Source organism: Lycium ferocissimum, chromosome 7 (genome assembly GCF_029784015.1).
Source record: "Lycium ferocissimum isolate CSIRO_LF1 chromosome 7, AGI_CSIRO_Lferr_CH_V1, whole genome shotgun sequence".
NCBI classification, from domain to species: Eukaryota; Viridiplantae; Streptophyta; class Magnoliopsida; order Solanales; family Solanaceae; genus Lycium; species Lycium ferocissimum.
The window spans coordinates 60,102,105-60,160,947 of NC_081348.1; the positions used below are offsets into that span (position 1 = coordinate 60,102,105).

The following is a 58,843-nucleotide window of genomic DNA, read 5'->3' on the forward strand; positions in this document are numbered from 1 at the left end:
GGGTTTTAAAAAAAAAAAAAAAGGGGGGGGAAAAAGAAGAAAGGATGGATAGAACGGGAGGAGAGAAAAAAGAAAGAAAGGTATCGTAAAATGAAAAATTAGAAATGGGCTTTATATAGGCAATGTTAGGAACTAATATCGACACGCTAACCGGATCGCCACGTGTCCAATCATTAACGCGAAGCGACCCGAAATGACGTGCAAAAGGCGGTGGCGGAGCGGACCATCCGGGAGAAGGACACGTGGCCGGGCAGAGGAAAGACGCGACGCAACCATTCCCGCCAAAATAAGGAGATAAGGATAGGCCCGTCCAAAGTGCCTATTGATGATTCATCCACTTCCTGATTACTCCGATGGATCAATGCCCGGGAAGTGCGGGGGGCTATCCGTATACGGGTAAAAATCGAACATGAGTCAATTCGGAGGAGGTATGGATCTATGAAGAAAAAGGGTTGCGGGGCCGGGACTCACACGGGTGGCGTCACACCTTTTCCCGTGATAAGTCGCTTTAATCGAAGCCGATCGGAGGCGCCATCGGCCGGTCTCGTGCCACCGATGGTTCGAGAACTCTTTTCCAGGGTTCGTTTGTCCGTGTATCCGTTGGTCCGTTATGACCGCGTTCGTGTCGCCGGTGTCACATCGTGGTCGGCTACCAACTATGCGTGTGTCGCGGCGGCGCCGGTCCCTAATCCCGTCAAATCCGTGTTCGTCCCTTTTTATTGCTATTTTATTAATTCATGTTGTGTGAGGCCTATGGGCCCGCTACTATAAATAGGGTATATCCCTCCCCCTTTAAGGGGTTGGTTTTTTCTTCTTTTGAGCTCATCTTCACTTTTCAAGAACATTTGTAACACAAAAGACACATATATACAAATCTTGTCATTTACGTTATACTTCCTCCACCTATTCGATACATGTGCATTTGTCCTGTATTTGCACCTGTCATTAGTATATAAACAAGCATCCATATCACCTTTCCGCGATTCATATTGAGACTCAAGTACGTATCCTATACCCACACATAAATTCAATTGGTTACCAAATCCGGGGTAAACAATAATATATTGCAACAACTTCTTGAAATTATAGAGTTCCTTTGAATTTTGTCATATGACTCATGGAAAACATCTTCTTCTTTTTTCTTTTTCCTTGGAGTCCAAAACAAAATATTGATCTCGCATTGCGTCGGTTTTCCTTTAAATACCGTGCATGTGGGCTATTGACCAAAAAAGATAATCATAAAATTTCAAAATTTGGAAGAGTGATACTTTCTGCTGCGGTTCAATTCACTAGTGAAATTTCTATTTGCATCTAGATTTATGTATAACGTGTCACTAGAATTTAAAGCATACTATCTTATATATACATACAACATATCCTCACGTTTTGTCTAGTGAGATTTGCCTAAAGTATTTCCTTTTAGGAACTTTAGTGTCATCATCGAGGTTTATCATTTTTTTTTTTTAATCACACACTGAATGATTCAGTTACCCTATAATATATACGATGTTTGTTTGGAGATGATTTGCATGGAAGTTGGTGGGCTTATAAAGCCCGTGATGAAAGATGGCTAGTGTAAAGGTCAAGGATTGACAAACTTCTACGCTAACATGCTATCTTAGATAAGAGATGGAAAAATTTACCGTCTCACGATATAAAGGAAGGGTAATGAGATGTTACATAAGTGTTAAAACTCAAGCTTTTACGTTCTAGTATGATATAACACAAAGGACAAATCTAGTAAAATAATTAGACAAAAGCAAACAATATGCTTTTTGTTTAAAACTGATTAGTAGTATCTTTTAACATGTGATTTCTTTTTGTTTTTTTCAAAACTTGGCTCCGAACTAGCTGTGTTCTTTACCAAAAATCACATATTAACCGATTGTACTCTAACCATTTTAATTTAACTATAAATTAACAAAATACAAAGTAATGCTCGCTTACCCACTCCCCTTCTCCTCATTGCTAAGAGCCTCGCCCTCTTGACTTGATATGTCAAGAAGACTACAACCGTTAACTCAAATTTAAAAAGGAGATTCACTTGTTAATAAAATAAAAAGGAAATATAACATAAAATACCAAAACTTACACGATGGTGTTAGACTCAAAATGTGTTTCAAATAATATTTGACTGAAGTTAAAAAAACAAAAAAACCAAGGATACTTGTTTGAAGTTGAAAAGAAAGTATTTGAATATGAATTTCACTTAGGCAGAAGTTGAAATTTTGTGAGAAGATAAATAATTAAATAATACTCCTACCATATATTGCTAAGAGGCCTCCCTATCTTCAATTCTTAATTTTTCTCGTCATTTTCGAATTTTCATTTTATTCATCTTTTAACAAAATAGGGTCTTTTCATTTTAACGAATTTATGAAAATTCTTTATCTTTGTATTTGTCAGATCTATCTCCCTTGTAGAAAGATAAGAAGATTTCGAGTGAAATGACTTGACAAGAAGAATCCACCGACCAAAATGTGTAGGGGCTACTTTTGAATTTTTTAGTGTCCCCCACTTTTTTTTTTAATGCGATTTTCAGTTTTCTTAATTTATATTTCGTCCAATTAAGCTAAATCAAAACTGATTTTTGTAAACTCAAAGGACCAAAACTGCTAAAAGTATATTTAAAGAAAAGAAAAACTCTTCTTTTCATCGAACTAACCTTACTTTTTTCTTTTCCTTTTTTAACAGGAGAGAAGCTATAACAAGTAATTTAGTATTTCGGAATAATTACTCGGAAAATAATAAAAATGGTAGTTTCCTTTAAATATACTCCTTAATAGTTTTAGTTCTTGAAATTTAAAAATTATAATATTTTTACTCTCCCTCAAATATTTAACAAATCTTATACGTTAGACAAGGTTGATGATGGTTTGTCTTAACGGAATGTAGAATTAGCGAATTTTTTTTTAACGAAAACAACAACTCTTTGTATGCAAAAATAATATAGTAGGCAAATGAACTTTTTTGTTGCCATATTTAGATGTGTAGTAGTTTGCTATTATTGCGCAAATTTTGATCTATTTTTAACAATAAAAAAAATTAAAAATGCTTTTTGCATCAATAATCAATATATAGCAACACAATTTTTTTACTATCTTTTTTCTTGTAATGCCTATTTTTGTGTTTAATGAATTTTTTTGCAATGCAAAAAAATCGGAGACGAGCAATACTAATAAGTATTCACTAAGATTCTAAGAATGATGAGCATATTACATGTATAAAAAAAGAAACAAGAAGCATACTATATATCCACCATTATAAAATAAGTCAAAAAAATCATTTTTTCTCATTGGTGGAGAAATCAATGGATGGCTAAATCTATTTAAACAACAACTACATAAAAACTCAAATTTGTAACACAAATCAAGAGGAAGATTATTAAAAGACAAAAAAGAATTAATGAAGGCAATTTTTAAAAACTATTAACCACATTTCTAATGTAAATCGAAAGAGAGGAGAAGAGTAAAGGACCAAAAGAAAAAGCTAAAAGTATATTTTTTTATTTATAATTTGATAAATTTTTTATTTTATTATTTTTATTTTTTAGAAAAATTTTATTTTTTAGATCACTCTTCTTTAGTATTTTTTAAAACTGGGGACTTAGATAAAATCATAATCATAAAAGGGGTCCTTACCTAATATGGTTTATGGATTAGTATTTAGGTATTTAGGCTTTTTATCTTATATGGATTCTAGTATATTAATAATCATGATGTATGCGGATCGTATGACCACCCGATTTTGGGTATTTAGGAAAAAGTTATATGAATTGCGGGCATAGATTATACACTACTTATCAATTATTGGGGTCCACATACATAAAGCATGAAACTTGTTCGAGTATCGTTCACTATCCGTATGCTCAACTAAAATCATGGAAGTAGAATATAAAGAGAAAGAACAAAGAAAACATCTCCGCAAGGGGGAAAATTTATTCAAAGCGTAGGCGAGAAGTTTCCGCGGATAAGGGGAAATTTTTTTTTGAAGGGGTCTGATGCCATGTGGCAACCGTTACACATAAGGGTATAATTGATCCCATGATAACGGTAAAGGTATAATTGGCCCATAAGTATAACGTAATGCTTTTTCAAAGTTCATTTTTGACCTTTTCAAGACCTAAAAATTGAAATTCTAGAACCCATCACATCACCACACTCTTCCGACATTGTGCATCGACGAATAACACACACACGTACCTCCCAAAGGTCTCTTGCCACAAGATTGTTAGAAGCCAATGTCTTCAAGATCCGAGTCGATATAGCGTTAGGTGTTTTTTGTGTTTTCGAATAATGTTAGAGCTTCGATGGCCGCATTTAGTCTTTTTTTATGTACTTACACCGTTAATAATAGTTTTCAAAAAAAGGAAGGAGTGTCCTAAAATTAAACCATCATCAACCTTGTCAAACGCATAGTGCAAGTAAAAATCGTCTATGCATTATTATTTTTTTAATATATCAAGGGTTTGTCTATATTAACGATATATGCTTTATATATATGGAGAAAAGAAAGTATCATCACTCTTTTGTACCCAAGTTCTCACTTCTTGTGTTATTATTTGGCTAAGAAATATACTTGCCCTCGGAGATCTGATCATTATTGTGATTTTCTTACTTTCCATTTACACTGTTAACTTAGATAAATATTATTACTTGTATCCCTTATAAGAAAAACAACCAAAACCCTAGCTCATTCGAGAGAGTCTCCGGATTGAGTATGACCTACTTGTCTTTAAACCCGTAAAAACAAATCTCTAACTTCGTTTTTTGGTAGCTAACGATTTTACCGGAACACACATGATGTGCTAAATAAGAATTTATGAATTATTATGCAGTGAATAATAATAAATTATTACGTAAGAATTCAGTTACAAAAATCAAGAATTAGCTCTACCAAAGTAGCATACATGTTAAAATTTTGGTTTTAAAAATATACATATTAAATTACAAAAGTTACTTACTATCTTTTTTTTTAGTAACAACCAACAAAGCATTTTAAAGTCATTTTTTTCCATTCAAGGTGTTTATTTTACTTGGGCTAATAAAAGTATTTCTACTTTACGTTCTATTAATTTCACATGATATTAATACACATATTATCACGTAGGTTATACAAATATTAGTTATCCGAAAAATAAAAACAGTAATCAAACATCCTGCCACTAATAATGAGTTTTATGACAAAAAAAAAGTTATTATGTTATTAATACAGTATCTGATAAAAACATTACTCTTTCCTATTGAAAAAGACGAGTCCTTTTAAAAAAATAAAAAATAAAACAGTCTTCGTAACAATTTATATCATATTGTTTGTTGTAATATTATAAAGGAGGGGTTTGAATATCTTGTAAACTCTCTAGACTTTTAAATAACACGTGGTCCAAAACCACCCTTTATAAAATATTCGGAAAAAAAATAATCTATTAAACGACAATGGACGTGACATAAACCGTAGAATCTGCTTGGCTGCTAATTTTTCTTAGTGTCGGCACCGCGTTGAGAATAAAATAAGAAAATCAGACTATAAAATACATGAGTCAACTTATTTTAATTTACAATGATCCTGTGTACATACTATATTTTAGTTGAAGCGAGCTCGTAAATAGTAACAGGGAGAAAAGTACGCGAAAGAACAGACGAGAAAAGGATTTTACATGATCAATTATAATTTAAATAAAAATAATTATTTTAAACTAATCTTATTTCTTTTATTTATTGATTTGAAGTTTTATATTTTACCAATTTCATGTGGAAATGATCATAACAAAAACATTTGCAATTGCTTATTGAATTGATTTCACTTTTGTAATGAGCCATCAAAATGATCTCGTCATATTTAGTGGATCAAAATGTTTGTACTTAATTTTTTTCTTCGATCGATATTTGAAATTTGTTGACTCGATCGAAATAAATACATGTTGTGTGAAAAAAAAATTAAAAAAATTGTACGAATATATAGATATGGAAAGCGCAGTAATTCCTAATTAATAATTCTATCGAAGATACTAGTAAAATTTTAATTTTTTTTTAAATACTCACTACTTTAAATTAAATATTTTAATGTTAATAATTTCACCTGAGCTTGACACCTGTCTTGTTCCCTGCTTTGACAGCTCATAGCCAATTAACTTTCCTCTCTTTCCCATATTGCCCTTTCAGGACCAATGGGCCCCACATTAGCATTTCTCTCACGTGGCATAATTATCAAGCATAACCAGCAAGTTGCCTCTGAATGGTCACGTGATACGCCACGTCATCATTACGTAAATGGCAAGTGGGACCCATGGCTGCTATTCATCATCATGGGATTACTTTGCCGAAAGTGTAAGATTTTTTGCTTTTTTGGACGAATAGGAGAAAAGCATAAAGATTTGGGTTTTACATGTCATCTTTCTTGTGATATATAGAATCTAATAGGTCACTATAAAAAAGGTAAATTCCTCGACAAAAATGTTTCTACTTGAGAAATTTAGTTTTCGTGAAAAGTAGTGATTTACCTTGAGAATTATATGTGGTTCACTTTGTAGGTTTTGTTAATACATAAAGATTCGGTAATCGTACACTGAGTAACATGATATGAGCATATGCGATGCCACTATTGTAATCACGAGTTTGATAAAACTTAATTTAATCATCCATTTGTGTTAAAAAACCATTTAATATATAAATATTTGTTCGGAACCGGTTAATCAAAGCTCTGGCTTCGCCTCTAAATATAAGCATGAAGCGAAGGTTATGAACTCAGAAAGGGACAGCACTTTTGAGGAGATGACGGGGAGTATGTAGCCGAACAACCGTTGGGATCTCTCACTGCTAGAAATAGAGGTTTTCCCACCAACATTTAGTAGAAATTTGTGTTATAAATTATGATTTTTCCACCTCATTCCCACCGAAACGCTGGCAAATTTCCTAATTTTTCCGTGTGAAAACGCTACTATTTTTTATTTTCTCACTGATTCAGTTAAATAATCTATGGGGAATAGCCACAACATTTTTCAGTGAAAAAATTCATTTCAGCGGAAAGTAATAATAGTTTAATAGCGTGTAACAAATGATAGATGAACTAATCAGATAGCCACCCAAAACCTGGAGCTGCTATTACTTAGATATTGGCATTTCTCAGATCCTTTAGTGCAAGCTATTACGTACTTAACAACATTACTTATATAGTAAATCACTACATTCTTCAATTCCTCATATTAAATGACTCAAAACTAGCATTGAAACTACATCCCTCTTGGTAGTACTTTCTTTCACAGTACCAGTGTGTATGTAAGAGTAAGACAACAGTAATTCTCTATAGTCAACGTCTTTAAAAGCAAGAGACTTTTCTTTGAAAAAAGCCAACTACCTCCTAGTATTAAAAGTTGACAACATCTAAGTATTGATCGAAAAAGCGATGTTACTGAAGAGTTGGATGTTTAAAATGAAAATGATTGTATGCACACAACAAATACAACAACATACCCAGTATAATCCCACTAAATGGGGTTTGGGGAGAATAAAGTGTACACAGACCACCCAACAAATAAGTGATGGAAATCTTATTTTCTTTTCTGGCGCAAAATATTTTTGTAACTAGATGTTGGAACTTGGAAGATGGGTTCTTAGAAGCCAATATTCTAGAGAAATATTTCAGATTTAGGGTATGTTTAGTATGAAAGAAAACATTTTTTAATTTTTTCATGTTTTGATTTTATTTATTTTTTTGTTGAGAAAACAAGCTCCTTAAAAATAAGAAAAATAACTAGAACCAACTGACATTTCACACTGATTGTATCCTCCTCACCCTCCAACACACTATATTCTCACCTCACCCCCCACCATAGCTCCATCTCCACCACCCTCACTCAAACCCTCCACCTCCCACCTTCATAATGTTTGCTTAGATTATATACAAATATTTTTGGAATAGTATTGAGTGCTTATATACCAAACACAAAAAAAGAAGTAAAAAGTTCACTTATTTACCTAGATTTTTTTTTTTTTTGAAAAAACATTTTCCTTGGTACGACGCACACCCTAACAAACCCATCGTGAAAGTCAAAAGAATCATAATATTTTTCTTAAATCTTTTGTTTTGACGAACCGCAGGGGAACGTTGCCCTATAAATCATCCCCTTCTGATTCATTTTACGGAAAATAGCTAAATATACCCCCGTACTATCAAAAATAGTTTAAATATATCCTTCGTCCTCCCATTATACCTTCAATCCAAATATACTCTCTCCATGGGTTATTTCCTTCGACCAGCAACTAATTGGTTTATGATGATATTTGTTTTTCTGCAGGTATTATCACGGGTAGCTTACATATATAGATTGGTTGTGCATGTAAGAGAACTGCAAATGCTTTCACATATCTCTGATATTTGGGTGGCACAACTGAAGTGGAGGGAATGGGCCGGGGATGAGTTAAACGGGTGGGTTTCTAAAGGAATCGGGTATTTACATTGGAGGTGCGTCATTTAATTATGAGTTTGCCACGTGTCCCTCCGTCAAAATTAAGGGCAAATTTGTGCCTAAGTATAATGAGAGGGGTATATTTTGACCGAAAGTATCACCGGAGAGGTATATTTGACCTTTTCCGTTCATTTTATTATCTTTTTGGGTCTAACTATAGTAGTTGTTTTTTATAAGCAGTAGGGAAACATGTATGGATAATGTTTTACGAACACTTCATTAGAGTGCCGTTTTGTATGTTAGTTTCAATTACATTTTGTGTTTGTTTACTTTGCCTGTTTTCTTCCCTTACAAAAATAAGAACATCAGGATAAAGGTAACACGGGACTTTGAAGCTCATTAGAAAAATGGCAATCGCTTTTCTAATGATTTTATCGAACGATTCCCTGTGAGCCACGAAACAGATAATCCAACTATCCAAGTCGCAAGTACGAACCACTCAATGGAGAATCTCAGGCCAATAAGCTGATACAAGAATTACTCATAATATTGCTCCAAAAAAAGGGTCTTTAATCTTTATCCACACAACAGAAAAAGTAAGCCACCTTAAAATTGGCAGAACCCTACTACAGCAAACATAGGCCTATGTAAAACTAATTTTGCCAACTTATTTTTCAAAATAATTTATGGGGTACATTGACATCAATGATTTTGAGAACCAGCTTTTCTAGTATCAAACCAAGAGCAATATGCGTAAGTTTTCACGTCAAAACCACAGGGGACACCAAAGAATTTACAGAAAAGAAACGTATTTACGGAAATGTATGTGCAAAAACATTCATGCATCTATTAGTTTGTACAAATAAATTCCCCAGTCCAATTTTATAGCTTGCAACCTCATCAAGGCTATCCCCCAAGAACGAATTCACACAATTAGTACGAAATTAATCTTTCTGCTACTGACACAAGACATTATTTTCTTCTCAATCTCATTGTTTCCAATTAATAAAATAAAATCAATAACTTTTTCGCGATTTTTCCAGTTTTGATTGAACCTTAAGAATATAGAATACAATCTTCAGTCCTGTAAAAACTGGGTGAAAAAATTGGGTGCTCGGGGATGGGGGAATTTCAAACACATCTACTACCTCTACCTCTTTTCGAACATCTACTAGAACACAAAATTACTCTTCAGAGTTGTGACTGATTAACAAGGTTCTCCTCTACATCTTTTGCTCCTATATTTGCATCTGTTATCTATGAACTTTTCTTATACATGTACAAGAAATATATTCCCTAATCTCTTTTTCGTTGTTGGCAGATTAGTGCAACTTGAAAGTAGCATACAAGTTACAACTGTTTGTAGAAGAGAACGTACGCTTGATCATGCAGCACTTTGCTTGTGGGGATGGCTGTGACTGACACGTCATCGTAACGCAGCCACTTGCCACTTGGATGGCGGGCATCAGCAGTGTAATGACCCTTTGAAGGGTCCCTTCCATGATGAGTTATCGTTGCAACGAGTTCATAGCTCCTACCCTGTACCAGTTAAATGGAAGTATATGCATTACTAGATATCATCTTCAGGCACAAGGTTTAGATCGATACATTTCTGATACAGGCATACAGTTATGTACAACAACAATGCCTTAATCCCAAGGAACTTGGGGCTAGCTGACCAAAGTGCTCCATTTAAGCTAATCTCAGACCAATATTATATAGTTATCTACATAACAGATTTTAAAATTGCATGTAAATATACATACCAAGGTCATTACAGATGTTCCAATCTTACCCAGATTACCACACAAGAAGAAGGAACAAGCCCAAACTACTATCCATATAACGAATCGAATTGACCATCCTTTTTTTTTTTTTTTTTAAACAAAAAATTGGTAACATGAATGGAATTGACCATCGTTAGAAGCTTAATGACGCTTTAGAAGATTTTGAGCGCCTTTCAATGGTGAAAGTGAATTTACTAGAGAATAAAACCAAGTAATTTGTCAAAATCAATTTAACTGGAATGTAGCCAAATCAAATCCAATGTGATCAGAAGGTAAGAATAACATGACAATCTCGGTGCATAATAGGATTTTGAGGACAGCTTTCAACCAAGGGAACTAGCAGGGCCAAATTTGTAAGAACAGGTAGATAATCTCACCTCAGAAGGAGAGGCCAGCAATTCATGTCCAAACACAAGCTCCAAGGGGAAGTGCACGGGTTTGTGCAACTTGGTACTCCCTTCACTTCCGTAGCTAAAGCGCATTAAATGCAGCACCATTATATCAGAAAGCTCCAGAATCTTAACAGACTTGCTCGCACTGACTACCTCAGCCTGAGATACGATTAATTGAGAGAATCATGAAGCATTCTCCAAAATATTTGCTAGATTTACCATCCACAAGCATAATTAGTTATTATCCGAAATGTTTGGCCAAGAAAAAGTAATCACTACTGTGTTTTCTTTGTCAGAAGAAAATGCATTAATTTTCTTCTTATTTACTCTTTTAGGTGAAAAGAAGTATATCCCAGAGTATGATAATAATGTATCCTAAAAAGGGTGTATCCTACAGAATGACTACATAGTTGTGTACTTAATCATCTACTTGTCCAAAAAAGTCCACATAACATAATAGAGTACCTTTCCAGCTGCAGACGTTCGATATCCTTCAAGTGCCTCTGGTGCAGAAAACATCCGAAGTGCATCTTCTATTGAGCAAATAGGCTCCGGATAAATGTTAAGGTGGAGCAGAAGAAATGGTTGTACTGTTGCTGAGGCTTTGTTACCTTGTTAAACCAATGAATAAGAGCTATTAGACAAATGGATAAGAGAGTCCCAACAGGAATCAACTTATATGAAGTTATGAACAAAAGAGAATAAGAAACATAGCAGATCAATGATACCAGTCCTTTCATAAATTGATGGAGGCTTTACAAATTCAAATTCTTAGCAGGTTCAAGTTTTGCCTAATGCTTTTGTGTTATGCATTAGCCAGCTTAGATAGAAAAGGGAAATGTAAGCCAAAAATTAAGATGACTATTGCAGAATATCCTTGTATCTCAACTGGCCCAAGTGGATATAACCACAGAAGGGATCTCAGCTTCAGCTAACACAACTTTTAGTATAGATTTGGATAGATAAAGAACAAATGCTCTTACTGCCACAGGCACAAAGATAGCCTCCTTTTGACAAGGAGTAATACAATAGAAGAAAATTAAAAGTCCAAATTCTACAAATCCCAAAGTACCGGTCAAATCAATATTCTCTAGAATACCGAATACCTCTCTATAAGGAAGAAATAAACTCGTCCCACATTGTTTTTCATTTATCACACACTATATTAGAGGGGTACTTCAACAGAAGGCAGAGATTGTTAGCTGCAGGGATAACTCATGACTTCTTGTCCATCAGGCTAACTAAACATGTATAACCTGGAATAGAAAAAAATTTATATTGGGAGTTTCGTACATATTTTGCACTGTTGAGTACTGACTAAGTTTTATATAGATGGATGAGCATGTACGGACAAATACGTCACAAAATTTATCCATTCACCAGAAGAATAAAATGTTATATAGAAGATACGCAGCGTTAAAACGTCTTTTTACTATTGCTCCCAAATGATATGCTTTTGATGCGCGGAATAAGACAGCAAATTTCCTAAAATTTGGGATAAAATGCTACAAGTATGACAAAAAATAAGAGACTCAAACTGCTACACGTTTAATAGAGTGATTCTAGTTATTGAAGGTTTTAAAACTAGAGGTAGAACTGAATTGCCTTGGAAGAAAGAGCCCAGATGTCATTATCAGTCGACAAAACAGTTCCAGTAGTAAATAGTAATAACTAACAATCCTCCAATGTCTTCATATAGCTAAAGCTCAAACCACAAAATGACATGTCAAAGCTAGGCTCAAATAAAACAATTAATAAATTGACAGCAATTGATCTCCCCTTTAGGCTTTACCAGACTCCAGTATCATTCTGAGATGTAAACAATATTTAATTTAACAGCAAAGACCAGACCAAAAGTAAGTTGCAATTTGCACTTCAGTGCTTGAAGACGACAAATACCTTTGAATAACCACCAAACGCTTTAAAATTACATCATGTCCTTTTCCAACACTTCTCCCTTTGATCAATCACCCTAAATGATTGGACTGCCTTTTTATACTACGGAAATCTTTTAGTGCATAAACATAGAGCATTATGGATCTAGTATAGCACACGTAATCGATTCTTTCATGTTCTAGTACATTCTTGAAAAGAAAAGACGCTCTGCTAGCAAGATGAACCACTTATATTTCGGCCTAGAAGGCAGACTTACCCCATTCCATGTGTTAAGCATAAAATCAGAAAAGCAGAAAAGCAGAAAAAGAAAAAATTAACTCCTCTTCCTAACTCTAAGTGCTTAAGTTTGAAAGAGAGAATCATCACAATCACAGGTAGCTTATTCCGCATTGGTTGAGGGAATAAGCTAGTCTAGTTATATGGTTTTGCGAAATCCTCATCTTATGATTTAGCTTTTGGAGTTGAGTTAGGCTCAACATCCATTATCTTAACATAGTATTTGAGTCAGACCCATCCCAGTTCTTGATTACCCATTGTTGAGCTTCTAGGTGATGTTGTACATGCTTCAAATGTCTAAACAAAGGTGTCTGAAAGGGTATTAAGTTATCTCACATTGATTGAAACGAGTTGTCTCCTTCTATGGTCTTGCATAATCCTCACCTCATTTGCTAGCTTTTGGGGGTTAAGTTAAGCTCATTGTTCATTTTCTAAAGATGTACAACTTAAAAGCACCTTACTCCGGGTGAAAAAAATTACATAATTCCATTCCAAGATATATTATGATGTATCATCTTCATAACAGTTCCTAAGCGCCTGGCTAATGAAGGTGTCAAATACATCAGTGAAAGAAAAAGAAACGAGTAATTGCACAAAGAAGGCCCAATGTTAGATTTCAAAACACCGCGAGGGTCAACTGAAACATTTGTCTTGTTGAAGAGTTAGATGAGCAATTTAGATAGTTTGCAAGAGTGATACATTCCAAACTACCATTTCTTTAAATCATTTCATTTCCCCTCTTATAATGATAAAAAAAACCCAGGCTCTCTACTAGGTTGAGCAATTTAGACCCTTCGCTTTTAAGCTTCTTTTTATTTCTCTTATTCTAAATTTTATTCTACAGTAGCTAGATACACCCTAGTTAGTACAAGCATACAAGGTAGTGATGGATCAAGACGGATCCGAACACGTATCCTGATATAACTAAGCAAATATAAAGGCATCCCAATCCAATGCCATGCATTTAGTTTACCTTTAGCTTTCACTACACTCTTCAATTGGCCTCCAAAAATTTCACTTAATTTTGACGGGACAAAGCTCTGTGTTCTAGTAACTGCAGTCCTATTCCTTGGGCCAACAGTCTCCCAATCATCATCCTCTTCCTCATCATCTGTTGATGAAACCAGAGAGGAGCTTCTCCCAATACCATTTGGTACCTGACCCTCTAATTTTAGCAATTCATCATGCATCTGATGCATGAGAAAACTGAGGAACTCCTGAGCATCTTCCTGCCTGTAAGTAGCAAATCCACCATAACACCAACGAAAATGAAAAACAGCATTTACAGCCACTGACACAAATAAAACCAAACATAAAGAGAGAATTACACAGGAGCACCACTTCCATCAAATTTTGTGTCATCAAACTTCTCTTCAAATGACAGTTGCTAGGTGCATTTTAATTATAAGAAACTCATTTGAACATCTACATTTCCCAATTTCTTGTGTCGGACAACAATCCAAGTTCTCTTCAAATGACAGTTGCTAGGTTCATTTTAATTATAAGAAACTCATTTGAACATCTACATTTCCCAATTTCTTGTGTCGGACAACAATCCCAGTTTAGAGGGAAAGAACTTGGATGTTAGGAGAACCAAAAGAAGGAAATCTAAATTGATGTTGACAGAGAGAAGAAAGACAAGTTCACTTTGAAAAGGAAGGCAGACTGAGATATTAAAGTGGTAAAGGCGAAGTCTAGGAGGAAATCTAAAAGGTTCTTGAAAGCTTTGGGGGCATATGCCATAGATAAGCTCTTTAAAGACGGAGAACAATTGAGAAGACAAGAACGTATGCAGCCAAGAAAATCATTCCACAGCTAGCTGAATAGGTAAGAACTAGACAAGAAATGAGTAATCTGGTCATTTAGGTTGTAAGATCTCTAATCTTAACTGTTTTCTTAGTGCACTCTACACAGAAGTAAAGTTTTAAAAAGAAAGCCAGTGTAATCACATGAGTATGAGCCTGTTTGGATGGCCTTAAAAAAAGCAGCTTATAAGCCAAAAAAAAAAATTTGGGTTAGCCCAACTTTTTTATTTTTGGCTTATAAGCTGTTTTCAGAACAGCTTATACGCTGCTTTTTTTAAGCTAAGCCAAATGGGCCAACTTATTTTTTGGGCTTATTTTAAGCACAAAATGGCTTATAAGCTGGTCAGCCAAACACTCAAAAAAGCTGAAAACAGCTTATAAGCTGTTTTCAGCAACTTATAAGCTAAGCCAAACGGGCTCTATATTACAAAAAGTAAATGATCTCTACCTGCCAAACTCACTTTAATTGGAGTGAGATGATTTTATTTGTGTTCTCACCATATACAACTCATTTTCCAAAACATAGTCCAAAAATAAAAGGTGACATATATGGTGCGCTCCCTTAGATTGATTCATTTGTTAGTGTCCACTTGTGATTCGACGGCTGGTTTAAGAATATATCACAGACAATTACTTCAGCTTAGCTCTTTCTTTTCTCCTTTCTGCCAATTTTTTCCCTATGACTAGTGCTTACACCCAAAGCAAAGCACCGCTTTTCCATTCATTGAGAGATTCAACTAGCAAAATCAATAAAAAGGACACCATGGACCAAGATCCAATATATGATTGTTCCACATTCATCTCTTCCCCCAAATTAAAATATAAAAGGATTTTTTTTTTTTGCGTGTGTGTGTGGGGGGGGGGGGTGTTTGGGGGGCGGGGAGAGAAATGTTTGTTTTTAGCTGCTAAAACTGAATTAAAAAATTAATTTGACTGAAAATGTTCAAGAGAAAGTAAAAAACAAGTAAAACCAGCGTGAGATAAGATGACTAGATGCAGTAAATTGTGGACTCTCCCACAGCTTATGTCGCATGTTTAAGTTGTGACGGCATGTATAGCTACAAAAGTTGGTGATTGTCAATGACGCTTAGGAATCTATCAAAATGGTGCTTTTCAAAAAATATTGACAGTGACACCAAAGAATTTATGATACCAGTGCATTGCAAATCTATTGCAAGATAAGACAAGATCCAGTTGACAAAAATGGGAAAGTCGTTGACGTTGCTCAGAGCACCAAAGAATAGTTAAGTGAGAATAAGATATAGCTTATATGCTGTCAGTAACATACCTCGGTCTGCCTGTCAAGCTATTTGGGACATCTGGAGTAAAGTTCTTTAGGACAGATTCAAACATTAAAGGCCGAATAGGCAGCCCAATATCCGGAACAATTGTTTCCTTTTTCTTCATGCTTGAATCAATGAATATGCCAAAGTCAGAGATGAATTGAACAAAGGCATATAAAGTTGGATAGGAAGCCTGTAATAAGCAAAACCAATATTTGAAATTTATGGTTGTTATAGGTTATAACAAAAAGGATTTTTTTTAGTAGGTAGGTTATAACCATACCTCTGTTATGTCACGTGTTCTTAGTTCTTGCAGGAGATGAACAAAAGGAGAGCAAGAGAGAAGAGCCTGAAGAGTTGCATTAAGAAAGCATAAGTTCCCCAAGTTGACCAACCCTCGAGGTAACAAACTTCTGAAAACCACAGCAGACCCATTTGATGCCTCCAAAGATTTATGTCTACCATTAACCAGGTTATAGTTTTTAAGTTGATTAGTTAAATTAACGTCTTCCACACTGTTGGACAATTCAGACACATAATCAGCTGCACACTGCGACAAACTTGATTTCTCTGACGAGTCATAAGCATTTTCAGTATTCACTGATGGATGTAACCCACTCCTATTGTAAGCAGGATTTGTAAAACTAGAACTACCATATTCTTTTACAGTTTTGCCGACAGATTGTATGGGTTTCCCGGTATTGCTATGACCCTCAGTGACACTCTCTCTACGAGCAAGCTCTGATGGCTGAAGTTTCTTAGAATGATCAAACTCAGTCAATTTTGTGTCGAAAATACCCACAGATTTCAAAGTTGCAGAATCCAAAGAACCAAACGTGATCCCTACATCAGTTATCGGCTGGCTTTGCAAAGTTTTAATCTCATCTTCTGTAAATGACCCAAAGATCAACACCTGATGATAAAAACAGCAAAAGAAAATAGGTAAATAAAGAGAACCACAAAACAGATGCAAGAAGCAACATAACCAGATAACAATTTTTGCTAGTTTGAAGAAGATGTACTAACAGCAGAGCATTTTCATATCAAATGAGTAACTAATAAACAAACTAGTAGGATTCCCAAAAGGGGAAAAAAGGTACATGTTACCTTCTCAAAAAAAAAAAAAAAGGGGAAAAAAGGCAGAAGCCAGTAAACTACTACCACAATCTACTCACACAAGTATGGCTTCAAAAGAGCTTTAGGTTGGAGATATTGTCGAAATTGAGAAGTTGTTGATTCCGCCCCACACAATAGTACTTATGTCATAGGGGATGTCGTGGCTTTTTTTAATACGGTAAAAGTTTATTGATAAAGTACCAAGACGGTACAGAACTCCTACAGAGACCAAATAAGCAGCCTATTACACTTCCTTCTTAATGAATCCAAAAAATCCATGTACTGATTCAATAGGGACTCATGGCTAGGAAATTATTCGGAAGAAATAATTAAAAAAGGACCAAATTGGTTGGTGAGCCTAGGAATAGGATACAAGAACAGGGGAGAACCACGAATAAAGAGAGAAAAGAAGCTTTCCAAACTTATATCTTTTGCTTTGCTTTTCCCTTTTCACTTTTGAGTGAAGGTTGGCATCACTTCCTTGCAGAATTTATCACATACACGCCTCTGTCCCCAGGTCCAGCTCCAGTTAGCGTGACAGAGAAGTCGGAAAGGCTCCAAAGGAACTTCTTGTGGGCCTTGGAGTGAAAGACCTTAGAGCTTTCAGCAAGACACTATTGGGAAAGTGCCCATGGAGATTCGAGATTAAGAAGCAGAATTATGAAGGGAGATGATAGCAGGAGAATAAGGAGTCTTGGAATGAGAACGAAGGTCTTGAAACATAACATTACCATATGAATGCAGTCTTTGGGAAAATATCATAAAGGATTGTGAAGATTTCAGCAGCTTAGTTACTTATGGGGTAAGCGAATAAAGGTAGAGTAAGTTTTTGGTATAAAAGGTGGTGCAGAGAGAGTACGTTGAGGGTGATCTTCCCCAAAATGTTTAGAATTTTGTGCCAGAAAAAGATGATGGAGCAACAAACTCAGGTGGCTTTTCTTTCTGATATTGTCCTTTCCTTTTTAAAAGAACTCTGGTGGTACAAGATTGGGAGTTCACTGGGGCTTGAGATACAAAAGGAATTTACAAAATCAGGAGGTAGATAAATTCCATAGGTTGATGGAAATGCTCTAGAAACAAAATACCACACTCACTGACGAGGATTCATGGAGGTGGGGGTCAAGAAGTGATGGTGTATTTTCAGTAAATTTATACTACACAGCTTTTGGTGAGAGAGGAGTTAATTTTACCGCGTGTGGGTTTGGATTCCTAGAGCACCTGGGAAATTGTGCTTTCTTGCTTGGCTGACAGCTAAAGGGGCAATTTTGACAGCGGATAACATGAGGAAAACAACGGATTACATATGTAAAAGGGTGCTTTAGATGTACATGTTTAGGAGAAGACGCAGATCACCTCTAATTATATTGCCTAGATTCAGAAATCACACCAAATGTAAAATAGGATAGTTGTTTAGGCAGCGTCCCATTATGGTTTTAAGAAACTCAATAACTAACTTTATAAGTAAGAATAGTTGAAATGCTTAAACAAAAAAGATTGGCAGAATCACATACTTCATATGCAGAGTGGATTTAAGGACATAAATGATACCACAGGGACAATGATTTGGACCACCTAATTTATCATTTCAAACACTACTCTAACATAAAAGAAAATTCTACTACTCTTGAAAGGAAGACTATATTCAGTAGGAGATTAGTTACTCATGGTAAAAGTGTTCTCAACTTCAGTGAAAGTTCATTTTCAGCTCAACAATACAACTCATAGTGTGGCAAAGATCATAACTCATCTATCAAAGTCAATGTCTACTGACAAGCAAAAACTCTACTTAAATGTTTATATCTAATGTTCGAGGTTAACTCGTTCGTCACAGAAATAGATACCAGATGACTGCAAATGCATCATTTACTTCTACTAGCTTTTTAAAAAAAATCATCATTTCTCTAACACGATGAAGGTACCATATCCATAGAGAACCCAGGTCGCAAAAAAGAATACCCAAAGTCATTTTATTTTCTTTCAAGTGTAGTGTTAGCATCATTTTCTAGCTACTCAAGATCTCCTCAATTTCTCTTCATCTCTATAACACCCAAAATCCAAAAGAAAATCGGAAAAGATTATATTTTTTTTCTTTCTTCTGACAGTTAACATCATTCTCCTTGCTATTCAATTTTTTCAAATGCTATATAGCCACTGCACAACAACCAGAAGTTTTCAAAACAACCAGAAGTTTTCAAAAAACAATCTTTTTTTTTTTTTGAAGGGTTTGGAACCATTGTAGTAAAAAGGCATCAAATTTCTCATTTTTATGAAAACCAGAAAAAGGGTTGCAAAATCACACAAAAAAATGTAGGTTTATGAAAGAAACAGTTCAAATCTTTAAGTACCTTTTGATCATTAATCTTGGAAGACTGGAAAAAACCCTCAAAGTAAACCCACATTGGATTCATTGTAGTAAAAAGGCATCAAATTTCCCAAATTAGGAAAAAAAAAAACAGCAAAAGGGTTGAAAGATTACACACCAAAATGTAGGTATATGAAAAAGAAAGGCAAGTCTTTGAGTATTTGATCATTCATCTTGGAAGACTGGATAATACCCTCACAGTTAACCCATCAAACTGAAGTTTTCAAGATATTTTTTTTTTTTTTTTTGGGAATCATTTTAGTAAAAAGGCATCAAATATCTTATTTCTAGGAAAAAACCAGCAAAAGGGTTGAAATATCACACATCAAAATGTAGTTTTATGATAAAAAAAAAGGGCAAGTCTTTGAGCACCTTTTGATCATTCATCTTCAAAGACTGGACAAAACCCTCAAAGTAAACCCATCAAACAGAAAGCTTTCAAGAAAAAAATCTTTTTTTTTTTGTGAAGGCATCAAATTTGTCATTTCTAGGAAAAAGCAGCAAAAGGGTTGAATAATCACACATCAAAATGTAGAGTTATGATAAAAGGGCAAGTCTTTAAGTACCTTTTGATCATTCATCTTGGAAGATTGGACAAAACCCTCAAAGTAAACCCATAGTGGAGCAAAGCAACAATGGAAGACATGAAAAATACAGAGTAAAATATAGTAATGGAGCTCACAGAGAGAGGTGGGGTTAATTGAGGGGTGGCGGGAGTTTTTAGGGTTTGGTCTCTCTCAAGAAGAGAGTGGAAGGGGGAGTGGGGGTTGGCGTTGGGGGTTGGTCAGAGATGCAATTTTTTGCAAAGGTTTTTGAGGAAAGGGGAAAAAATGACAGAAGGGGAGAAGAGGTATATGAAAATGATTGGGGGTTAAATGAATTATTTTAGGAAAGTTGGAATCAAGATTATACCTTAGGTGAAAAAATGGGGTTAAAAGGATAGGGTAAATAGGTAAATAAAGAGTCAATTTCACATTGACCACCGGACAATAATTTTTGTATAATTGAGTTATTTATGGATTGTTCATAAAATACAAATAATCGAAGGGTCTAATTTTCTATGCAAATCAGAAGTGTTATAAATCACTCGCCAAATTTTCTGATATCATTTTGTCATGACTCAAAATTTTCTAAGCTGCGATGACACTTGCACGTCAACCCGATAGGCGCATTAATTCCAACTTTATCTGATTATTTTTATTTAGCCGTTATACTTGAAGGCAACCGAAGACAATAAATAAGGTAATTCAAGTCTGATTTAATCATAAGCGCGAAAGTACGACCGAAAATCTCAAAATCTGGCGATATGAGTCTAGAGCATCCAAAAGAAATTAAATACACAAGTTTGAAATTTGATACACTGTTTGAATAAGAGTAGAATAATAGTAATAAAAGAGACAGAGAGAGTCCATGGTGCAGCGAACTAGTCAAGCAGCTTACCCTGATCCCTCCAAGCATGTTCTAAACTCGATCACGGTGTCGTTTCCACAAGGATCGTTATTTGCACAAAAAGTACAGTAAGTGTAGAATGTACAATAATTAATGCGTACTCGGCAAGTATCAACAACCGACCCCAACAAGGCAGTGGCAAGTGTTGGACCTTCAAAATACTTACTTTCAACTTGTACAATTATATAATTTCAACATATAAGGAAATGACTGCACACAAGGTAAATCCACCCGAACAATGTAATAAAATGCATAGAATCAACATATATAAATGAAATGCACAGATCCAATCAAACAACATAAAATATGTACAAAATCAACATATAGAGATGATATGAACATATAAGAGTCATAATGCATGTGATGTTGACTCTATACCACGACTGATCAACCAGTGCTTTTAGCACACTGTCCACACACTGGTCCGGCTGAGGGTAGCTCGGCTAGTGACCCATCTGGGACAATCACATTGTTCATATGCCTACATAGAATAATGATCTCATCATGTCAATAATAATCATATCAATTTACCTCGGGCAAAATCTCATCGGACCATATTCATAATAATCCACTGGAAACAAGATTTGATTTAGCCATAATCACCTCGGACGTATCAAAAAATTCAAAATGTATATTATGAAAACATGAATTACATATGCAGTCATTTGACATGTAACTAGTGCATGAAATAAACCTATGAAACTCATGTGTCATAAATTCCCCCGTCAAAGGCTTTGACTTACTTTAATTTGAAGCATTTCAAATACCATGAATGACTTTGCTCTTCTTCAAAGCCTCTGAAAAGCTCCTAATCTAATCAAAACTGTATTCTATAGAGTGAAACGAGTCCATCGATACTCTATTATAACTTTGGCACATTCACCCAAAATCTTACGAATTCAATTATAACCAATGTTCAAATTCGATCACAATTAGACATTCATTCTCTTAAGTTGAAGTCCAAAAAGCCCTGAATTCCAATTCAAATCTAGGAATCTAAGCATGAAAATCAATGGCATTATTGCAAAATAATCGGAACAAAGTTAGAATCATTTACCCAAATATATTGTGATGAAAAACTGTAACACTCCGTAAATTCGGGTTAGATGTGAATGTGTATAATGGGTGTAAATATGATATTTTAACTATATGAATCCTTTCGGGATGAATTTGGGTGAAAGATAGTCGTTATAGAATCAAACCAAGTAGTGAAGTTCGTAAGAGTTCTTAAAATCGCCTAAGTTTTGTTGACCTGTCTTGTAGGCCAATTTCATGAAAATATGTTGCGAATTTGTGAAAACTTACTCTAATAGAAGTTGTAGATCTTTGAAATACCTTTCCAAAGGTATAAAGTGGAGCTTAAACGGACAAAAAATTATGGCCGTTTTACTAACCTCGCATCAAAGGATCATCGTGGAAAAACCACAAATCATGCCCCTCTGACACGTCGTGCGGTAGGTCTGCATTTCATTGGTCAAACGTGTGATTCGCAGGATGCGTCACGCGCCTTGCTCGACTATAAAAACCCCCCAGAACGTGAAATTTTCTTAAACCTTCATTCTACTTCATCTTTGGCCGACTTTTTGAGAAGAAATAACCCTAGGGCTTCGCCAAAACATATAAGGTAAGTTCTTGATCAATTACTATCATTACTACATCAGTCTAACGCCAATTCACTACTCTTAAACATTAGTTCATCTTTTCAAACCCTAGATTCTTGAAAGCTAAAGAAAGAGAAGAAGAAAGGAACGTTGGAGACTTTGAGATTCCTTCAAAAAGGTATGATCCTTGATTTTTCTGATGTTATTGAAAGGGTTTAGACTAGTGTAGGTTTTCCTAGGAGATTATAATCCATAAATGATTCACGAAGCTTTCAAGAACACGTTCTAGACATAAAACCCCTAATTTTTCTATAAAGGGGTACATCCAAAAGCCATAATCTTTTCGAAAACTATTGTAGTGTGATTGTTGAACCTTGGGAACTCCGTTTTGCTAGATTTTAGCGAGATTTGAGGTATGTCTCTTTTGAACATACTCTTTTGACTATGAAGGTGATTTGTGTGTCTATATTTCAAAATTCGTCTTTTTAAGTATGTCTAGATTTTCCCAAAAATCTTTCTTGAAGTATGTTTACTTTTCAAAATCCTTCTTTGAAGTATGTTATATTGCTTAAAACGTGTAAATGATTGTTTGTGACTTGAAATCTTCCTTTGGAATATGAACATGATTATAACTCTTGTTTGGTGGAAGTTCTTTTGGAATTAAAGATGACTTCTTTTAGACAAGGTCATGCGTGTCTAGGGTCAAGCCCGCATCGAACCTTATACAAACTATACTACTTTGTCAAACTCACTCTTGCCATTATTGGATGGTTTAACTTATTTTTCTAAAGGTAGGACCTTAAACTTATTTTGTTGTTGAATGGGTTTCTTGAACTTAAAATTGAATAAGAGATTTCAATAAGATTCTAAATCGGTTATGACTTGAAATGCCTCTATTGATGATGACTTGAGAAGTGAGAGTCGGCTCTAAGCCATGATTGATGATTCAAGAATATGCCATGATTTGTATTTTGTTTGTGTTTGGGCTCCGTATAAAAGCTATGCTAAACATAGGATGATTAGCCGTTATGGATCCTAACGTATCGATACGAGTATTGCTGTGTTAGTCCAGAGGACGATTGACCTCCGTTGCTTCCTAGCGCAGAGTATCTATTGCTGTGCTAGTCCAGAGGACGATTAGCCTCCATATCTTCCTTGACCGAAGTATCTATGGCCGTCTTCAGTCTGAGGACGAACCCTTCGTTGCTTTCTGGCCGGAGTATCATGTTGTGCTAGTCAGGAGGACGATTAGCCTCCGCGATTTCCCAACCCGATTGATTGATCTGCGTGAGTGGCTTGTTTGGTACTTTGATTAACTTTGTAGTGGCTTGTTTCATATCTTGTTGCTTTGTGGTGATTTGAATTCGATTGGTAAGGAGTTAAGTTAATGTCATTGTTGGATTCTTTGATTTAAATCAATAAATTTTCATTGATATCATTTTATTGATTTTATTCATTATATCTTGTTTTGTTAACTATTGCCCATAGACACTCACCGAGTACCTCACATACCATTGTTGTTTTTGATGGTATGTTAGGTATCTCAAGTTCGTGATATGCCTATGACTTATGAGAACTTGCGCTTTCGAGTATTTGGTGAGCCCACATGATTGTTCGTGGGGCACCATTCTATCTTTACTTTTCGTATTTTAGTTTCCTATGATTTAGACATTGCTCATTATCGTAAGCTCCATAGTATACGTTCTTGTGGGTAGTTGTTGAGTTATTGATTAACTCTCGTTATTACGTTTGACTAAGTATTTGATGAATAAAGACTTCCGCCGATTTAATTCATATATATATATATATCAAATATAGTTATTGCATCTTTTAGGTTCAAGGATATCTAGGGTTCGTTGACAAAAAAACATCCTTAAATGGTCCAAATTCGAAATCCCAGCTCCACAATAAGAAAAATGTCAAATTTCTCGATATATATAAGACCATCGTATTGCGAAACTCACAGGTCCCAGGCCCCTCCTAAAATGACTACGTCATCACAATTGCAAAGCCTCTAACCTTGCAGCCGTTTGCAACAAGCGGTCAATGAATTGCAAATGCGAGTCGGAAAATTCTAGTCCGCAATTGCGCCGCATAAAATCAATAGCAATCTAATATGATCCTCACCCAAACCTCTCGCGTCCTAATAAAAACTTCCGATATATATATATATATATAAACTACGAATCCAAGTATGTAAAATGTTGACTTTGGTTGACTTTTAACTTTACAGTCATTAGTTTAGGTTCAAGTATTTCGAAACTCACCCGAACCCAATGATGGAGCTACACCCACCAAAGGTTGGTCAGATAAACACCTTTCGTCGGAAAATATTTCTGGGTATATAGAATATAGATATTGTTTGGTATATATATATATATATATATTGTCTGTGCTGAGCATGGGCCCAATACTAAAATAGTTCAATATCGTGTCGCAGCTTGATTAAAAATTGATTAAAAAAAAATACCCAAAAGTTCAGTAGCTAACACTTTTGTTGAAACACCCTTAAAGTTGTAGTTAACATAGCTACATTCAACCAAAGAAAAAACAACTACATTAAGTGCTAGGATAGTTATACGTGAAGTGTAAAGCTAAATAATAGCTAAATGTTATTGGTTCATCACTCATACAAAGATAAAAACTACAAACCCAGAACAACAAGAACAATGGCAATAACAGTGGTATAGAGTCCACATTTCCCTTCCACTATAGAAATTTAATCTTGAATGATGTCTCTTTCCATTACTCGATAGTTATGCAATTGAAGCCTCAACATGATGTAGGGTTTTCCCACTGCATTTTTCCTTCTCTATAGCAACAAAGAGATATTGCTCACCACTACAATGTCAATGAGAAGTCTCAAAGATGACAATGTCACATCTTCAAGAAGCGCCAAGATTGTAAAAGAAACTTTTCATCGCCTAAAAATATCTAATAACAGAAACAATAACAAAAACTATGGAAACAACATTTAAATGCAGCAGCAAATCCGTAACAATAATAAAGTGAAAAAATAAAAATTGATATACATTTTCAACTGCTTAAAAGAATGTACTTCTCCTCAATGCCTTCAAACATCATCATGAGTGCAAATGTTTAATCCTAGGAGTGAAACTAAATACTTGACCAAAATAAAAGGCATTATCATAATATGATAAACTCAGAAACCGGTATAAATAGAAGAGAAAACGACAAACTTCTCTACCGAGTGAAAGCTAGCCGACTCATTTATCTTAATCTCGTCCATCCTTTACCTCCAATCTGCAGCCGGAGTGGTGGGGGGTTTGTGCTGACTGATATCTTGGTCTTGTCTTTCTTACATATGTTTAGGAAAATATTATGAACATGTTTTTTTAGTGACTTCAAAATAGACAACATCGTATGTAAAATGTCATAACGCTGGAGGGAGTTTGGAACATGACTTACAAATATCTTCTCGAGGAAGTGTAGTTCTTCCAATCACAACTCTGATTACCAGTCAGTAGAAACCCTCACATAAATGGGACATTTATAAATGTTGTCTTTTATTGCTCAATGAAATAACACAGTTCTATGAAAAGGCTAAAACTGAAATTTTCTTGCTCGACAATACTTGCAACAGGGCTTTTAATTGATGGATGACATGCTTTATTCTCAGCTTTACTAAGGTGATAATATACTGTAATTTCTTGAATTCTTTGTCTTTTCTATTTATCAGTTGGAAATTCCTTTGTTACTCTTTCGTTAGTGAAAACAAAAACCAGAATGTGGTGGATATTAATGACTGTAAATGATCATGATGTGATATTGGACTTTTGCATTTTCCTAAGGTATTGTGGAAAAAATAAACAGATGCCTGCATTAATCATTCAACATCATCGATTCATTTATATAATAAATATCCAAGGATGCGATGCTATGGAAAGACATTTTTAAATAATCTTTGATTTTAAATTAGTCAATTTAAATACCAACGCAACATTCTTTCTTAACAAAATTCTTATAGATACATAAGAATTCTTTAACAGAAAAGGTCACAATACCCAATTAGAAGTATTTCTTTGAGAAATAAAACTTTCAAAACCAGATTTTTATAGAGATCGAAGTCTTAGGTTCATAAATAAAGAGCATAATATGCAAGTCAAATACAAATATGCTTCTGAGTCTTAGAATATTCCAAATGAATATGAAAGAATAGAGTCGAATATGATGATCATGGCTTAAACTTCTATTAACCATTGAATGTCAGTGTATTTTAGGTGTTTACAGCTTTTGACTCTCTAACTAACTACATATACTACTTTATATCTTTGTGAATGAGTAAGAGAATTTAATAAAAAAAAAAGATTCTTGTTTAAGTTTGAAGGCATAGGGTAGTTCATGGTAATTGTTTCTAACTGCTTCAAGTCTACGATAGCAAATTTTGACCAAATTTGTCTAGGTGTCAAGTGATAAAAAGAGTATGCGAACATGTTATTCGGTATAATCTAATTAGAATACCCCCGAGATGCTTCTTGCATATAAACCCATAAAAAACATGTTTACCTTTAGGGAAAATGTAACACGACTAATTTATCCTAAAGCTGCAATTAGATTACCCCACCTGAGCCTCAAAAGAAACATCAACAACAACAATAACAACAACATACCCAGTGAATCCCACAACGTGAGGTGGTAGGGAAACCCTCACCAAGAAAAGGCATGTGAGGTCGATACGGCAAACAAATCAAAGTAATTATGAAAATGAAAACAATAAAAGTAAATAAGCCATTATAAACCAACGGCTTCAAGAGACAAGAAACTATTAGAGCAACATAACTACTTGAATAAACGCGATTACCTACTAGTCTTCTACCCTAATATGAGTCCTCCATACCCTCCTATCTAAGGTCATGTCCTCGGTAAACAGGAAATGCCCCATGTCCTGTCTAATTACCTCTCTTCAATAACTACATATACTACTCTATATCTTTGTGAATGAGTAAGAGAATTTTAAAAAAACTTTTAAGAAATAAAACTTTCTTGTTTTAAATAAGTACTTTAAGAAAATCCACAAATGACTCAACTGACATCACTTTGTCGTCATTTGTGGATTTTAAAAGAGTATGTAGTTTAGATGATTTCAATTGGTTTAAAGTACTAATTGAAAGTTTTCATAATCGTTATAAAGATAATGATTTTTATTTGAAAATTTTTATGTTCTTAAAAGTTTTTGATATGACCATTTTTGTCTAGGTTCGTCAATGAGAGTAAAAAGCCTTACCATTTTAGCGACACATGTTAAACCGTCGCTAGCCAGCCTATCGCACCTCCGCACTGGGGCATTTGCATCTCTCCACATCACATGCCCAAACCATCTCAGTCTCACTTCCCGCATCTTGTCTTCCACTGAGGCTACTCCAACCTTATCTCGGATGACTTCATTCCTAATCCTATCGCTCCTAGTGTTCCCACACATCCATGCTTCTTGCATTTCATCTTCCGATAAACACTCATACAACATGGTTGGTCTAACCACCACTTTGTAGAACTTGCCTTTAAGTTTTGGTGGCACCTTCTTGTCACACAACACTGGGAGGCAAGCCTCCATTTCATCCACCCCGCACCAATACGGTAGCATGTCATCATCAATTCCCCCATATAATAGACCCAAGATACTTGAAACTATCTTTCTTCTCCGTATGACTTAAGCTTCACTTCCACGTCCGCCTCATACACTATATCACCGAACTTGCACTCCAAGACTCTTGGTCCTAAAAGAAACATCAAAACTCGTCAATCGAATGTCAAAATAACATATACCATGGCAACATTACCGCGTCAATCCATCCATTACCAAGGAAAATAAAAATGGGCTAAGAGCTGATCTCTGGTGCAACCCCCATCACCACTAGAAACACAAGAATGAAAAAATTTCAACATACTTGATGTTTTAATTACCATAACAATGACATGCACAGATAAAACCAAAAATAAAAGCACGAAAATGAACATCCAAATAGGATACAAAGAGATTTAGAAACAAGAATTGATAAAAGCTTTTACCTAAAAAGAGCGTTGGAGGAGAAAAAATGGGTATATCTTGTCAATGGTGGCACACTTCGTGTCTGACTCTACTCTTTTGCGCCTTTTGATTCATCCATTGACTGTTCTCAACAAATTGAGTCTACTTACTTTTGCAACAATATCAGAAAACCCATATAAATTTAGAATGAAAAGAGAAGCATATCTCAATTTGAAGAAAAGAAAAAAAGCATCTTTAGAAAATTGAAAAAATAATTTATTTGTTTCAGGCATATTGTCGAGCATCTTTGGTATAATAATGTGCAAATTGATACCCACCAAAATTCCATAACAATATCTGGGTAAACTAAATAAATATGTATTCATTCCAAAAGTTCCATTTTCAGTAGGTGTTCATTCTCCAATAAGGAAACAAATATGCATTCCAATAGATGCACCCAAGTATCAATTCCCTATATCAAACATGCATACAAAGAAGTGCTAAAATATAATGACTTACATGTAAGAAATCAATCAAGAACAGGCAAAATTAAGAGGATATGCCTTCATTACAATCAGAAACCTTGTGCTTGAAAGAGTGAAAAACGATGAGAAGCCCTGAAAGTTGAGAAGAGATGGGCTTTGAGGAGTGAAGAAGAGAGAGAAAGTTGAGTTCTTTGAACTGGGTGTATCAAATTAAAGTGCGCAACACACGTGTTTACTAATATAGAGTGCACGCATCTAGTGAAAAGGCATGAAAAGCAATATCAAATTACCAATTTATTGTTAAATAAATGTGTAATCTCCATAGTACCTCTGTTCGTCCACCCAAGTCCCATTTCTATAATATAGTAAAAATATAAGCCATTGAGCCACATAGGTCATATAACGAGTGAATACGTCAAATGTCCATCCCCCGTTTACGCCACATGGGCTCTGGTCATGCACAACAAATGATATCCATGTATAATCCACATCAGGCCCCATACAATAGACGATAAATGATTTCCCCCGGTAACATATATAGTAGAATTTTTCTAGATATATAGGTTAAATATAGATATTGTTTGATATGTACTAACTATTGAACACCCTTGACATAGATATATATATATATATATATATATATATATATATATATATATATATATATATATATATATATAACGAGTGAACACGTCAAATGTCCATCCCTCGTTTAAGCCATATGGGCTCTCTGTCATGCACGACAAATGATATCCATGTATAAACCACATCAGGCCCCATACAATAGATGTCAAATGATTTTCCCCCGGTAATATATATAGTTGCATTTTAAAGATAATCGTTCATTAACTTATGAAAGCGTTACATATGAATTGGTGAAGTTGTTACTGTGGAAGTGATTCATTCGATATATATGTTGCATATGTATTTCTCGTGTAAAGAAGTCCAACACACTCGAAAAACACCAAGAATCCTATAAGGCCATATGAAATATCGATACCGTACGAACAATTATAGGTGAAAGGAACACGTGAACATCTAATATACGAATAGGAGATTCAGGATGAATAGTTCTTTAGAACTCACATAGGAAAGGAAACATAGGTAGGAAGTCATGTCAAAGGAGACATATGTGATACAGCTATACACTCTCGTTGCTCTTATGATTCTCACTCGAGATTATCAGAGCCTGTACTCTAGTTCTCTTCTTAAATACCTGGAACTACCTCCTGTAATCGATTAGATGCGACCCGTATGCCTAACATATCTGAATAAACCACAAAGGTTCATTGTAAGATCTAAAAGCTAGAATAAAAGAAACACATGATTTATATAAAATTTGTTTAGGAGCGTAAAGCAAGGATTACAATTTCAACTCTATAAACATATTGACAGACGACTCAAGAAGTGTACCGACCCTTTCGGTCATTTTAGGATTCTTACCCTATTTTACACAAAATACCCTTTCCATAGTCTCTTTTCTATATTTATAATTTATGGGGATGGGTGACACGATTCCCGAGGTAATCGAGCGTTTTGGTTGGTTTTGAGGATTTTAAAGATTTCTAAGTTAAAGAAGTCAAAAGAGTTGACCAAAGTCAACACCGGGGGCATTCGTATCATTTTCAAAGTTTTTTCAATTCCATTAGGTTCAAAACATCATTTGTGACTTAGTTGACTTTTGGTTTGGGCCTCCGAGGCGTTTAGGTGTGATTTGGGTCATTGGTTGGAATTATAAGTTTTGGATGTTTTGGAGTTGACCATGGTCAACCCTGGGTCAAGACGAACTCTTTTGGAAAATCTAAAGGTGCAAGCGAGTTCGTAGCATTGTTTATTCTCAGTCTACATATTTGGTTTTTTTCTGGGAGGTTCCGAGTGAGTTTCGGGCATCCATTCCGAGTTTGTGAAAAACCATCTGGTTCAATTTTGCTAGTTTCATTCTTCGCTTTCACGAGAGAGGTACCTCATTCGCAAGGGTCGATTTCGCATGGGCCTTCTCTCATTAACGAAGAGGAATGGGTTTGGGTTGGCCTATACATGAAGCCTCGCGTTCGCGAAGGCCAAGTCTTTTGGACTAGGTCACGCATCATCGCGATCGCTAGGTGGCTCCGCGATTGAGATGAAGGAAATCACTGAACCAGTAATTTAATTTCAAAATTTGAAAGGAGACTTCATTCTCAAATATTTTAAGTTCTAGAGCTCGGTTTGGGTGATTCCAAGCTCCAAATTCAAGATTCTTCATTAGGGTAAGAGTATAACTCTCTTCTAGACTTTATTACATGATTTCATCTCCAATTTCCTTTCTAATCCATGAACTAACATATGAAAATAAGGATTTTCTATAGATTGGGGTTTAACTAAATAGTGAAATTGAAGGCTAATTTCTGGTTAGATTTTCATGATATTTAGGCGGTAGACTGTCTAGACTATGGGTAACATGATTTTACATTCAATTTTCAGTTTTTCCCTAAGGGCTCAGGGTTGGTTGTTTTGGGTTCATTTTTGGACTTTAATTTAAGTCTAGCAATATGAATATTGTTGGGTTCGTAGTTACTAATTTGATCATCTTAAGTTTAATTTTACGATAAATTACCTTTTTGACCTTTGGGGTTTGGATTTGGGCTTTTGGGTTGACTTTTTGGACGTAAATCCTTTTACGATTTATGGAGTATCCTTAGATTCGTATTGTGACATAGAATTTGTGCTAGTTAGACTTCGATTGTTTGGAAGCACTTCGAAAGGGTAAAGCTTTGTCTTGAGGGTTCATGGCGCCTGCTCGGCTTTGAGGTAGGTTATGGTTTATTCTTTAGACTCCGATCGCAGGGCTTATATAGTTTATAAATGTTGAAGGGGTATTGGGCATGATGGGGTCCCTACCTTAATGATTACGATGAGCACTTGGGTGGGTACCGGTGTATATTGTTAGGTAGTTAAGATGACGGGGAAGCATGTTAGGCCTTCAGGCGTGGATGTGGTGATAAATCCACTAGTTTGGTATGATTTCTGTTTATGTAGGCTATGATAGCCGTGAATTGACTTATACTTTTGATTGGATTGTTTACCTCATCGTTTTATATCTTGTATAATTATGGAAGGAGATTGATTTAGAATTATGAGTTGGTACATGAATCTCATTGATTACGCATATTCATACTTGAAGTCTATAATGTTATTGACATGATATGTTACACTGTAGCATTCATCCTCCATTTATATGCACATATGGATAAATTGTGACGAAGGAAAGATACTAGATAATATAATAATCAGAATGAGGTAAGGTTGTTGTTCTCACAGTCCGGTGGTAAAGTCGGGCGATACAGTGAGTGTCTCATTGTTCGGCGGTACAAAGAGTGGTCACAGTCCGAAGGAAAAATACCTCAGGCAGTACAGTGACAGGTATATAGACCTCGCGAGTCCCCTACAGGTCACGACTAGATAGAATGACAACTAATGTGTGTGTACCAGGTTTGCTATTGGCCATTGCATTGCATTCATGCACTCATATATCTATTTGTATCTTATTCTCCTTATATGTTTATGCCTTTGGCTCCCTAAGTATGATCTGTGATTTAATTGGGCATAGTAGTGAAGCTAAGTTGAACTGATGTATTATTTGTTGACTTCAATCTTTATATCCTGTATTTGTTTTCCCTTCGTTGTCGGCCTATGATACCTACGAGTACTAGTGGTTATACTCATACTACACTTGCTGCATCTTTTTACGTAGGTGCGGTTCGATCCATGTTCCCGGTGTTCGGCCTCGTGACTGATCCCGAGGCGGTTTATTTCGAGATTATAGGGTGGTTTGGTCGTTATAGTGTTTTTGACCCATTTACCCCCGTTGACCCTTCCTTGAACGCTATTAGTACGATTTTGACCCGCGGGGATGGGTGGCACGATTCTCGAGATAATCGGACAAGATTTATGATGACTTATGTGAAATAGATCCTTAAAGCGAAAAGCTATTGATTGATAGTTGATTTTTGGATAAACGAACCTTTTCCAGAAATTCGTCGATTCCGATTGGTTCGGATGGTCGATTATGACTTGGTGGGATGTTCAGTTCGGTTCCTGAAGCACTCGGGAGTGTTTTGAGATATTGTTTGTAGAGTTGATCTTTGGCCATTAGGTGTTGACCCGATCAAATAGACATCTGTTGGGAATTCCAGACCACGAGTGAGTCCGTAGCATGCTTTTATGTATCTTTACATGTCTGTTTTGTATCTTGAAGGTCTTGGATCATCGTCGGGTTTTGGGAAGAAGTTAGTTAAAGACCAGCAATCTGCTGGTGTTTGATGTCCTGCTTGGGCGGGACCTTGTGCACTGTTGCGGACCCGCCTCGGTGAGGCCTGGTCAACTAGCTCGTGGTAAGTGGATTCGTTGGAATCCTCTCCAGCAGAGTCTGCTGGAGCGGACACACTGTAGCGATCTCACTACCGCTGCGGCGGGAAATACAGATCAAAATCCTATTTAATGCTAAGTAAAACCCTTCATTTCCTATTCCTATATTTATTACTCCTAAGTGTCTTTAAGGCGAATTGAAGAGGTTCTAAATAGATTCTTTTTGGAGGTAAGTTCTCTAATCTTGATTTCCTTATTCACCATTCTTAAGCATGAATCCATGGTAGAAAACCTATAGAACTTAAGGAAGAAGATGCGTTTTGACTTTTACTTCATTTTTTGATAATTTAGTCTTCCAATATGAGATTAATTAATGGATTTGACTGATCTAAGCATGGAATATCACGAATTAGTAACCAATAGGCTTGAATCGTCCTTTCTAGTTGAGAAATTGAAAGATTGAAAGTTAGGGTTTATACCCAAATTGGGGGTTTTGCTTTGAATATTGAAATTGATCAGTACTTGAGCTAATGTAGCAATTGGGGAGTAGAATTGAACTTCTAGAACATTGAGTTACCTATTCCATCTTTGAAATACCCATTCTACCCTTGTGGGCCAGTTTCCCCCTCTTTTACTTAGTTTATTTTGATTCGAATGAATGTATAGTAATATGGGTACCGTTGTTTCTCGTTTCCACCTTAGAATTAGATAATGGCTAGACTTTGAGTACTTGGAGGCTTTTCGGAAGGGCAAGGCTCAAATTTGACTATTCGTGGCTCTAGCATGGCAGCGAGGTAGGTCACAGCTTACCTTTCGGTTAGACTTCAGTTAGCGAAGAATATGTAGAAGTTAGTTATTATCGGAGAAAGCATGTTAAGCCTTCGGGTATGAAGTTAGGATGGATATTCTTAGGTTGGTAGTGTTGACTGATTTATGGGATTGTTGCCTCTTTTATGATTTATTGGCTTGTTCCTTGTGTGTGATATTGGATTTGTACTTAGTTTCCATATTGCGATTATGATACGGTTGTCCCTCACTTATCTTGAGATTATAATAGATAGAGGAAAGAACTTGACTTTACATTGATATCGTGATATGTGTCCATGTGTGGCACGACTGGGATTGATATGATTCACTTGATATTGTTGTTTTGCAGTGCATTCATTCTCATTTCCATAAAATATTGATATTACCTATGATTGGTGCTGATGATGATAAGTGAAAAGCAAACGTCCGTTATTCTTTGGACATACTTGATATAGTAGCCATCTCTGGGCTGTGTGCGGAATGGCTAGTGGTATGAAGGTGAAATCCAATTAGGTTGGTTCCATAAGGTGTTATGTGGGCCTGTCACCATATTTGCTATGCTTGTGATTTTTATTTGCATTCATCTCTCTCTTTGATATCGTACTTATCATCGAAAATAGAAGGATAATGAAAATGGCTTCAAATTGTGAAGTGTACTTTATGACAGGTAAGGATGGGATCCTTGATATGATTTACTATTGATGTTGATATCATGCATGTGATACATTCTTATTTCATATAATGATGTGTTATGAACTGTGATTGGAAATGATGATAAGTGAGAGAGTGTAGCCTCCTAGGTCTTTGTCGGAGAGCGTAAAAGAGAGATGAGTGTCCGATGCCCGAGGTCTTTGCCGAGATCGTGAGAGTGTCTGATGCTCGAGGTCTTTGCCGGGATTGTTAGAGTGTTACATGGACTTTGTGGGTTCCCCATAGGTCATGACTCTCGAGATGTGCATGTATTCCATCTGTAGCATGTGTGTACGATATGAGACAGTTGGGCAGTGCATTGCATTACATCGCACATGCATTCATATTACATCTATTCACATCTCTGATTCTGGTTGTTGTATCTATTGCATTGAATGGTGTGTTTCAGCCTTGATCCCTTGGTTGTTGATTTATCTGAGATGTTGTGTGCTTGTTAATCATTTATATAGACACTTGATGGATTCGAGGACTAGAGGTTTCCACCTAGGCTATGACCGTAGATTATTGAGATCTAGTGTGGATCACATTACTGTAAGTCTGACGAGGATATGCTTAGTGACTATATATTTGACTGCTTATATGCCTATCTTTCAGTTTCTTTCTTTTATATATGTTAGCTAATTGTTGTCGGCCTATGTTACCTACTAGTACGTGTTGTTTGCACTGATGCTACCTTGCTGCATTCTTTTATAAGTGCAGAGTTTGTTACAAGTTCCACTTCAGGCCCTCGTGGGTGAGTTCACGAGGCAGTCAGTTAAAGTTTCCAGGGTGAGCCATGTTCCGATCTGCTGCCCCGAGACTCTTCTATCCTATTGTCTTTATTTCATATCTTGAGACAGACTTGTATCTCTTAGACTTGTATTAGTAGCTCTTGTACTATTCAGACCAGATTCCTTGGATAGTTTTTGTATTCCGCATTACTATCTATCTATAATTTTAGACTTCTGTTGCTTTTATTTATTATTTATGTTGTTAGATGAATCTTTAAGGGATGGGTTCGCCTCCCACGTGGGAAGGGTAGGTGCCCGCACGATCAGTGATTTGGGTCGTTACAGAGCCATCAAACAATGTTGCAACCCTAGATCTCCTCCTATCTTTTGATTCCGCTTATATTTTCAGATAGTTTTATTTGTATTTCAGACTTGTACTGATTAGGAGCTCTTGTATGAATCAAACCAGATTTTGGGGTTGTAAAGACTAGATTATCATTTCTGCATTTATTTATAATACAAAGACTATTATATAACATTATTGCACTTAATTTCCGCATTTTCCTTTATTATACTTGAGCAATAATTTGTGGACAGTCTGCCTACCGGGAGGATAGTATAGGTGCCATCATAAGTCATAAATTGATCGTGACAAGAAGGTTCTACTATCAATCTATTAAATCCAGAAACTCGTCTATAATCAGGAGTATAATAAGATCCTATGAACGTTTCACAATATCACCCCAATTATCTTACTTTCATGGAAACTTGGAATGGTTGTATCGAAGATTCATCCCAAGTAACGGTCTACAACCCAATAACGGTAATCTAGAAGCCATCGAGATGAATTTATCTTAAATAAGAACTATAACCCATCAATGACCACCTAAGGCTATTGATATGATTTATCTTATGTAAGGTACATAACCCCATAACTATAATCTGAAGGTTCGATCCTAGGAGTGGAACAACGGTATGAAGTGTCGATTCGTAAGTACATGACATAACTCTCATTTAACTCATGAAACGAATGACATGAAATTAACATGCTTTCATAATCCTTAGACTTTATAGCTCATAAATGAGAAACAATAAACCTGAGGTCGTGGCGTAGCAGCGAAATTAGGATTAGCCTTACATACATTAATTCGATCCATTGAATGACTACAACGAGTCAATCCTTCCATTATACGCTTAACCTGCTAAAGACGGGGGTTACAGCTCACTTTCACGCGGGCATAAAAGCTACTATCATAACTTGGATCTTTGTTGGTTCAACAGAGTCGCCACCTAATTAATTTTGGAAATTAGAAAAGCCGTTTATTTAAGGTTAGTCTTCTTGAAAACCTTTTTGAAGAGTATCAAAGTTCGGGTAAGGGTTCTGCTGCCCCGAGGAAGAAGTTAGGCACCTCAGAAGGAATCCGCACAATACGATTGACCTACGGTTTAAAATTGTGGCTAAAGAGTATATATTGGCTCAAAATAATGTGTTTAAGAGATATGTATGAGATAGAAAATTTTAGTAAAGTCTTTCGTTTACTTGTGTTATCCATTGCATATTTTGAACGAAACTTGTGAAAGTCATTTTGAAATTTAGGTAAAAAAATGAATTGAACTTGTCCGAAAGATTTAAATGATTAATATCACTTTTCTAGACCAAACACACTCAAAGTTTTCCTTTGAGTAGAGTTCTACTTCAATTTGGTCCAAAGTGATATACACTCACTTATTTCCTTGAGTTAGTCCAAGAAAACGATTTAGTATATCTTGTTTGCTTTTTAAGTAATGGGTTTTCCACAAATGTTTGCAAGACTGTACTTCAAATTCGTAAAAATTTTCTTGCAAAAAAAAAAATTTCTTTTGAAACTAATCTGTTTACCTCAAAAATTCTGGAAATTAAACGGGTTTGTGCCCAAAACTGTTTCTGCCATTTCAGGTCCATTTCGCTTCAAGCAAACTTAACCATTTTGGATTCTTCAAATGAAAATTAGTTTGTACTCATGTTCTTGGCATAGCTACCTCTAAGAAGTAATTACTGATACTAACTACCTTTTAATTTATTTATATTTAGTAGCTACATTAATTTTGTAAATTACCATTCATAGGTATATCAAAATACATCAAGCGGTCGTGGATGGAGTGGTAATTGAGTGTGGGCTCTGCCCCTGCCCGCCCAAGTTCAAATTCACCCAACCGCATTATTTTTCTTACATATTTTTTCTAGCTTCTTTTCCTTGTATTTAAGTGTATTTCGTCATATGTATTTGGCTCATATTGTATCTCATATGTATTTGGCCTGAGTGTATTTCGTCATATGTATTTGGCTCATATTGTATCTCATATGTATTTGACCTGAGTGTATTTCATCATATGTATTTGGCTCATATTGTATCTCATGTGTATTTGGCTTCATGTCTTGTATCTGAATGTATATGAAGCCAAATACCTTTAGATACAAGACAAGAAGCAAAAATACATTCAGATACAAGACAAGAAGCTCAAATACATATGAGATACAAAACATATGAGTCAAATACATATGAGATACTTCAAATACAGTGAATATATTCAACTTCACGTAGTACCGACTACATTCAAATACACATAATACGTATGCGACATCGATAAGGTTGATATAATCGTAAAGCAGTATTCAAATACACTAAAATACAGCAAAAATGCCTAATGTAGCTACAAATTGTAAAGATGAAAAAGATAGTTATGGTTGATTAATTACTCCTAAAAGGTAGTTATTTATGTAAGTGCCTTAAATATATACCTAAGAGCTAAGAATAAGAAAAAATTTAATACTTCAATTGTCACGGATTATTACTATTACTTTACTACTATTATATAAGGGACAGTTTCACCTGCTTCCCATTGTCTTCTGAAATTATAAATTTTCCTTCCTGAGTTGTATTGCAATGTGTGGCTTAGAAATTTGGATATTGGGTTGTGTAACTGGAAAACTAGGATTCTTCCATTTAATTCCTATCCCGTCCATGTACTGCGAATGCATTGTATTGCACACCTTTGTGATGTCTCATTTTGCCCCTTCTTTTGCAACTTTTTACAATAGCTATATTGTGGCATTTTCGTAACTCCAACAAATGTTGGGCCTCTTTTCAATGTTCAGAAAGGCATGAAACTACTGGTGTCATGGGTAGCTGACACATCTCAAGTAGTATCTTCACCTTTTAAAACCATCATTATTAAACAAAGTAGGAAAATGAATTATATGCACTTTCGGATGCTATCACAAAAGAAGGATATTTTTCCAAACAATTGTTACAGATCCGAAGAAAGTATAACATTCACATGTTAGTAAAAATACTGATACGACGTAATAAGGTAAATAAAGTTACCATAAATCTGAAGAAAGTATAACATTCACATGTTAGTAAAACCACTGATACGACGTAATAAGGTAAATAAAACTGTAATAATATTAATGTATAATATTGTTTTTCTTTATAGGCAGAGAATATTTTCCTTGAGGGAAATACATTAAATAAAGCATTAATAGTAGTTTCATCCGGAGAAATGTATTTTGTTTTGAATTATACATGAAATATATGTGTTTAAAGGGGCAGGATTATTTTCCAAAGCATATCATGAGCAAGTTAATGGTATTTGATTTTGGCACGGTGCTGAAATCTTTTATTTTTATTTTTGGTTAGAACCTTTATTGAATAAATAATTAACCAAAAAGTAGTTTTAGTTAGAGTAAATTTAAGGCCAACTTGCCGTGAAAAAATAAAAGCCAGCTGCTTTTAATATTGTTTTTCCTGAGTAATTTATTTGTTCTAGAATTGGATCAACACATATTTGAAAATCTAAATACTTAATAAGTTAATTTGCAAGTACAAAAGAAACAGTGATAAAGGGTTGCCTTGAAACATATTAGCAAAGAATTTTGTATTTTATTACATACTATAAGTAATTGTTAACGAAGGACATTATACCACAATCTGTTTTGCTCATTCTAAAATTATGTAGAGGATCATAACCGGAAATAACACTTCACTCTTTGAGTTCTAAATTAATCTTCAATAAAATATTGTTCAAAATGTATATTGGGTCCGTGCTTGGCAGGGGCAATGCTTTACTAGTTAAATTTTAGATACGATGCTTGTTTTTGCTTCTTTAATAAATGTAATTGACCCTTTCCACAATATATAGGAACGAATTTAGAGCCCGTGATGGGTTGGAAAGCAGACTTTATAACGAAATTATAAGTTCTTTAGATAATCTATACCAAATCAGTAATTATTTTTTTGAAACTTTATTTTAAAGACAAATGAGCTTTTAACAAAAATTAAAACACTAAAAAATCAAATGCCTTATAGTGTTTTCAACAACTTATAAGCCAATCCAAACGGGCTCCTAGTACATCCTGATTTACCATTAATTTAGTTGCGAATTTATTTATATAAGGCAAAATGTTATTTACTTTTAAATTAATCCTATTTATTAAAATCTTCTGTGAATGGATTGTTTTGTTTATGTTCTTCCTTAATGAATTGAAGTCATCTAAAATTTAAAAAGATCTCAATCTTTCTTCCATTTTACATAATCATTATAATATCTCCTTGTTTCACACAAACCAAATTTATGGTTGTTGACTTCTTCCGGGGCGGCTCAAGCACATTAGGGGCCTAAAGTCATAATTTAATGGGAGGCCTTAAATTTTTTAAAAAAACTTTAATATATATTTTGATTTAAAGTCTATTCTTCTAGTTTTTAGAGATGCAAATATATTAATATTCTTTTTATAATCAATTCATTCTAATAATTCTATTTCAATAAGTAATATAGCCAACCCATTTAATCTTTATGAGGTAGTATTGAACTTAGGTAAGATTTTAACAATTCTAATTTTGAAAAACATATTTCCGTTGAGGCAACTATTACAGAATTATTAACATTATTCTATAAGCAATATAAGCATTTGAAAAGAAGCAATTCTTTTTATTTGATCGAGTATATCGATTAGAATATTATCTTCTACTTGTACGATTTCTCTTAACATTTTTAATTCAGAAAATAAGTCTAGACCATCAATATCAGGGTGAGTGAGTGATTACTATATTTTATAAAACATTCAAGGTTAAGGCAATATTTTAAAATTCTTGTCATTTAATGATCTCAATTTTTTACCACCATACAGAAAATCAATTTTTTTTCATACTCTTCAATTTTTTTTATGGTAAACTTTTGCTAACTGAATTAACAAAAAATAATATCTCGTACCAAATAGTCATACCCAATAAAAACTCAAAATTTTGAAGTTCTTATGTTGCTAAACAATTAGCTTTACTTTTAGTTTTTGGTCCCTCACTAACTTATACTAATTTCAATAAAAGCATCTCTTATCGATGGAGTTTAAAATGGTATTATTTTAATATTTTAATTACGACTTTTCCTACATGTTTATGACAATGATTTAAGAATTAGAATGAACACGCTATTCACAATCGAAAAAATTATATTCACTTTGTCAAAAAAATTATCTTTTATTTTATATTAAAAAAATACTTTCTATTAAAAGTATTTAATATTTTTTTTTAAAGAAAACTTATAAACCTACCATTACCAAAAATGGGCCCCCCAAAAATTGGGAGCCTAAAGCACCTGCTTACCTTTCAACCATTGTCTCTAAGAATTCCTTTAAGTTGAATCCAGAAAAGGTGCATTACTAAGGTGTTTTTGTCCCTCCCGCCACTCTTAAAATGTACTGCTTCTTTGTCTTAAAGTTCATTGGAAGTCTTATATAATCTTTTATGAAGATGTTTTATTAGAATATCAACAATTAGCATTTTGTATACTCTAACCTCAGGTTTGCATACTCAATTAATTTTTAACAATAAGTGTATATCAAAACTTTAATAACTCAAACAATATAAATTACTAACGGAATGTAAGATGCATGAAAGTAGTTTGCTGAAGAACAAAGGCAATTATAAGATCAAAAATGGTTTGTCAAATCTAATGACAACTGTAGATATAGAAAAACAACGGAATACCTGTGCTACAGTGCTTCATTACATCATATTATAATGAAAAATTATAAAATGACTCACCCCGAAATAGAAGAAAGAGAGAACAGTATTGTTCAATGCTTTCAAATAGACACATGAATGCGAAGCAACTAATTTTAACATTGTTCTCTTATCTTTATGTCTAAACTCTTGGAAAATAGGTTGATAAATTAATTAACTTACCAGGAAATATCCATGGAGAATAAAAAATTGGAAATATTAATAGACATTTGAAGCCTTCTTTAATAGACATTTGGGCTGGGTCACTCATTTGGGCTCAGCCTTTATCTTGGACGATTTTTGTTGGGAAAAAAACATAACTAGGCAATAGTTAAAAAATAATTCCAAAATCGTAGCCGCATTAGTTAGTTTTCATTTCATAGCAAGTAAAAAATTAAGACCTTCCAAAAACAATCCCTAGAATTAAGCTGAACTAGGATCAATCCCAAACGAAAGTCTTCCTATGTTTTTGGAAATATATTTATCTTCCATAGCTAAAACAATCATTCAGATTTTTATTCATCCTTTCCTTTTCTAAGATATATTTTTCAGAAATAATAAAAGTTTCCAGCATATGTGTATTTATCTAATTATACACATAAAAATTATGTATTTATATGTAACATATACTACAGAAATATACTTGGTATATCACAACAACAACAACAACAACAAGAAGCCCAGTATAATCCCACCACGCGGTGGTCTGGGAGGTAGAGTGTATTACGTACCTAACCCTCACCTTGAAAGGTAGGCGCCGTTTCCGAAAGACCATCGCTCAAGAGAGGAAAAGAGAGGAAAACAAGACAAAAGGTCAGATAGGGCCAAGCATATCGAAAACAATATGAAAACAAGGAATAACAAACGCGAGAAAGTCATGGTAGAACAGTCCGAAAAGAAAGGAGCATTAACTACTATAGATAAATAAGATAATCAAAGTGCAACGACCCAACAAATATAAGCAGCAATCAAATGCGTAAATCAAATGGCAATAAACAAATGAGCAAAACCGCAACTACTATGGTGAAAGGATAAGCCACCTAGCCTTCTATCCTAATCTCGAGTCCTCCACAACCTCCTATCTAAGGTCACGTTCTCGGTGGCCGAAACCGTGCCATATCCCGTCTAATCACCTCTCCCCAATACTTCTTCGGCCTCCATTTACCTCTCCCGAAACCGTCCATAGCCAACCTCTCACACCTCCGCACCGGAGCATCCGTGTCTCTCCTCTTCACATGCCCAAACCATCTCGACCTCGCTTCCCGCATCTTGTCCTCCACCGATGCCACTCCCACCTTGTCTCGATATCTTCATTCCTAATTCTATCCCTCCTAGTGTGCCCACACATCCACCGCGCATTCGCATTTCCACGACTTTCATCTTCCGAATGTGACATCTCTTGACCGGCTAACACTCCGCTCCGTACAATAAAGCCGGGCCTAACCACCACTTTGTAACTTGCCTTTAAGTTTTGGTGGCACTTTCTTATCACACAAGACTTCGGGAGGCGAGCCTCCATTTCTTCCACCTCGCACCAATACGATGTGAAACATCGTCGTCGATATCCCCATCTCCCCGTATAATAGACCCAAGATACTTGAAACTTCCTTTCTTTTTTGAAATGGCTCGGGTACCCACCTCACTTCCTCATTAACCTCACGCGGTACGCCACTGAACCTGCACTCCAAGTATTCTGTCTTAGTTCTACTCAATTTAAATCCTTTAGACTCCAACGTCTGTCTCTAGCCCTCCAGCTTATCGTTAACTCCGCTGCGAGTCTCGTCAATCGTGACTATGTCATCGCCGAACAACATACACCAAGGCACCTCACCTTGTATTTGTCGCGTCAATTCATCCATCACCAAGGCGAACAGAAACGGGCTAAGAGCTAATCCCTGATGCAACCCCATCAGAACAGAGAAGTGCTCCGAGTCTCCTTCTACCGTCCTTACCCTGGTCTTAACTCCATCATACATGTCCTTTATCGCTCTAATGTACACCACAGGAACACCTTTAGCCTCCAAGCATCTCCATAGGACCTCTCTTTGCACTTTGTCGTAGGCCTTTTCTAGGTCAATGAATACCATGCGCAAGTCCCTCTTCCACTCCCTATACCGCTCCACCAATCTCCTTACAATATGAATGGCTTCTCGTAGTCGAGGGCCCCGCATGAATCCAAACCGGTTCTCTCGAAATACACACTCCTCTCCTCACCCTCATTTCCACCACCCTTTCCCACACTTTCATAGGTGACTTAGCAAATTTCGATACCTCTATAGTTGTTGCAGCCTTTGAATGTCTCCCTTGTTCTTGTACACGAGAATCATTGTAATCCACCTCCATTCTTCCGGCATCTTCGCTGTCTAGAAAATGAAATTAAACAACCCAGTCAACCACTCCAAGCCTACCCTGCCTGCATTTTTCCAAAATTCTCCAGGAATCTCGTCAGGTCCGGTCTCTCTTCCCCTGCGCATCCTACGAATAGCTCCCTTCACCTCCTCAACCTTTATACTCCTACAATAACCAAAATCGCGACGCCTATCACAGTGCTCCAAGTCTCCCAACACAGTGTCTCTGTCCCCTCCTTCGTTCAAGAGTTCATGAAAGTATGACTGCCATCTCTCGTCTAACGGTGTTTCCGTACCAACACTTGGCCATCCTCGTCCTTGATGCACTTCACTTGATCCAAGTCGCGTGCCTTCCTCTCTCTCGCCTTGGCGAGCTTAAATAGCTTCTTATCCCCACCTCTATCCTCTAGTTCTGCATAAAGGCGTTCAAAGGCTGCCGTTTTAGCCGCCGAAACTGCCAACTTCGCCTCCTTTCTCGCCATCTTATACTTTTCCCTGTTCGTCCGCTTCTCTTCATCATCATTGCTATCTACCAACTTCACATATGCCTACTTCTTTGCTTCTACCTTCCTCGACTTCTCCATTCCACCACCAATCCCCAAGTGCTCACCACTGCGCCCTCGTGAGATCCCCAATACCTCTCTAGTCGCTTCCCTAAAGCAAACCGGCCGTCCTATCCCACATAATCGCTCGCATCCCCCCTCTATCCCATGCTCTCATAGCCATCAACTTCTCCCCCATCTCAAGGGCACTGGGGACAGAGTCAAACCGCCCACCTAATCCCTGGCCATCCACGACCCTCTTCTTCTTCTTCCTTCTTATCTCCAAATCCATCACCAATAAATTTGGGGGTCGTAAGATTCTCACTCTGCATGACCTCATACCTTACAGGCCTTTATCATCTTTTCTAAGAAGCAAAAAGTCTATTCGCATCGCACCACCGAGCCACGAAAGGTTACCAAGTGCTCCTCCTTCTTCGAAAACTCGAATTGGCTACCACCAATCCAAAAGCTTTGCGAAATCCAGAGTGAGACTCCTCCACCATTCCCGTTCCCGAAGCCAAATCCTCCACGCACCTCGTCATAACCCCTCGAAACACCCAATGTGTCCATTGAAATCTCCTCCTATAAATAACTCTCGCAGCGGTATACTTACCACCACTTCATCCAAGTTCTCCCAAAGCGCCTTTTTTACCTCCTCGTCCAAACCCACTCGTGGCGCGTAGGCACTAATAATGTTCAAGGTGAACTCTCTAACGACTAACTTAATCGCCATCATCCTGTCATTGATCCTCCTAACCTCTACCACCTGATCTCTAAGCTTACTATCTACTAAGATCCCTACCCCATTCCTATACCTCGACTTGCCCGAGAACCAAAGCTTGTACCCGTCCACATCCTTAGCTTTAGGTCCTACCCATTTAGTCTCTTGACGCAAGCTATATTAATCCTCCTCTTCTTAAGAATCTTAACTAACTCTATGGACTTTCCCGATAAAGTCCCAATATTCCAAGACCTTACTCTCAACCTAGAAGCTCCCTCAACCCCCTTAGCCCCCCCAACCCTAGTCCCCGATCCCAACTGAGAACATGACCCTAGTCTATCATCCCTCACCAAAGCCAGTAAAACAAATATACGCTAGTGAAAGGTTAATCTAAGACAAACGAAGGATCAATAATAAAGCACAAGTTAGCAATAGTCTATAAGCAGTGAAATAGGTATTCAATTAGGCGGAGCGGGCAAAATTTATAAGGCTAAAAGACAGAAATGGGCTATTGGGAGGTACCGACTCCAAGTAAATAAAACCTCGTTCACCACCGAGAAATCTCGTTTGCCGCCGAAAATATCGTTCTCTCCGCCGAAAAATACTATTCACCTGGCCGGAATCACTATTCACCACCGAATCACCGTTCACCGCCGTATCCGCCGGGATCGAAAACTCGAGTACCTATGCGAAAACCGCCCGAAAACCCACCGTGGAGGGTTTCCGCACAGCAGAAGAGAAAGGAAAAGAGAAAAAAAAAACAAAAAAGGAAGAAGGAAAGAAAAGAGAGAACAGAGGAGAGAGAGAGAGAGATCCGGCCGGGTCATCGTCGCCGGTGGCCCCGTTTGGGGTGGCTTGGTTGGGGGGTGGGTGGGCTAGGGGTTGGGGGGGGGAGGAGCTGCAACTTACCGTTGGAGAAGATGAGAGGAGAGAGAAATTCCACTTGGTATATCACAAAAAAATATATACACCATAAAGATACATGGTATTTTTACAAAAGAATATTTATACCATAAATATACATGGTATTTTCACAAAAATAAATTATACCATAAATATTCATGGTATTGTTTCAACTAAAAATATTTTTCGTGTAACATATTTTATCCCATAAATATGTATGGTATGTTCACAAAAATATATTTGTACCATTAATATACATGGTATTTTGACAAAAATATATTTGTACCATATATATATATAGTATAATAAAAATATACATGGTATAACATATGTAACAAATTTGAAAATAAGGATCATTAATAGTAAACGAATTCCGTAATTAGTGAAGAAAATAATGATGGAAGAGAAAGGAAATGTGTTAATTAGGATTATTAGCCGTAAAGTGTTTTTTTAATTAGTGAAAAAGATGATGATGAAAGAGAAAATGATATGAATTAATTAGGATACAAAGCAACTTCTTAATTAGTGGTCCTTGCTTTAACCGTACGTAACAAATGCTGGTGTATCAGCTAAAGAAGAGGTAGAAATGAAAATAATAATAAAGAGTAAAAGGTTAAATTCAATCCCTAAATAAGTGGGATTATTAACTTCACACGTTTTTTTTTAATATGGCAAAAGAGTAATAAAGTCTGTTATTTTTGATGTACTTTAAGAATTGTGCTAATTACATGCTTAAATCTAGAAGTGTGACTTATGGTGTAATTTTCCCTTTTTTGTTTGCTTCATTTAAATAAAATTTCCAAACGGGCTTAATTTGCAAAAAAAAAAAAAAATGTAAAAAGTTTCCTACTTATTCTGTTGTTCCCTTTTCCTTTTGAATCTAAGCCAATTTTGACTTCATCTTTAATAGGGATATTAAATAGTAATAAGTTTCCTACTTGTTCTCCTATTAATTCATTTTTTCCTTTTCTGTTAACGTACGAACAATTTGGCTCCTATTAAACTACTAGCAAACTATGCCCGTGGGATGCACGGGCCGAACATATCTATTCACTTTAATTAGCCAGTTTTTAAGGTTTGTATTTTGAAAATAACTCGTAAAAACATTCTAATTGTTGTTATATATATAAAATGTATTTTAGGTACCATCACTTTAGTTGTAATTAAAAGTCTTTGAGATAGAAAGAGTCGGACTTTTTTATCATTATCATGACAATGAAAGTTGTTCATTGATGTAAAAGAAAATTAGTAAGAATATGAGGGAAAATTAATATTTTGATTCTAAATTTTTTCTTTTAAATTCTTTAATATTTTATATGTATACCGACGGGTTAATATCCATTTCAATTAAGTAACTGTTCAGATCCAAACACAAGAACCATTTTGTTGTATATATTGGATTAAAATATTTTTATTAAATTAATTAAAAAATATATTATAATTTTTTATATTAATTGTTACAAAGAAATCAAAATTAGAAAGATATATGTTATATGATTAATCAAGAAATTTTAATTCTGAAATGAAAATATAAAGTAATACATTTTATAAATGTAAAGAAATAATAATCGAAACCGCAATTAAGCGAGTAAATAAGTAAAGTATTGACAATGAAGGAAAACGGGGATAAATATCACTCCCTCCCTTTACTTTTACTTGTCAACATTAACATATCAAGGAAAAAAATTCTTCTTTTTATTTTACCCTTCACATTAATTATTCATTTTCAAATCATTTTCTGAGGTTATTGAGACTATATACTAATAAGTATGGATATTATGATATAATATATACTTTATTTATTAATTTTCAAAGAACGTGAAAAGTTAAAAGTGAACAAGTTATGTGTAGGGAGCATTAAAATAACTTTTGATACAAATTTGCATTGCTATTGTTCGTCCTCTCTTCACGTTTAAAGTATTGACAAAGAAGGAAAACGGAGATAATAGAAATAGAAAAAAAAGATAAATATAGAATAGAAAATTAGACATATATTTTTAATAATGTGGCCAAGTAATATGGACGAAGGGAGTACTTCATTTTTATTAATTCTTAAAGAACGTGAAAAGTCAAGTTAAGTAATGTACAAGTAATATGGGGATTGAAGGAGCACTTCATTTATTAATTCTTAAATAACATGAAAAGTCAAAAGTGAACAAGTAAAAATGCACGAAAAAATAAATATGTGTCGGAGAATTAAAATAGAAGTGCACACGTGTATACATGAGAAGAGAATAAATATTCAGTACTATGGCATATATCCATGTGGGATTTATTAATTCTCAAAGAATGTGAAAAGTCAAAAGTGAACAAATTAAAGTGTATGGAGGAAATAAATTTGTGTAGGAGAATTAAAATTGAATTGCATATGTCTATACATGAAAAGAGATAAATATTCACTAGAACACGAAAAGTCAAAAGTGAACAAGTAAAAGTGCAATGAGAAAATAAATGTGTTTGAGAATTAAATTTAAAGTGCATACGTCTATACATGTATAAGTTATAATAAAATATTAAGACTATGACACATGTCTACATGAGATATAAAAATAGTGGATAAAGTATACAAATTTTATAGCTCATGGTACAAGGATTTAATGCCTAAGACAATTTTTAAAGCCCATGGTACAACCATGGGCAGCTGTGTTTGTCCCTCTACGGGGCTTATTAGAACATGAAAAGTTAAAAGTGAATAAGTAAAAGTGCACGGAGGAAAAAAATATGTCGAAGAATTAAATTTAAAGTGCATATGTCTATACATGAGAAGGGAAATAATATTACATACTATGACACGTGTCTACATGATATAAAAATAATGGATAAAGCATAAAATTATATAGCTCATGGTGCAAGAATTTAATGCGGGTGTTAATTTTTACAAACTCATGGTACAAACTACGGTATTCATTGTTCATTCTTCATTTGGCTTATTAAATTTAAAGTGCATATGTCTATACATGAGAAGGGAAATAATATTACGTACTATGACACGTGTCTACATGGGATAAAAAAATTAAAGACAAATTATATAGCCACTACATGCTAAATTTAATGCAGTGTACATTTTATGTAAACCCCCATGGTACAACCATGGGATGTCAGGTTCGTTCCCCTCACGGCTTATTAATAATAGAAATTTGTTCTTCTTTTTCCTTTTTTGTAATGAGAATTTTGTGTTGACTAAAAAAATTTAAAATAATTTGAGAAATATAGTAAATGACGATTTTGTTTATTGTAGAGTCTTTTAATGAAAGACAAAAATTTTAAATAACATTTCTAAGACCCTTCGTGCTTTTAATATAGTACTGGTCTCTATGTTCGTGCTTTGCACGAATATATCTTGCGTCAAATACTATGAAATGCTTATTTTAAAATAATAAATTTTCAGCTTATATGTATTCTAAAAAAATAATTGTCAAGTATTTCAATTTTATCCAATACAGAAGAATTTTCTTACAAAAATATAATTCTTAAAGTCATATATAAAAATCGATCAATATTATCAAATTAACATTTCACACTTTTTTACGAATGCGCAATGCTTTTAAACGTGAAATGAAAATGGTTAAAAATGTCCCTAACGTATTAAAAATGGTTTAGATTTGCTCTCCTCCACCTATTGACCCCTATTGCGCTTAATGTTAGTTTTCAGTTAAACTTGCCCCTCCTTCCACCTATCGCACCCAATTGCCTTTACTTCGTTTAAAATGTCCCTCGTTTTAATAGGATTATAAAATATCATATGTATAATTTCGCTTAAATAGATTGTACGATTTATTGGTCCACATAGATATTAGACCCAACCCATAAGTAACACCATCCATCCCAATTTATTATGTAGCTTAATTAGTAATATTTTGTTAATAGTTAATTAGAAATTCAAAGTACTAGATGTCGGATAAAATTTTAAAGATTAAGAATTTTATTCAAACATTGTTATATTTGTTTTACTCATGGTCTTAAAATAAATACTTTAGTTTAATGACACTTTTTATTTTTAAGATGAAACATTAGAGGTAAAAGGTAAACTACACCTAAGCCGTACTAACGTACGGTCTATGTTGGAATTCAAATTTTACACGCTTAAGTGTCTTCAGTTAATTAGATTAGGATTGAAGTTGAGAAGCAATTGTTGTTTCAAACTCTATTTTACCCGTGATAAGTTTGTTTTACCAAAATAGCCAATAAAAATATAATAGAATTAGACTAAAAGGGTACTTAAGTCAGATCAATATTTTACGGATAATTTTGTCGTTCAACATTGTTATTCGTCTCCGATCTCTTATAACAATGTGTTGCAAACTTTTTCTCTCCAATATTACATTTCTATATCCTTCAATTTATTTGGTGTAAGCTAAAGATATTATGAGATCACCATACCCAATAAGAAGATTAGAATGAAAAAGTAATATTAATTAATGAACAATAATGCCAAAAAATTAAATTAGAAGTAGTTGAATTCCTATGTTGTCTTGATCTCAACCCTTATATTTAAGTTTTTATCGAAACAAAACATGTCATGTAAAATATTAACAGGAAAAAAAAAAAAAAAAAGCACGTCAGTAATTAATATAGCTAGGGAATTTTTTTTTCTTAGTCTTATTTTGCTTGAACTTGCTAATTCTTAAAATTCAAAGAAATATTTATTTTGGTTAAAAATAGTTACGTGATAATGACTAAGTAGGAATCCTTGTCTCGTACTAACTCAAACCTAGAAGGGAAAAATAGGAAATAGTGAGTACGTTGGTTTTAGGATTTTTATTTTCAGTTGAATTTGAAGTCCTAGATTGTAGGAAAAAAATTAATATTACAATTTTATCCAATGTGAAATTATGTTTTAGAGAAAATTTCAACTTAAAGGGTATAAATGTTGTTTAATATTTGAAGGATATTTTGGTCAACCAACATTTATATTCATGCTTTTATAATAATAATAATAGATAGATAGATATAGATATATTCCCAGTCAAGTTAATCATCACATAACATATTAAATAATTTAATTGTTTTATTTTTGGCATATAGTTATTTCTTAAAAGAAATTAAATTAACAAAAATTAGGATATGTTGTTTGAAAAATTGAGTCCTTTAATTTCAGTAAGTTTTCCTTAATTCATGATTGTTTGATTTCACAATGAAGTTTTTACTTGTTAGAAACAATTTCAACTATCTTACTTTTGCAAAAAGATAATAAATCAACTCTATGATGGCCAATTCATTTTTTTCTTTTTCATCATTGTCTTTTACTGCTTTTAGTTCTTCAAATATCAATAAATTCTTATTTTGATCTTTTTAATATTTCATTAAGCATATTTAACCTTTAATTAATTGAAATGTGCACTTTTTACCCCTTTACTTTTAAATCTTGGTGCTTTAGATGAGGATAAATTTCATAATTAGGAATGTTTTCTTTTAATTAATGTGCTATTTAAATACAAATAGAATTTATTTATTTGTTTCTCCATAATTAGGAATTGGAGTGACAAATTGGTTATGCAATAAACAAATTTTCAACAGATAGTTTCGTGTCAGTTAAAATTGTAAAATTTATAATTTGAAAATTCATATCTAATAGGTTTTCACTTGCTTTGGTATTCAAGTAAAACTGGAATCACTCCTCAATAAATCATCCTAATATTTAGGAATTTGTTGTTGCATAGGACAATGCTTTGATGTTGTCTCTTGCGCATGCAACTTGCAGCAAAACCCAAAACGGTAATAAGCTTAATAAGTTGACTTTGAAGTCTTAATTACAATTTTATCATATATACAATTATTTTTTAGAACTTTTAAATGGTATAAAAGTCATTCAATAATTGAAGGATATTTTGGTCAACCAACATTTATATTCATGCTTTTATAATAATATAGATAGATAGATTGTTGCACTTAATTTCCGCATTTCCTTTGTTGTAAATGAGCAATAATTTGGGGATGGTCCGCCTACCAGAGGGATAGTGTAGGTGCCATCATGACTCGTAAAATAGGCTCATGACATGCTGCCACGTAGGTGAGAGCCAAAAAGCGAGATACCAGAACTAGAAAATCCAACTCAAGTCCAAACTTTGATCCAACACCCGAAACTCATCCGAGACCTATCAGACATAAATCAAATATGCAGACCAGAATTAAAACATGCAATGAACTTGCTGGCGCACTCAAAATACTGTCACGACCCAACCCGTCATGATGACACCCACACTAACCCCCTTTGTGGGCGAACCATCCCCTTAGCCAATCATTCAATTAATAACCCAATTATAAATCAATAACCATGAAGTAAAATCATAAACTGTCTAGTCATGCCATAATAAAATAAAATATGCAGAAGTCTAACTATTACAACCCCAAAATTCGAAAGTCATCGTATAAGGACTCTAAAACAATAAACTGTCTAAGAATAAATAACTGTCTGAAATAGCATAAATGTCTGGGATGAAATAGACATCAAAATAGGAAAGATCTTCAGGCGGCTTGGCATGGATAGGAGCTCACCCTATGATCTGAATGGGAAATAGCCTCAAGGTAGATGTGAGGTTTGGACGAAGTCTCTGGCACACAATCTGCACTCAAATAAAATGTGCAGCAAGGTAATATCAATATAAACACTATGTATCGATAGATATCACAGGCCAACTAAGATTAATATCATGCATACATTGTAAAACCAACAAAATAGGCAGTTAGGCATAACAATATCAAGAGTCAATCATCAACCAGTCCACAATACACTACATGAATAAGATAAGTCCAATGCAATGCAATGCAACCAATGATAGTATCTCAACCGTACACACTACTGGCAATTTTCACTCAATATTTATGACTTGCAGGGGACCCATGGTGTCCATGTACCACTCGCTCCGGAACTGACCTTGAAACACGAGCCCCCATTTAGGCCACATCCTCACCCCCTATCAAATGTGCCTTTATATATTTCTGTATCTGATCACAATATGCATCTCAACGTATTTCCAGTCCAACAGTCAATATGGAATATGATCGGTCAATAATTTCAATGTCAATAAATGCAAGACATCATGCCACAAGTCATAACAAGACTCATATAAGTCAATCCACAACAACATAAATATGCAATCAGTGTTTTAAAAGGCGGGGGCGTAAGGCGAGGCATTTTACGTCTGCCTCAGCGAGGTGTAAGCCCCGAGGCATGGGGCGTAAGCTTCACGCGACTTTAATTTTTAGTATTTCATAAAAGGATATAATTATAATAAATACTTTTAAATAGGTAAAATAGTGTAAAAATTTGAAGAAAACTATAAATATATGCTCCATCCCCACAAAAAAACTAATCAGAACAATCTATTATATGCTACTTACAAGCACAAGTGACTGCTCGTTACTTTTTTTGAGATAGTAAAAGACAAGATATATAATTGGAAAAGAACATATATTAGGTATTCTAGCAATAAAAAAAGGTCGTGACTTTTAAATTTAATGTTTCGGTTCCTTTTTAAAATATTTGAGTAATTACTAGTTGACTTTTGAGAATGTGGGCACTATATTGAGGACTTATTTAACAAATTTTGTTTTAATTTGAAGAAGTTTTCTGGGCTTACGCCCCAACACGCCCCAACAAAAAAAACTCGCCCCAAACGCCCAAACGTACGCCCCGAATTGCTGGGCGTATGCCTTTTGAGACTTTCGCCTCGAACCATCGCCTCGGGGCATTTTTGATACCCCCCGCCCCGAGGCTCGCCCCGAAAACGCCTTTTAAAACACTGTATGCAACCATCTCCATCAACAATTAGAGTATATTGATAAGTTGGTATTTCAACAGCTTATCTCTTCTTTAATCTTATATTTTTGCTATGTTTGATTGAGAAAATAGTGCATTTAATATCGTTTACATCTATTTTACAGGTTTTATGTGATTTAGAAGTGATCGAAGAAACCAAATGAAAATAAAGTAAAAAGAGGTTTACTGATGGACAAGCTTTGCAAAAATAGACAAGCTTTTTGTAGTTGTCCGCATTTTGCAAAATCTGAAAATATGGGGTTGTTTTGGTCTTATTTTGAGTGAAAAAGTTGGGGAACTATAAAACCAAGACTTGGGGTAAATTACTATCATCTTTGGCCATCTTCCAAGCTTGGAGCAAGAAACTACACTAGGGTTTGAAGATTTGGAGGCACACAATGAGAAATTCTTTACCCATTTCTTCACCTCTTGCTTTGTAATGTCTATCTAAGTGTGCAGAATTTTATTCCATCACTTTGATCTTGTTTTTGGACATCTTAATTTGCTAAGTTGGATTATACCTCTTGTTATGCTTATGTATTGGATGATTTTTATTTCTAATGAAGTGGATTAGTGTTCTCTATTAATTCTTCAAGATTTCATGTCTCTTAATTGTTGCAAACATTAAGTGTGCCTAGTCACCTTTACTTTGCTTGGAAAAGAGAGTTAAAGGTTAGGAAAAGAGTAAATAGCTAGGATTTGAGGCTTTAAACCTCATCTAATAACTTGAGCTAAGAATAGGATAGTTAACTTGAGGTTAAATTGATAGTGCCTAATATAACACTCTAAGGCTTGGAAAAGCTTAGAGTGAAATTCATTGATTTGGTTGGAAGATTTTCAATGAGATTTTGGAAATCATTGCCTATTAACAAAAACTCGTTCGTAGTTGTAAAATCGTAAAATACATTGGATCATTACTTGAGAGTAATTTCCCTTGTATCCATGCTTGTGGCCATTGATCATTTTACTTGTTTTCTAGGTTAGTTTTGTCTTTGTTAGTTTTTAAATCAAAAACCAAATATTGAAAAAGTGTTTGGCTTAGCTTAGTTGGTGATAAATCCTTAACTTTCTTAATCGCCTTTATATTGTTCCCTGTGGATTCGACCCAGACTCATAGTTGGGTAAATTATATTGCGACGACCGTGTACACTATCTCTTTGAGGAGTGAATTTGGACGTTATCATATATATCTACTCCTTCCTTCTCATAACATGGCAAATATACCTCAGGTTTCAGTTCATAAAGTAATGGCAACAAGCTCACATAATTAGAAATCATACCAACCTAAGTAATATCCAAACAGACGTCATGTCAGAAGACCTATACATGCTTTCTCTCATCAATTCTATTACATATAAATCAACTAATCAAAGTCTAACTCAAGTAAACCATAACCTACCTCAGATGCAGAACTGGAACAATGCAAGCTACTTCGCAAAAGCTTTCCCCTTTCGTAATGCTTCGGAACGCTCAAAGTCTAGTAATATAACACTAAGTAAGCAATAGAGCTTCTAATCAAATGAGAACAACAATTTGGGAAGAAGACCCAATTACTTTTACTTTTTTTTTTTTTGGTAAGCAAATTTTTATTGATACCAAAGTGATAATTACAAAGCTAAGTAGGAACTGACCACCTACTTCTCAACATCTTCCTACAGCTACAAACAAAATAGAATCTAGCTACAAGTAACATAGAATGCAGTCATTTACATTTGCCTAGCTTTTCTATTACAAATATAGGAAAACAACAGTACAATCTAATCCTAATTACACCATAGTTAACTACAGCCAAGGCATATGATTCAGAGAGTCCAAAGGTGGCTTTCCACTTTGGCAGCTTGTTTCCTCTGATGTGTATGTGAATTGTATTTCCCTGCATACCTTGTTGCTGTTGAACTGACTTGCCTGAAACCTGAGATTGTTCCTTTTTCTCCAGATCACAGATACCAACATAGCAAAAACACTGCTAGCTATAACACCTTTACCTTTCTTCTTCTTGCCCATTTGTAGGCCCACTGCAGTTCCTCCTGCCATGTGCCGATGGTTCTATGAAACCCCATCCATTGTAGTAACCTGCTCCATAGGCCATTAGTGACAGTACAAGTAAATAGCAAATGATCAAGAGTCTCAATAGCACTATCACAGAAGATACAATCCATAGGTACATGGATCCCAATCTTGAGCAACCTATCAACGGTGGCCAGTCTTCTCCATGCTGCTAACCAAAAAATAAATATATGTTTAGGATGGATATTATATTGGAGGGAAAGAATTTTCCATGCAACTTTCTGGTACTGGGGTATTAAACATAGATATAGTCTTTTGATGGAAAATCTACCCTGAGTGCCCATTGTATTCACTTTCGTAAAAGAGACCACTTGCAATGACCGAACTCGCATCGAGTATTTCTTGGAATCCAATATTTTCCTTGTCACCCAAGTAGAATTTACTGGGATATCACAAGTTTCAATAGTGTCATCCTTCATATAGTATTCATTTACCCACTTTATCCACAAACAATCTTTCTTGCAATTTATAGCCTAGAGTTATTTTAATATAGCAGCTTGGTTCCAGTGGAGCAAGTTAAGTATATTCTGTCCCCCAACAGCTTTTGGTAAGCACATTTTTGCCCAAGACACTAGAGCTTTCCTTGAGTTAGAAACAGACCCTGTCCACAAGTATGTTCTACAAACACTATCAATTATCTTGAGTATCCTTTTAGGTAGGACAAAGATTTATGCCCAATATGTTTGAATACCAAAGATCACTGATTTTATCAATTGAGTCCTTCCAGCATAAGGTAACAATTTTGCTGACCAACATCTGATTCTTTCTATAATTTTCTCCACTAAAGGTAGGCATTGAGCAATAGTGAGTTTCTTTGAGGATAAGGGAACCCCTAAGTATTTGAAAGGAAGTTCTCCCTCCTTGTATCCTAAAACTTGCAATATTTCCTGTTTTAGACTTGGTGCTACCCCTGGCATGTATATGGAACTTTTATCTTTATTTGCTTCTAAGCCTGAAGCACCTGAAAATCTGTGGAAATCCCCTTACAGCATCTGAATTGACTTCACCTCTGCTTTGCAGAACATTAGCAAATCATCTGCAAAGCAGATGTGCACAACCCTAACTTTTTGCATCTTGGATGGAATTTGAAATCTCTCTGCTGTTGTAAAAGAACCAGTTCCCTTTGGAGATATTCCATGGAAATCACAAAGAGATAAGGGGACATTCTTGTCTTATCCCTCTCTTCCCTTGAAAAGGTGTGGCTAATCCACTATTTAGATCGAAGGAGTAAGAGACAGATGAAACACTCCATTATCTAACATGTGAATTTATAAGGAAAGCCCAGTGTAGCAAGCATACTTTTAAGGAAGCTCCATTCAATGGAATCATAGGCTTTTTTTAGATCCACCTTCATGACACATCTAGTGGACAGACCCTTTCTATTATACCATTTCAATACCTCATGATTAAATAGGATATTATCTATGATACTCCTCCCCTCAATGAAAGCAGATTGTGTAGGGCTAACTATGTGTCCAATGACCTCTTTTATCCTATTTGTCAAGACTTTAGTGATGATCTTGTAAACAGTGGTACAACAAGCTATGGGTCTCTAGTCTTTAACATGGTTAGGGGATGAGACTTTTGGTATAAGAGTTACAGTAGTACAACTAAATGCTCTAAGCAGTTTCCCTGCAACAAAAAAATTCCTGAATGGCACTTATTACATCAAATTTTATCAGTTCCCAGTTTTGTGTAAAAAATTCTATTGGAAAACCATCCACCCCAGGAGATTTATCAGATGGCATTCCTTTGACAACTGCAAGGATCTTTACATCTGTAACTGGGCTGATCAATTTGTATTTCTTAACGTGGGACAAGCAAGGACCACTTCTGATGACTTTCTCATTTAGATAGGGCTATTTATTAGTAGATGAACCCATTAATTTAGTGAAGAAGGATACAAATTCAGCTTCCACCAAATTAGGGTCCACTATTTTGTTGCCTGCATCATCATACATAGAGGTGATAGCATTTCTACTGGTTCTCACTTTAAGCTGGGCATGGAAATACTTGGTATTGGCATCACCATATGAGATCCAACAAGCTCTGGACTTCGGCCTTAGCACCTGTTCCTCTATGTCACTCCATTTCCTAACATCCATCAAGAAAGCTTTTTCTTGCTCAATTAACACAGGACATAGTGGTTGAGTTGCAATATGAGCTTGAACTATCTCTAACCCTTGTCTAGCTTGTTGGAGCTTTTGACTGTAAGAGGCTATATATGCGTTCAAGTCCTTCAATCTCTACTTGACAGTTCTCAACTTCATCCATAGTTGAAGCATTTTGGTGCCAGTATGATTAACTCTCCATGATGATTCTAGAATTCCCCCAAAGTCAGTATGATTCAGTACTGTCTTGTAGAGCCTGAATGGTTTAGGATATGTCAGAGGTTTAGCACATATTAGGATATGTCAGAGGTTTAGCACATTCCTGAATCATTATAGGTGAATGGTCTGACACCCCTGGGTTCAGGAAGTCTGCTTCAATGTGTCCATATGAGGCTATCCAATTTAGGTTTCCCAATGCCTAGTCAATCTTAGAGTATACTCTACTTTCTAGGGAAAGTTTGTTGTAGAAAGTAAAATACCACCCTTTAGATCTTAGTGCTGTCAGCTGGAGAGTATCAATACAATGTTGAAAAGCTTGCGTTTCTGAAGGAACAACAGGAGATCCTATCCTATCCTCAGTAGATAGGACATTGTTGTAGTCCCCACTCAGCAACCATGCCCCATGGATACCATTTCCCAATTGAATTAACTCCTTCCATAATATATCTCTGTCCTGGCTTTCATTCTTTGCATAGATAACAGTTAAGTAAGTGGAAAACTGGCCACTAAATTCTTCTAACTTGCAATGTATGAACTGTTCATATACTACTTCTATTTAAAGGTATGCTGCAGTCTTCCACAATAGCCAAATTCTCCCATTATAAGCCATGGGGTAATTACAACAAGAAGACCAATCTGGTGCAATTTTCCCCAAAATAGCCTTTGATTTATGTTCCTTCACTCTAGTTTCAATGACACCCATAACATCCACCTTATT

The 58,843-nt window shown here is 35.1% G+C and overlaps 1 protein-coding gene and 1 long non-coding RNA gene across 4 annotated transcripts; both read right to left on the reverse strand.

Moving 5' to 3' along the window:
* Positions 1-9,376: 9,376 nt before the first annotated feature.
* On the reverse strand, positions 9,377-20,169 carry LOC132065791 (ubiquitin carboxyl-terminal hydrolase 24-like). Of its 2 annotated transcripts, none has more exons than XM_059459329.1 (7): positions 19,888-20,169; positions 16,127-16,756; positions 15,849-16,036; positions 13,729-13,988; positions 11,049-11,194; positions 10,569-10,742; positions 9,377-9,943 (listed from the first exon to the last, which is right to left on the reverse strand). In XM_059459329.1, the coding sequence occupies exons 1-7, from the start codon at positions 19,900-19,902 to the stop codon at positions 9,755-9,757; spliced, it is 1,602 nt and encodes a 533-aa protein (XP_059315312.1). In that variant the 5' UTR covers positions 19,903-20,169; the 3' UTR covers positions 9,377-9,754. The 2 variants fall into 2 exon arrangements, with proteins under 2 accessions (XP_059315312.1, XP_059315311.1); XM_059459328.1 differs by lacking the exon at positions 19,888-20,169 and adding an exon at positions 19,694-19,829.
* A 4,777-nt stretch (positions 20,170-24,946) lies between these two features.
* LOC132065792 (uncharacterized) lies at positions 24,947-29,074 on the reverse strand. 2 transcript variants are annotated; one of them, XR_009416792.1, is made up of 3 exons: positions 28,399-29,074; positions 26,899-26,956; positions 24,947-25,685 (listed from the first exon to the last, which is right to left on the reverse strand). It is a non-coding gene; the product is annotated as an uncharacterized LOC132065792 (long non-coding RNA). The 2 variants fall into 2 exon arrangements; XR_009416791.1 differs by having other exon boundaries at positions 24,947-25,689; positions 28,399-29,073.
* Positions 29,075-58,843: the final 29,769 nt, after the last annotated feature.

Bases quoted from the DNA above. Each gene is read 5' to 3' on its own strand.
- LOC132065791 (XM_059459329.1), bottom strand. The intron at 10,743-11,048 runs GTACTCTATTAT...ATCGTATCTCAG, and splicing joins GAACGTCTGCAGCTGGAAAG to GCTGAGGTAGTCAGTGCGAG. The intron at 9,944-10,568 runs GTGAGATTATCT...TAACTGGTACAG, and splicing joins TGCTGGCCTCTCCTTCTGAG to GGTAGGAGCTATGAACTCGT.